The sequence below is a fragment of the Pan paniscus genome, chromosome 12 (genome assembly GCF_029289425.2).
Source record: "Pan paniscus chromosome 12, NHGRI_mPanPan1-v2.0_pri, whole genome shotgun sequence".
Taxonomy (NCBI): Eukaryota; Metazoa; Chordata; class Mammalia; order Primates; family Hominidae; genus Pan; species Pan paniscus.
In genome coordinates, this window is record NC_073261.2 from 39,244,490 (window position 1) to 39,316,578 (window position 72,089).

A 72,089-nucleotide genomic window follows, 5' to 3' on the forward strand; every position below is an offset into this window, starting at 1 on the left:
GGGTGGGGAGGTAAGGGCAGTGGAAAGATAATGAGATCAGGGAGGTGCACAGAAACCTCACAGTACTCAGTTTGACCTTTTCCAACAGACACTGGGGAGCCAGTAATGACTTTTAGAGAGAACCCTTTGGCAGCAATATGGAGAGTAGACTGGAGCAGTTGAAGTCAGAGGGAGATCTTAGCACGTTTCTAGCAAGAGATGATGAGAATCTGAAATAAGGCAACGGCAATGTGACAGGAAAGTAGAGAATACCCAAAATAAACTCTTCCACAGTATACCAGGAGACGTGTCCATCAACAGGAAAATCAGTGGAGTCGTGTCCAGCAGTGAAATGAACAAATTACACCTGTCTTCAACAGCTTAGACGAAATTCAAAATATTAAGTGAAACAAACAAGTCCCAGCGTACTGCATAAAGGTGTAAATCTTATAACGTTTAAAAACAATCTAAATGTGTTTTAGCCATGCCTATGTGTGATAATAAATAGAGAAAGGAAATGATGAATACAAACCAGGTTAGTGATTTCTTCGGGAAACAGGGGATGAGATGATGAGATATATACATACATACATATTTGTGTGTATAATGTATATTATAGATGTACATGCTGGAAGAGCAACAGGGAGAGAGAGAAAAAGGTCATTTATGGACCAATGATGACGACGTATGATGACAAAGGATTGTGCTTAATCTACTCTGTGTATTTAGGGTATAATAAAGGAAAGATTATAACTGAGGCTTTATTGTAAAGATCATAAAATGTTTTGTTTTACTTATATTCCTTTTCTTTGTCTTTTTCTTCCTCCATGCATGCTTGCTTGCACGTAGTCATTTCAGTAGAGGGTAGTCACTAGTGATTGATTAACTTCATATCCTAACCCCAGAGTGCTGGCAAGATTGATGAACTTGTTTTTCTTTTAAAGAACAATGGACCTGGCACGGTGGCTCACGCCTGTAATCCCAGCACTTTGGGAGGCCGAGGTTAGTGGATCACTTGAGCCCAGAAGTTCAAGACCAGCCTGGGCAACATAGTGAGACATCCCCACCGCCTGCCCAATCTCTATAAAAAATGAACAAAAATCACCCGGGCATGTGTGCATGCCTGCGGTCCCAGCTACTTGGGAGGCTGAGGTGAGAGGATCGCTTGAGCCTGGGAGGTCGAGGCTGCAGTGAGTGGTGATCCCACCACTGCACTCCAGCCTGGGCGACAACGCGAGACCCTATCACAAACAAAACAACCATGACCCTTAGGTCACGCAGACCTCCTTGATGGTCCAGATGGGGCATCATCTAATGGGGCAGATGAGACCTAGAGTCCCAGGGAGGAAACAGCTTTGATCATGGGGGATCCCACCCTCTGTATTCTTACCTTACTCATAAAAGCTCCCCAGTTACGTTCTAAGGCATGTCAGTATTTGAGAGACTTCTCCCGCTCTCTCGCTTTGGCCAAACGGAATAAACCTTCCCCCGCTCCTAAGCACTGAATGTGTCGGTGTTTGGCTTACTGCGCATTTGTTACACGAACCTATATTGTAGGTTCTGTTGATAAGGCAACAGATCATGTATTTTTGAGATACTTTGAGGGTGGAACTGTAAATTTCCAGGTTTTTTTTTGTTTTTTTTTTTTTACTCAGTTGGCTTTATATTCATTCTCCCAAGGCGAGCGAGCGACCCCCACGAACTTTTCCTTGCCCCAAAAAGGAGGGCAGACGGACAGGATCAAAACCAGTCGCGCCAGCAAAACATTAGAGCCGCGCCGGGAACTGCCAGGCCAAGCGGGCGAAGCAAGCAGCAAGGCGGGGCTCAAGACGCTTCCTGGGCGCTGGGCTGGCCGCGCAAGCGCAGTAGCGCGCCTCGCCGCCATGGCGTCTGTGCTGTCCAGTCATAAGCCGGTAGTGGCGGCGACTTCCCCTCAGGAAGCCGGGTCTCCGCCTCCTCCTCCCATCCCGCCTGCTCGGCGGCGGAGGCGGCGGTGGCGGCAGCGGTTGTTCCTGCCTCTCCGCCACCTCCACCGCGGCTTATCCCCTGGCCGGCGGCGTTGGCGGGGCGGGGGACAGTAGTTGTAGACGCCCGCCCCTGCCTCAGAGAAGGTGAGTTCCCGCCCCGGCGGCGGGGGCGGCCCGGTCTTCAGCCCCTCAACTCCTGCGCTCCAGGACAGGCCTCGCGCGCCCAGCCCGCCGGGCGCGCCCCGAGTGTGCGAAATGGCCGACCAGGGCGCGGCCCGAGTCCCGCGCACCCCTCACCGGCCGCCGCCCCCGGAAAGAGACGCCAGGGCTTCCGAGTGGAGTGCGGAGGGAAGGGGCGCTCGGCTTGCGGAGGAAGCGGAGGGAAGGGGCGCTCGGCTTGCGGAGGAAGCCGAGGTCGGAGTGGGAAACTAGGGGCGACCAAGAGGAAATCTAGACCCGGAGGAAATCTAGACCCGGAGCGTCAGGGAAAGGGAAGTGGGGTGAGGAAACTCGAAAATTGAGGGGACAGGGATAAATAGAGAAAAGCCCAAACGTGGAAGAGAGTAAGCTTCCGTTTGGTGAAGTTCAGCATCCTGGAAAGTAGAGACTTTGACGTAGGACGCTTAGGGAGAGGTGGATTTAGGAATCGGGGAAAGCAGGAAGTAGCGGGGCCCTTGGGGGAAGAGAAGAGGGGATGAGGTTTAGGGGGGGATCACTTTGGAGTTATCCTAGGCATTTGAGGATATGGCCCTGTAAGACAAGCTTCTAAGATTTATAGGCCCGTCTTGATAGTGATCTGGGGTTTTATGTGTGTGTGCTTTTAATCCTCTGATTTAGAGACGGAGGTCTCGCTGTGCCCAGGCTGGAGTGCAGTGGCGCGATCATAGCTCGCTGCAGCCTCCAGCTCCTGGGCTTAAGCGATCCTTCTGCCTCAGCCTCCGGAGTAGCTGGGACTACAGGCGCGAGCTACCGCGCCCAGCTGAGTTTTAATATGTACCTACCAATGTCAGAGATACACGAAGCTGGACATTAAAGCGTTGAAAAAGGATTTTATTCCGCAACTGCTGACAGAGGGGAAAGGCTGAGCTCCATTCCCATTTTCACCGAGATGACTGCGAGTTTTAAAGGGAGATGAAGGGAGTAGGGAGTGGGAAGAGAGGGCTCAAGTAGACTCAGGGAGGTGAAAAATTACAAAGTGCTGGTTACTGTAAAAACGCAAGTAGGCCAGCTGTGTCTCCTATCTGGGAATTATCTAAGATAAAATACTATCCTCCCACAGAGACTGGGAGTCAGGCCCAGTCCTTCCTGGTTACATTTCAGAGCGATGGCTTTCAGGTCCTTGAGAAAGACACTCCTGAGTTGTAAGAGGTACAAACACATCTCAAAGGAACAGAGGAGGATTCGTAGTTGTGAGCCCTTTTTAGTAAATGCCTTTTAAAAGGGAAGTCAGGGAGCTGTTATTAGGTGTTGGCTAGAACAAACAGTAAAAATATTTTTGACAGCCTGGCTTTTCCAACAGGAACTCAAAAGAGGGCTGGATTGCCCTCATGGACGTGGGCTTAGGCTTCTAGAGGCCATGTTAAATTTTGGTCGACTCTCCAAGGATGGGGAGAGCTTTTGCAGTTCTCCAACACATTGCCCCGAACACAAAATGCTATTTCTTATCCATCTTAATCTAAGAGATGTTTGAGTTCTTACTATAATAGTTCTATATGTCTGCAAACAGCCTGCTGGTTGCAAATCATGAGATAAGGCTTAAAGCAGTTTTGGGAATGATTTTAGTTGATAGTGCTTGATCCCACTGCAGAAGACCTAAGTAAAACAGTCAGCCGTGTTCAGTATCAAATTTTTTAGTATTTGCTGTGTTGCCTTATGTTGCTTTTTGTCTTCAGAGTGAAAGATGATGGGAGCCAGAATATTGTAGAATAATTTAGATTCCTTTTTCCAAGAGAGACACCTATAAATATAACCCCATAAAAATACTGATTTCTTCTTTATCCTTTTTCATGATGAGATATTGTATTTTGTGTGTTATCCCATAATATTTTACACAATTGACTTTGTGTCTATTGACTTTGGAGAACTGGCGGAGGAGTAAAATATTGCAGATTTCTTAAAACATTTTTGTAAGCACTTTTTCTGTTCACTAAAAATGGGGATTAGTCATTGCAACCAAATGATGAGACTATTAAGTTCTCTTAGTGAAGGCAGTTTTGGAAGACTAGATTTAGTGTCTTCAGTCAGCCTGGATTATTTTGCTTTTATAACACATTTCCTGCCTCTCACTAATAAATAAGCCTGAGCAGTTAAAAGACTACAATTCAGTTTGGCTCACATGGCCAGACCACAGGAAGATTTGGAAACAACTTGTCGTGGAAAAAAGCTTTTTGGCAGACTCAGCATGTGTTTTTGTTTTTGATTTTGCAATGACTTTAAATATGTGCAAAAGACTTTAAAAGATGTCAGTTCACACAGTACTAGCAGTAACTTTTCTATTCCACTTCAGGGTGGTAAAATGAGAATACTGGAATAGGAGTCTGACTAGTTATAGGTTCTAGTGCTAAGTTTCTCCTACAGCTAAATGACCCTGAGTAAGTCCCACACTTTCTGGATTTGAGTTTGGTCATCTGTCTGTGGGGGAATTGGACTAGCCCAGTGACTCTCATCTAGGAATGATCGTACCCCCGAGAAGACCTCTGATAATGCGGAGATATTTTAGGTTGTCATCATTGAGCAGAGAGGGAGAAGAGCCAATCATAATTCCAAGAGACACAATCCTGAATGTTGAAATCCTGAAAGATGAAAATCCCTAAAGTCTAAAATCCTCAAAATCACAGTCACAAAAGACCAAAATATTGAAAATAATAAATCTGGGAAAAGTACTTTTTTTACTTCTTTAAAATATGTTTGTTTACATTTTTAAAGGGGGATTTATTTAAGAAACAAAAACATGACAACACTTCGTAGGTCATTTCACGCAATGAAAGGCAATAGTAACATTTTGCAGACAGAAGTATACTAACAGTCACAACATGCATGTAACAGTTATGAGCAGATGAACTGTATTCATGAAGAAGTAGATCAAAAAGGGAAATGTATAAAAGCATGTCACAATGGTTGGTAGTCGTGTGCACCTAGCTTTATAACTGGTCATCTGAAATACTGTGACAAGTCTTTTGATGAGATAGATCAAAAACTATAATGGGTCACTCACTGTTCACTTACGCAGTTGCCTAAAGGGCTGAAACCTCAAGAAATTAAACTATAATGGGTCACTCACTATTCACTTATGCAGTTGCCCAAAGGACTGAAACCTCAAGAAATTTTTATCTTTCACAAATGCAGATATGCAAAAGACATTTCTTATCTCTTCATTTGTTGAGGAAGTTTCAGCGTTTTAAGGTACATGCACAGTGCTTACACACAAAGTCAGTGTTCTGATAATGTACTTTCATGAAGTCAAATTTGCAAAAAATGCATAAGACAAATTAGAACTCTCAAAGTCTCTGCAGTTTACACTTCCAGTATTGGACATGATGCAAAGATGAAATACATAGCATGGTGAATTATTTTTTTTTAAAAAAGTCTGACAGTTTAAGATAGTGGAAAAAAATAATTTGGCAAATGAGAAAATGTATTACAGGAATAGATTATGGGCAGTTGCACAGAGATAGTCCATGAAAGCTGCCCTAACATGCAGCTATCCTGCAATTGGGATTTTGGCCTTTTGGGATTTCAACATTTGGGATTATCTTCTAAACCCACGAGGAACATGGTGAGCAAGTGCAGGTGCTACCAGCACCTACTTGGCATAGGCCAGAGATGCCACAAATATCCTAAAATAAACAAGACAGTTCCCACACTCACACAGCAATGGATTATCCTACTCATAATGCCAGAAGTGTCGAGGTTGAAGAACCCTGCACCAACCAAACTCAGTTCTTTTACAGCTTTAAAATTGTGAACTGATTTAACACATCTGTGTTGGTATTCTTTCCATGGCTTGACATGGCTGGGTACTAAAATTGTAATTCATAAAGCATATGAAACTTTGACCTATAATGGCTGACATTCAAAAAGTAATCTCAGATGACATTCAGAGTAATCTCTGTTAAGATTGAGACTATTCACTAGAATTTCAAAAACAATATAATTGTTACCTAAAAAATTACCTATTGTCACTTTACTTCCGGTAAATATCTTTCATTAAAATTTCAGTTACCGCCACTTGACAATTGGCAAATATTTGATATGTCACACTATCTAAAACATGGCTAGGACTCAATATATTTTTATTTTAGGTATTTATAAGAGTTAATTGCCAATGGAAAAAAGGTTGCTTGCACTTAGCTAGAATTTTTTTAAGACTTTGTTAGCAGATTCCTCCAAAGGTATCAAAGAATTGTCATGTTTCCAGTTATTAAAATTCTACTCTCACTTTCAAAATTCCGATAGGACCATTAAAACTGATTTGAAGAGCATCTGCTAATCCATTTTCACCTATACCTATAGCACCCTTCTGAGGAACTCCTCTGTATTGGTCTTGATAAAGAGCAAATATCAGTAAGGATTAAAAATTGGCAAAGGTTGCGCATGGTGGTTTACGCCTGTGATCCCAACACTTTGAGAGGTCAAGGCCAGAGGATTGCTTGAGCCCAGGAGTTTGAAATCAGCTTGGGCAAAATAGTGAGACCCTGTCTACAAAAAATAAAAATAAAAATTAGCCAGGCATGGCCCCGCATGCTTGTAGTCCCAGCTACTTGGGAGGCTGAGGTAGGAGGACTGCTTGAGTCCAGGAGGTCGAAGCTACGGTGAGCTGTGATCACACCACTACACTTCAGCCTGGGTGACAGAGCAAGACCCTGTCTCAAAAAAAAAAAAAAAAAAGCAAGTAAGGAAGATATAGAAGGCATAAGGTTACAAATAGGAAATGGAAAAAATTAATCACAAAAATCCAAAGAAACACCATGTTTCCATAGTTAAAAGAAATAGACATACTTAGAATTTATTATTGTGGTGTCAAGATTTTCCAGGACACTTTGTAATTTATTTGGTGAAGTTTCTCAAACACTTTTGAGAGTTAAAAAAAGTTTCACTAAATAATGGTATTCCTGAGTAATCATAGTAAAAACAAAACTACAACAAAAATTCTTGGTTATCTACCTGTTTTTATTTTTTATTTATTTATTTTTTGAGACAGAGTCTCTGTCATCCAGGCTAGAGTGCAGTGGTACGATCTCGGCTCACTGCAACCTCTCCCTCCCTGGTTCAAGTGATTCTCTTGCCTCTGCTTCCCATGTAGCTGGGATTACAGGCATGCACCACCATGCCCAGCTAATTTTTGTGTTTATTAGTAGAGACAGGATTTCACCGTGTTGGCTGGGCTGGTTTTGGACTCCTGACTTCAAGTGATCTGCCTACCTCAGCCTCCCGAAGTGCTGGGATTACAGGTGTGAACCACCGCACCCAGCTCTACCTGTTTTTAAGAAAAAAAAAAAAAAAAATTGACTCGGTTTTGGAGTGAAGGACATTTCTGGCTACTTATTGAGTAATTAACTCATTTACATAGTAATTGCCTAAAAATATTTTCCTTTGTTTCCATGATATTAAGCGGAGACTCAAGTTAAACAACATAAAGAAAATCTAGCTAATAACTCTTCTTAAGTTTATTCAGAAAACATTTTTGAGTTCCTGTTATGTGCCAGATACTATACTTGGTACTAAGGGTATACAGATGAATTAGGCCAGCCCTTTTATAGGGCTCAATAGTAGTATTTATTAATGAAATTAGGGAGAAAAATAAAGAGCAATTGGAGAAAATGTAGTTTTAAATATGGATTAGTCAGACTCCTGAGATATCAGGAGTAGTTCATTGTTTTGCATAAATATGTGCTCTGCACATGACATGTTTGTTACAGGCACACCAGAGCACATTATGTTAATGTAAATCTGAAGTTGGCAGCCTGGAAGAATGATTAGAGAGTGTGTCTGGAGAAACATTAACGATTATTTGTTAGTTACAGACTTGCTGCCTTTATTAGGTGTCAGTAAGTGAAAATATTAACTAAGCATGTTAAAATGACTAAGAATTGCCCCTACTATATTCACCACATATGTTAGGACAGAAGTGTTGATCTCAGTTTTTGTTTGTTTTTGTTTTTCTTCTGAGACAGGGTCTCACTCCGATTGCCCAGGCTGGAGTGCAGAGGCACAATTTCAGCTCACTGCAGCCTCGACTTCCCCAGGCTCAGGTGATTCTCCCACCTCAGCCTCCTAAGTAGGTGGGACTACGGGCACATGCCACCATGCCCAGCTAGTTTTTTTGTATTTTTAGTAGAGACGGGGTTTCACCATGTTGCCTAGGCTGGTCTGGAACTCTGGACTCAAACGATCCACCTACTTCAGCTTCCCAAGGATGTGAGCATTGATACGCTTCCCCCTTCTTACAAACCCATTCACATTAACTAACCCATTAGAAGGAATGGCGCATGTTTGATGTTCTTTGATGTAGGATATCTGCCTTGGATCCAAGTAAAACTAACTTCACAAGCATGATCCCTGAGCTAGCTAGCCATAGAGTACTTATGATTATTGGCATTCAAAGACTTACTTTAAATAAAAAGATAAATTTGACACTAAACATGTACTCCCAATTAATGATTTTGTTACTTCATTTGTATTTTGTCATTGGGAATATGCCATAATAAACCCTTAGTTATTTTTGTAATTGTTGTATTAATGTAAAGTAGCTAGAACATGGCAAACTGTAGATCAGACACTAGTCTCATTTCCTGAAAAAGCAAGATTAACAATGAGCATTATATTATAGCAAAGAGTATTCATGCTGTTGACAGGTATTGGGCTGCATTGTTACCCCAATTAAGTTCTCTGAAAACACTTTAAATAGGATTTGACCTCTGGGGAAAAAAGGAATCAAACAACATGTTTTGGCAAAGATAACAGAATCAGTTGCCTAGTCTCCCAAAATTTAGTGCTGTGCTCTGCATGGTCTTTACTAAGATTAAGATAGTACTGGATTACAGAACTCCCTAAGAGCAGGCATAAAACAAGGATGTCCATTCTCACCGCTTCTATTCATTATTGTACTAGAGCGCCTAGCCAGTACATTCAGGCAAGAAAAATAAAAGGTTTACAGATTGGCAAGAAATAATACTGTCTTTATTTGCAGAGTATATGATCATCTATGTAAAAAGCCCCATAGAATCTAGGAAAAGGCAACTAGAATAGTGAGTTCAGCAGGGGAGTAAAGTACAAGTTCTATATATATAATCAATAGTATTTCTAAATGCCAGCAAAAAGCTATTAGAAACATTTTTTTAAAATACTATTTACTGTTATATCAAAAAACAAAACTGCATTCATAGGCCTTCTCATAAAACATAAGATACTTTTAGATAACTTCAATAAAATACATTGAGGCCAGGCCCAATACACCTGTAATCCCAGCACTTTGGGAGGCCAAGGCAGGTGGATCACTTGAGGTCAGGAGTTAGAGACCAGCTTGACCAACATGGTGAAACCCTGTCTCTACTAAAAATACAAAATTAGCCAGCCATGGTAGCGCACGCCTGTAATCCCAGCTACTCAGGAGGCTGAGGCAGGAGAATTGCTTGAACCCAGGAGGTGGAGGTTGCTGTGAGCCGAGATCCCACCACTGCACCCCAGCCTGCGCAACAAGAGTGAAACTCCATCTCAAAAAAAAAAAAAAATACACTGAAAATGACATAACATTGCTGACAGAAAAAAAGGTGCAAATGATGGAGAGATATAAAATGTCTCCTAATATATGTTAGTGAGTTAGATTGAAAAGTCTAGGACCATGTCAGTAATTTGGTGTATTTATTACAGAGGAAGAAGAAGTAAGCTACTGACACCTAAAATATAACCAAATTAGCATCCTAATTTTGCTCATAAAATTTTTTCCTCAAAGATTAAAGATATTTAGTAACCATTTAAAAACCTATTATGCTGGCCAGACATGGTGGCTCATGCCTGTAATCCCAGCACTTTGGGAGGCCGAGGCGGCAGATCACTTGAGCTCATGCGTTTGATACCAGCCTGGGCAACATGGTGAAACCCCGATTCTACTAAAAATACAAACAATTAGCCAGGCGTGGTGGTGTGTGCCTGTAGTCCCAGCTACTCGGGAGGCTGAGGTGTGAGGATCACTTGAGCCTGGGAGGCGGAGGCTGCAGTGAGCCGAGATCACGCCACCGCACTCTAGCCTGGGAGACAGTGAGACCCTGTCTCAAAAAAACACAAACCTATTATGCTGTTATGATTAAATGCCATGATCACAACAGGTCATGCTGTGAGGCATGAAAATTTTTATTACATTTTTTATTCAAATTCAGTTGATTTATTCATCAAACATGAGATGTCTGAAAAACATTTCATATGGTGCAAGAGTTAAATTAGGCAGGGCACAGTGGCTCATGCCTGTAATCCCAGCAGTTGGGAGGCCGAGGCAGGAGGATCGCTTGAGCCCAGGAGTTTGAGACCAGCCTAGGCAACATAGCAAGGCCCTGTTCTTTAAATAAATAAATAAAATAAATAAATAAATAAATAAATAATTCAGCGTCAAGTTGCGTTTTGTGAGAAAGATGTTCAAAAAGTCAAATTCAGGTTTTGCTGTTTCTAAAAGGTAGGTAGAATGTAACAGATTGGTAAATCTAGAATTAAGAAAAGTAGAACGATTCCTAGTATTTAAGATATGAAGCTCTTTTTAGACAGTTTTGAATTATGAGTCATGTGTTTCATATTTAATACAGTAGTTGATGTGCAGTTTTTGTTACTTTAACTTTCACAGTGGTTTTACATATTTTTACTGAAATAAAGACCTGGCTGGGCATGGCGGCTCATGCCCATAGACCCACTGCTGTGGGAGGCTGAGGCAGGTGGATTCCTTCAGCCCAGAGGTTCGAGACCAACCTGGGCAACAAAGCAAGACCTCATGTCTGCAAAAAAAATACAAAAAATAAGCTGGGTTTGGTGGCAGATGCCTGTAGTCCCAGCTACTGGGGAGGCTGAGGCAGGAGGATCAATTGAGCCTGGGAGGTTGAGGCTGCTGTGAGTCGAGATTGCACCACTGCACTCTAACCTGGGTGACAGAATGAGACCATGTCTCAAAAAAACCAAACAGAAAGTTGGTTCAAAATCAGAGCAATTAGAAAAGAGAGTAAGGATCAGGTCCATCCTTCAGCTTCCATAAAGACAGTCCCTCTAAAACATCAGTTAGCTTGAAATACAAAGAATTAGGTACTCCTTTCAGATACTTCTGCCTTGTTTATGGGTAACCTTATTTGTCTTTCTGTAGTTACTAGACTAATTGGTTGGGAGAACATCTCACTATGTCAGTTAAATAGACAAAATCCTGAACCACAATACAAATAGTTCATCCATACAGCACTTACCTTGTTCCATGCATTCTTCTAAGTGCTTTGCATGTATTAATTTCTATAAGGACCACAACAACTTTTTGAGGTATATGTTATGTCTCTATTTTAGAGGTAAGGAACTAAGGCGGAGAGGTTGAGAAGCTTGACCAGGGTTACATAACTTAATAAGTGGCAGAACTGATTCCAGGCTTCCTATATCTGTTTCACTCAAAGGAGCAATGGAGCTAAGTAACAGTATTACAGTCACTAGTTCTTAGTAGTGCCTGAAGTGACTTAACCTTTGTTGGGTGGATGATCTTTCTGGAAACAAAGCCAACATTTCAAAATCAGTTTAAGGTAGAATTATCTCTTATTCCAAAAAAAGTTTAAACTCCTTTAGTTACTTTATTGAGGTACATTTTACTTATAATAAACTCCACATATATAACATGTACAATTCAGGCCGGGCACGGTGGCTCACGCCTGTAATCCTGGCACTTTAGGAGGCTGAGGTGGGTGGGTCACCTGAAGTCAGGAGTTTGAGACCAGCCTGGCCAACATGGTGAAACCCTGTCTCTACTAAAAATACAAAAATTAGGCATGGTGTCTCATGCCTGTAATCCCAGCTACTCGGGAGGCTTAGACACAAAAATTGATTGAACCCAGGAGGCAGAGGTTGCAGTGAGCCAAGATTGCACCACTACACTCCAGCCTGAGCGACAGAGTGAGACTCTGTCTCAAAAAAAAAAAAAAAGTACAATTCAATGAATTTGTGATAGGTGTATGCTCCCATGAAACCACTATCATAAGCAAAATGTCAAACATTTCCATCAACCCCAAAAGTACTTATGCCCCTTTACAATCCATTCGCCCCTCTACCTCTATCCCTGGGCAACCATTGATCTGCTGCTATTACTAGAGATTAGTTTGCATTTCTAGAACTTTTTATAAATAGAATCATACAGTAGATACTCTTTCATGTCTGTCTTTCACTCAGCGTGATGGTTTTGAGATTCATCTGTGTTGCATGTGTTGCTGTTTTGTTCCTTTTTATGTCTGAATAATTGTATGGGTATATATCACATTTTGCTTATCTGTTCAGCTGTGGATGGACATTAGAGTTGTTTCAGGTTTTGGCTGTTACAAATAAAGCTGCTGTGAACATTCATAGACAAATCTGCATGGATATGTTTTCATGTCAAATACACAGTAGTAGAATGGCTAGGTCATATGGTAGCTATGTATTTAACTTTATAAAAAATTAAGCTGGGTGGCTGATAATTTTTTACAGTGGCTCACACCTGTAAACCCAGCACTTTGGGAGGCCAAGATGGCCAGATTGCTTGAGCCCAGGAGTTAGAGACCAGCCTGGGCAACATGGCAAAACCTCATCTCTACAAAAAAAAAAAAAAAGTACAAAAAATTAGCCAGGCATGATGGCATGAACCCATAGTCCATCTACTCAGGAGGCTGAGATGGAAGGATAATTTGAGCCCAGGAGGTCAAGGCTGCAGTAAGTTATGATCATGCCACTGCACTCTAGCATGAGCTACTCCATCTCCAAAAAAAAAAAAAAAAAAAAAAAATTATCAAACTCCTTTGTAAAATTATTGTACCATTTTACATTTTAGCCAGCAATGTATGGGAGTTCTAGTTATTTAACATCTTTACCAGCACTTGTTATTCTTAGTCCTTTAATTTTAATCATTCTAGTGAGAGTGTAGTGGTATCTCTTTTTTATTTTTATTTTTATTTTTTTACTGGACAGCATGGCTCTTTTCAGTTTATTGCATGAAGAAGTTACGTTAGTCCAAGTTAAAAGCAGACCCCTCATTGTGGTTTAATTCATATTTACTTAGTCATTAGTATATATTCTTTTCTGAAGTATCTGTTCAGACCTTTTGCCCTTTTTAAATTGAGTTTGTCCTATAATTGAGTCATAAAAAGTCTTTATATCTTCTAGATGTAAGTCCCTTGTCTGATACGTTAGTTGAGAATATTTATCCTATATTCTGTGGCTTGATTTTTTTTTTTTTCTTCTTTTGTAGAGACAAGGTCTTGGTACATTGCCCAGGCTGGTCTTGAACTCCTGGAATCAAGTGATCCCTGCTGCGTTGTCCCCCTAAAGTGCTGAGACTGCAGGCATTAGCCACTGTGCCCAGCCAGTTTCCATTTTTTTAATGGAGAGATATGTAAAACATGGAGATCAGAAAATGTTTCAGATTTTTAAGGAGGAGAAATGGATTCCAGAATGTAGACTGAGAAGTTTTACATCAGTTAGGAAGGCAGCATGCCACAAGTCAGTAACAGATTATGGAGCCAGACTGCCTTGTCATTTACTAACTGCAACCATGGACATGTTCCTTAACCTTTCTGTGCTTCAGTTTCCTCTTCTATAAAATATAGAAAGTAATTGTACTGAGCCCATAGAGTTCTTATGAGGATAAAATTAGTAACGTGAGGCCGGGCGCAGTGGCTCACGCCTGTAATCCCGGCACTTTGGGAGGCTGAGGTGGGTAGATCACCTGAGGTCAGGAGTTGGAGAGCAGCCTGACCAACGTGGAGAAGCCCCATCTCTACTTAAAAAAATACAAAAAAATTAGCCGGGCTTGCTGGCACATGCCTGTAATCCCAGCTACTCGGGAAGCTGAGGCAGGAGAACCGCTTGAACCCGGGAGGCAGAGATTGCAGTGCGCCAAGATGGTGCCATTGCACTCCAGCCTAGGCAGCAAGAGCAAAACTTCATCTCCAAAAAAAAATTACTATGTATAAGTGCTTGAAACAGTACCTAATACATTGTAAGGGCAATGCTGTAAAAGTGTTACAGGACAGATTATTAATAGGTCGCTTGTGAATGTGATACTTTGAAATAAACATTAAAAGGCAATATGGATTTATTGAAAACACAAGTCATGCCATGCCTAGTTTCTTTTATGAAAGATTACTAGTAAATCAAAAGAATGTTGCAGGACCATATTTCTTTAGTGAGCATAATGAGATTCCCTGAGGTTTCTGAGATACAAGATTGTGCCAGGAATATACTTGAAGTTTAATTGGCATAATTTATTCAGAGATTAAATAATGACTTTTTATATGAAATGGAAGTTTTAAGACTAGAGTTCAAGAAGTTCATGAGTTGTTAAGGTAAACCATGAAACTTGAAATACTTCTGTGTGTGTGATTGATCTCTTTAAGCTGTAACCCCTAGACCTCCTGACTACAAGAGTTTACTCCTATCTGCCTATAGATTGTTTTGGTCAAAATGATTGAGATTGAGAACCACTGCTGTAGAAAGGATGGTTACAATTTTAGAAGGGCATTTCCTGTATTTCAAATATCAACAAAATGGAAAAATAAGACTTCAGTGTAGTACAAACAGATCAGACCCATAAGAAGGAGAGTAGTAGGGAGTAGAGTGGAGAAGCATAGTGTTCAAAAAGATGCTGAATTTGATTTTGAAATAAACTCAGATGTTATCAAGTTATTAATATCTTTCTAATTAAACCCATAGATTGCTAATAAATAGATAAATCCTAGATGCAAGAAGAGAGTAGATTCTTTGTAGCATGCCATAGGTATTATCTTGCCCTTATCCTGCTTAAAGTTTTCACCAGTAATGTGAATGAAGTCATAGACTGAATGCATATAAAAAGTATGTGTGGGAGCCATAGCAAATACCAAGATTAAGATCATTTGAATTTTAAAAAATTCTCAGGTGGCTGCGGTGGCTCACAACTGTAATCTCAGCCTTGGGGAGACCAAGGGAGGAGGATCGCTTGAGGCCAAGAGATCAAGACCAGCTTGGGCAACATAATGAGATTCCCATTTCTACAAAATATTATTTAAAATTAGCTGGGCATGCTAGCACATGCCTATAGTCCAAGCTATTCTGGTGGCTGAGGCGAGAGGATCACTTGAGCCCGGGAGTTAAGGCTGCAGCGAGCTATGATCATGCCTCTGCACTCCAGCCTCAGGGACTCTGGTTTTTTAAAGAAAGAAAGAGAGAGGTGGGGTGGGCGTGGGCAGTCAAAGAAAAGAAACAGAGAGAAACCTCATTTAGGAATAGTGGTCTAGGCCGGGTGCAGTGGCTCACGCCTGTAATCCCAGGACTTTGGGATTCCGAGGGGGGTGGATCATGAGGTCAGGAGATCGAGACCATCTTGGCTAACACAGTGAAACACTGTCTCTACTAAAAATACAAAAAATTAGCCGGGTGTGGTGGCAGGTGCCTGTAGTCCCAGCTACTCAGAAGGCTGAGTCAGGAGAATGGCGTGAACCTGGGAGGCGGAGCTTGCAGTGAGCTGAGATTGTGCCACTGCACTCCAGCCTGGGGGACAGAGGGAGACTACATCTGGGAAAAAAAAAAAAAAAAAAAAAAAGATAATGGTCTAAACCCATAACAAGATGAAGTATTAATTCCTGCATTTAGAAAAATAATTCAGTCAACATCCATATCACATGGGAGAAGATAGCCAATATCGGGGGGGAGAGATGCTACCTCCAGGATTTTAACAATTGTAAAGGTCATTAGAAACCAATAATATGATGACTATTTAAAAAATAACTAATGCTAAAATAAAATGGTAAGGATGAAAATAATGTCCAGGTTAGAGGAAGAGATAATTTCACTTTACTCCACAACAATCACAGTCTGTGTTCTTCAAACTATATAATGCTGCAACCTTTGTAATGAGTAAATATATAGTAATCACTATGCAAGTGAAAGAGAGGTGATGTCAAAATTTTCTGAGGAAAGATTTCTACAAATGCCTAGAGTTCACTACCGAGCTTTCTTTCCTCTAGTGGTTCCTGTTACCCATCATGTGTACTGAAGTTTGATACATATACAATTAGTTCAGGGACCCAACTGTTTTAATTTGTAAGGAATTTCAAGGTACATAAAACATCTGCAGGTTGTTTAAACCCAACTTGACATAGAGGTATTAAACACATAGAAGAATGGAACAGGAAAGGAGAGATGTGCAAGATACTATACATTTGATAGAATCTGGATTTGTTCCAAAATCAAATTCACTGCTTTTTGAATGCTTAATGCTTATTCATTCCACTCCTTACTTCTCTCCTTCTGGGGGATAACAACAACAGTAACAACTCTTCTTCCTCTTCCTTACTTTCTCTGTCAAAGATAACTTTACCCAAGATCAAGGCCTTAGAATTGTCTCTGCCCCCACTCTCCCGTCTATCTGCTCTTCCCAGCTATCACAAATTCCTTTGATTCCACCTTTAGAATATCTCTCATATTCTTCCCTTCCTTTCTGTTAGCTCTGCTACTTTTTTGGTGCAGCCCAATAATCTCTTGCCTGCAACAGCTACCTAACAATATCTCCATTTTGAGTCTCTTTTTCTTCCCCTATTGACTGCAGAATTAAATCCAAATGTCCAAATAAGGCATATTATGATTTAGCATCATTCCACCTTTAGCACTGTCTTTCACTACCTTTATGCATGTCTTGTTTTATCTAAAGCAGAAATGCCTTTTCTAATGCCCTTCTGTCCTCCAGAATACCCTTTCTTTACTCATGTTTTTTTCTCTAAATTTTACCCATCTCCTTAAGTGTCCATTCAGAATCTATTCTTTTCCACAAACCCCTCACCAAGAACACATTATACCTTCTTATGTCTTACAGCACTTTACACATTTTTGTCTTGCATCATAGTTCTTTGCATATCATTTTTTACAAAATTATGAATTCCTCAATATTAACAATTGTCTTGTTCACTTATTCCCAATGTGTGGAACAGCTATGTGTAATGTAAGGGAAAGGGTTGAGATAAACTAAGGTTTAATATCTGCCTTTATCAAATAGCACATGTGGCAACATATTTTAATTTCTTTAAATCCCAATATCCTAATCTTTATGAGAAATTCTTGCAAAAGTAAAAAACTGAAACAATAATCTGTTGTTTGGCATACAGTAGGCATTCGATAAGGTTCATCTCTTTTTTCCTATCCTTTCCCACAGTACTCACCAGAGTACCTTGAAGACAAACTCAATAAGTAGTGATAAAGTTTAATAAAGTCCAAAAGCATGGAGAACTTGAACTAAATAATGTTATAGGTATTGAAAAATGAAAGAATAGCTTTGAAAATATTATAAAGCTAGAACAGACATGACTCAGGAGGAAAATGGCTGAGATTTTGAGCTTGAGAATATTTTGCTATTTAACATAAAAAATGAGAGCTTAGTTGGCAAAGGAATTAAAGGTAACCCCAAGTTTCTTACCTCAGCTTACAACATTGCCTTTTAGAAATGCCTGGTTGGTATTAAGGGTTGAACCAGGAAGGAAATTATTGTTCTATTTTAAGATATCTTGAGCTTCTAAATAACTAGTCCTCAGTAAACTTTCCATGTATTCTGATTTGTTTGTCACCAAAAGACAGTATTTACCTGTTCTTATTAAAGATTTATTTTTGTAGAGACAGATGTCTCAATGTGTTGCCCAGGCTGGTCTCAAACTCCTGGTCTCAAGCAATCCTCCCAGCTCAGCCTCCCAAAGTGTTGGTACTACAGGCACGAAGCACTACGCCAAACTAAGATTTTTAATGGAAAAGTCACCATCACATCACCATGTCAGTTTTTGTACATTAATTCTGAGTCAAGGGAAGTTCTGAAAACCTTTGTATTAACCTTTTTACCTTGCTGACCTTAGAGTCAAATGTAATTAAGTCCTTTATTTTAAAACAACTAAAAAATAATTGAGATATTATATATAATATATATATATTTTCTGAGACAGTCTCACTTTGTCGCCCAGGCTGGAACGCAGTGGCGCAATCTTGGCTCACTGCAACTTCCACCTCCTGGGTTCAAGAGATTCTCGTACTTCAGCCTCCTGAATAGCTGGGATTACAGGCATGTGCCAACATGCCCGGCTAATTTTTTGTATTTTTAGTAGAGACAGGGTTTTGCCATGTTGGCCAGGCTGGTCTCAAACTCCTGGGCTCAAGTAATCCGCCCGCCTCTGCCTCCCAAAATGCTGGGATTACAGGCATGAGCCATCACACCCAGCCTGAGATACATTTTTAATACTCTTCAAGTCCTTTCTAAAATGTTTCTGATTTATAATTATCTTGAGCACATAATATTTTTAAGCAAATCTTTTTAACCCATACACTGGCATTAATATTAAGATTAGTTTGAAGATACCCAGTATAACTTAAATATTTATGGAGTTTTTAAAAGTACAAAGTCATGTATGTTTTTTGCAAAAATTAATACAGAGATGTACAAAGAGCAATATGTTAAATGTTTGACCCTACTCATTTTCTGACCCAATTTCCCATTTCTCAAACCCCATTAAGTTTAGCATGTATCTTTTCAGATTTTTTTCTGTGGATACTGAGCTAACACACAAGATCAGACTGTCAAATCAAACGCATCAGGTTTACTAATTATTTCAAGGATACAGGCAGTCAAGAGACTCAACTGAAGCAGCGTGTCTAATACATGAAGGATGGCTCCTCAGACCATGTAATATGGTTAGGCTTTGTGTCCCCACCCAAATCTCATAATGAATTGTAATCCCCATAATCTCCACATGTCAAGGAGAGACCAGGTGGAGGTAATTGAATCAGGGGCAGTTTCCCCCATGTTGTTCTTATGATAGTGAGTTCTCCCGAGATCTGATGGTTTTATAAGGGGCTTTTCTTACTTCACTCAGCACTTCTCCTTCCTACCACCTTGAAAGGAAAGTGCCTTGCTTCCCCTTCACCTTCCACCATGACTGTAAGTTTCCTAAGGCCTCCCCAGCCGTGCAAAACTGTGAGTCAATTAAACCTTTTTCCTTTATAAATTACCCAGTCTTTGTTATGTCTTTGTAACAGTGTAAGAACAGACCAATACACCATGTTTTCCCCTTTGGACATGTGTCTCTTGCCCAGAATAAATAGTTAAGGTTTCTAAGTAAGATTCACAAGATCACCTCACACAGTGGGAATGTTTAAATTGTGACTCATCTCCATGTTATACCCTAGAGAGTTGTATAGCTTATGTGGCATTCTTCAGAAAGAGATGTCTCATAGATTCTGGGTTTATTTACTACAGCTAATCTTTAGCCAGGGACATCTTGCTAAGAGCATTTTAGTGGTAAGATCTCTTCCTCCCAGCAAATATCATTAGGCTCTTTACTTGAGGTCTGGATGTCACCATCCTTGTCTTTTTCCCTCTTCTCCAGGAAAGGAAGTGAATGGATTGGAGGCCAAATGCATTAATTCCTTCCTTACAGTAAATACATATGTATATACTTAAGTTTGGGTTGTATATGTTGGGTTGTTCATACTAAAATTGGATTTTATGATTGAGCAATTGATTGAGTTCTACATATTGTTTTTCCCGTTAATATATCATGGGCATTTCTCCATGACATTACATATGATTCTAACTCATCCATTTAAACTGCCATGTAGAAAGTACAATTTTGATGTTACATGATTGGCACCCTATGTATAAACTGGTAAACTTCTATAAAATAAATTTTAGCTGTTAGGAACTTTAGATTGAAGTATAGACCCCAAGTGTAAATGTAGTAATTTTGGCATAGATAATTCATTAAGTGAGAAACACTTTCAGCAAAAGTTGTAGAAGCTAATATGTGAATATGACTGTAGCTTTGAAGGGCTTGTCTGAGCTCTATTTAGTGAAATTTGTGTGGTTGTATTTGTACCAGCCATGGAAGAAGGTTGCCTACCACAGGTTAAGATAGTCTGTGGGCTGGGCTCAGTGGCTCATGCCTGTAATCCCAGAACTTTGGGAGGCCAAGGTGGGTGGATCACCTGAGCGCGGGAGTTCGAGACCAGCCTGGGCAACATGGCGAAACCCCATCTCTACAAAAAATACAAAAATTAGCCAGGCACAGTGACACGCGCCTGTACTCCCAGCTACTCAGGAAGCTGAGGCAGGAGAATCACGCTCTGGCCTGGGTGACAGAGCCAGACCCTGTTTTAAAAAAAAAATAAAGATGGTTTGTGGTTCCCCCATGTGATTCTCAGATGACATTGGTGATGTATCTAGAATCATTAGCTGTCTTAAAATTGACTGCATTTCTTGAGATTGTTAGCTTTAAAACATAAAATGCCAAGACTGGATTTCTTAGCCCAGGCTTTCAATATTGGTGCCCCAGTAACTTTTCCTTCAGGATGGTGTTTTGTAGACTAAAAAATATGTTAGTATATTAAATATTACAGTCTTACTATTTTCATATTAAAATTGTTATTCTAATGAGCAAAAATTTATTACTCTAGCCTTGCAAGCACTCAGAAAATTAAGATTTGAGATGGTATATGAAATATAGTAGTTGAAGTTTAAAAATATTACCTTAACTATTTAATATAATCTTCTGTCTTACCTCTCTTTTATTGATAGATACCACATTGAATGAACAAAGACTGAACTTTGTTTACAGATTCCTTTTATAAAAGATGTCTGTGGAGTAGTGTTACAGTTCAAATAACAAAGGATTTTGCATTATGAGGTAGGTTGAAAATAGAAGGAATATATCCTAATGTCACTTTTTAAATATAGTGGGTAAACTTCATATATGTCATCTTATTTAATCCATACAAGAAAAGTATTGTCCTTTTGATGACTGACTCAGAGAAGGGAAATAACTTCCTTACTTACATTTGGGGAAGTAGGATTTAAACTCAGATCTTTCTAATTCTGAAGCTCATTTTCTTTTCCTTTCTCCATTCTGTCTTCTACCTTATCCAGAAAGCCACTGTATCAGTTCTTGTGGTAAATATAAGGAAGATATTATGAAGCTTGAGCAGGAAAATATTAATATAAGTCAAGAGATATTATAGATCCCCAGAGTCTTCCTTTACTAATCAAATTAATCAAAGGTTACAACACAATATGCAGCAGTCTTACCCTTGACTTTGCCTTGTTTTCAAGGCACAGGATTATAGAATGCTAGCATTGGAAGGTAAAATGTCTAATGATCGTACTTCTTTAGTTTATAGATGAAGAAACTGAGATCCGGAGGAGTAGTGATTATTTTTAGATAGTCATGGGCATGACTAAGCCAATAAATGAGATCTGATTCCCTGTCCAGTGTTACTTCCTTTTATATGGTATAGCTCCTCACTTGTATCATCTTTGCTGTATAATAGTATCCTGGAGAAAGAATAGTCTTTTGTATACTACATTACAATGGCTTTTCCCATTCTGCTCTTCTCACGCTCTGAGACCTGGATGAGCTACTGGATCTCTTTAATCTGTGGTGTCTGGGATACCAAAAGTAGTAGATACATTTACTTAAATGAAACATAAGGCCTGCTGTGGTTTTTTAGAGAACTCATCTAGTTTTCCCCCTTGATAATCATGTCAGAAACTGCATTTTATTTCATGTGTGATGGTTGAGATTAAAGTACCATAATTACAGTCATGTCTTAGCCTTGGATTGAGAGAACTTGGATTCAAGCCTTGACTCCACCATTAATTGCTGAGCAAATCACTTTGACCTCTCTAAGTATGTTTATTCAACCTGAAAAATGGAAGTGACAATCTCTGTCTTGCCCTAATTCTTAATCTACTGTATTCTAGTCTAGTATATTTTGGGCTCAGTCTTCAGAGCCCAGAGGTCTAAGAAATAGTCAAAGGGCGGGCTCTGTGATAACTTGAGTTTCATTGAAATTTTAAAAATAACTTTCATGGGATTATAAAGTAATATTCAATGTAGAAAAATACAGAAAATATACATCATTCATAACTGTGTTCTGAAAATGTTAGTGTCCTTTTCCCTACATTTACATTTTAGTTACTCTTACATGGTTGGCTTTAAATATATTCAGAGATTATTTTCTGTTATGGCTTGAACCCATAACAGTTTATTCCTTGTCTCATTTAAAAGTGTGGAGTTAGGCAGTACAAAGCTGTTAGGACAGTTCCATGATCATCAGAGAGGACCCAGACATTTTCTTTTTATTCTAAGGCCCTGACTTACTTCCTCATGTTCTCTGATGACTGTTTCATTTCTAACCATGGCATCCTCATTTCAGCAGCAGAAGGGAGGATCCCTCCTAGAATCCTACACAACACTTCAGCTTTCTTCTTATTGACCAGAATTATTCACATGGCTACATCTTGCTTTAAGAATGGCCAGAAAATGTAGTCTAAAAGACTAAAAGCTAGACACATTTCCTAAGGTTTGTTACTAAGGAAGAAGAAAAAAATGTGTTGGAAGGCAACTGGTAGTCTCTGTCACAAACAGAAACATAAAACTTTATGTTAGAAGTAATTCTAATCATAGGATTATCTACTGAAGCTGATGCTTTGATTTGAAAGCAAGCGAAATTCTATTCGTAAACTTTTAGTTCAGACCAAATATATTAAAACTCATAAGTGCTTTTTCAATTTATAGTTCTTTTCAATTTATAGTTCTTTGGGGTATATACCTAGGGTAGAATAAATCTGGAGTAATTTCTTCTTAAATAAACAAATCTTATTTATTATTCCAGGGTAAAAAAAAATTGCTCAAAAAGTTAGGGCTTTGCAAGCACAGAGAGACAAATACCATATGATCTCACTTATACATGAAATCTAAAAACTTAAGGAAGTAGAGAGTAGAATGGTGGTTACCAGAGGCTGGGTGGTAGGGTGGGGAAGTGGGGACAGAGAAAGGAAAGACATTTGCCAAGGGGTATAAAGTTACAGGTAGATAGGAGGAATAAGTTCTGGTGTTCTATTGCACAAGAAGGTGACTATAGTTCATGTATATTCAAAATGTATTTATTATTTCAATATTTTTAAAAGTAGCTGTAAAAGATTATTTTAAGTGTTCACATTGCAAAGAAATGATCAACATTTGAAGTAATGGCTATGCTAATTCACCAAATTTGATTATTCCACACTATATACATGTACTGAACTATCACATTGTATTTCATAAATATATACAATTATTACTTGTCAGTTAAAAATAAAACTATATAAAATATATTGTTAAAAAATAAAGTATGTTTAAACATTTTTAAAAGTTAGGCTTTATTTTCAGATTTATAAGAAGCAAATTAATAAAATGAAGGTGAATTTTGTGAATTTTCAGATGATTGGTCTATGTTGATGTGATTATAAACTTTGAATTATTTAATCTTTGTAACAAGATTGTGTTTGGTTTCAGATGAGTGAGAGTGGAGAATTGGATAAAAATTGATTTTTGATCTCTGAATCGTGGTTTTTAGCTCACCAGTTATTGTGTAGTCTCACTGTTTGAAAATTCATGCTGAAAAACTGAGTGAATATGATCAGATTTCTCCACCAAATTCTCAGCCTGATAAGGGTAAGTAAGGTTCCATTCACCTCTTTATTCATCTCTGTGCCATCTGTGGTCCTTTGGAACTGGCTTCTTTCACATAGCATAATGTCTTCAAGCTTCATTTGTGTTGTAGCATATATCAGTACTTCATTCCTTTTTATGCTGAATAATATTATATGAATATACCATATTTTGTTTATCCATTTATCAGTTGATGGGCATTGGTTGGTTATTTCTACTTTTTAGTTGTAATGAATAGTGCTGCTGTGAACATTTGTTTACAACTTCTTGCATGGACATAGGTTTTCATTCTTTTGGCTATATATGGGTGGAATTGCTAAGTGGAATTGATGAAACTGCTGCTAAGTTATTTTCCAAAGTAGGTGCACCATTTTACATTCCCACAAACAATGAATGAAGTTTCCAATTTTTCCACATTCTTGCTAACACTTACTAGTATCTTTTTTTCACTATAGCCCTCCTAGTAGATGTAAAGTAAAATCTTTTTATTACCAAAAAATTTCAAACATACTCAAAAATAAAGAAAATTGTATAACGAACCTTCATGTATCCATCACCCAGTTTCAACAATTATCAACATCTTTTAAATCTTATTAGTGACTTTTTTTTTTGAGACGGAGTCTCTCTCTGTCACCCAGGCTGGAGTGCAATGGTGCAATCTCGGCTCACTGCAACCTCCACCTCCCGGGTTCAAGCAATTCTTCTGCCTCAGCCTCCCAAGTAGCTGGGACTACAGGCATGTGCCACCACACCTGGCTAATTTTTTGTATTTTTAGTAGAGACGGAGGTTTCACCATGTTGGCCAGGCTGATCTCGAACTCCTGACCTCAGGTGATCTGCCTGCCTCAGCCTCCCAAAGTGCTGGGATTACAGGCCTGAGCCACCGCGCCCAGCCATTAGTGACTTTGTAAAAACAGCATTATTGAGGTATAGTTAGCATATAATAAACTGTATGTATTTAAGGTATACAATTTGGTAAGTTTTGGCAGATGTATATAGCCATGAAAGGATCACCACAATCAAGATAATGGACATACCCATCACCGCCCAAAAAATGCCCCTTTAGAATCTTTTCCTCCCACCTCTCCCCAAGCAACCACTGTTATTATAGTTTCCATTTTCTAGAGTTTTATATAAATGGAATCATATCGTATGTACTCTTTTATCAGACTTCTATGACTTTTTATTTATTTATTTTTAGAAATGGGTTCTCGCTGTGTTGGCCAGGTTGGTCTTGAACTTCTGAGCTCAAGCAGTTCTGCCACTTCAGCCTCCCAAAGTGCTGGGATTACAGGCATGAGCCACTATGCCTAGTGTATCACTATTTTAAATAGTAAAAAAGAATTACAATTATTTTCGTTATTTTGAGATTCACTCACGTCATGTGTATCAATATGATTTATTCCTTTTTATCACTGATAGTATTTCATTGTATCGTTATACCACTGTTTGATTTAATCCATTCACCTGTTGATTGACATTTGAGTTTCTTTTCTTTCTGGGGCTATCACAAATAAAACTATATGAACATTCATGTCTTTGTATAGACACCCAGTCATGTGTCCGTTAACGACCAGGATACATTCTGAGAAATGTGTCATGATTTTCTCATTGGGCAAACATCATAGACTGATGGTATAACTTACTACACACTACACATCTAGGCTATATGATATAGCCTATTGCTCCTAGGCTACAAATCTGTACAGCATGTTACTATACTGAGTACTGTAGACAGTTGTAACACAACAGTAAGTGTTTGTGTATCTAAACCTATCTAAACAAAAAGACACAGTAAAAATATGGTATGAAAGATAAAAAAAATAGTACACTTGTGTGGGGCATTTAGCATGAATGGAGGAGCTTGCAGGACTGCAAGTTGCTCTGAGTCAGTGAGTGGTGAGTTAATGGGAAGGCCTAAGATCTTACTGTACACTGCTGTAGACTATAAATACTGTAAACTTAGGCTACATTAAATTAATTAATTAATTTATTTATTTTGAGACAGAGTATCGCTCTGTCACCCAGGCTATAGTGCAGTGGCGCGATCTCGGCTTATTGCACCCTCCGCCTCCCAGGTTCAAGCAATTCTCCTGCCTCAGCCTCCCTAGTAGCTGGGATTATAGGTGCCCACACCACACCCAGCTAATTTTTGTATTATTACTAGAGATGGGGTTTCACCATGTCGGCCAGGCTGGTCTCCAACTCCTGACCTCAGGTGATCTGCCTACTTCAGCCTCCCAAAGTGCTGGGATTACAGGCATGAGGCGCCACACCCAGCCCATTAAATTTATTTTTAAAAATTCTTCTTGTTTTAGTAATAAATTAACCCTAGCTTACTGTAATTTTTTCACTTTATAAACTTTTAAATTTTTTTAACTTTTTGACTATTTTGTAATCACACTTAGGTTAAAACACATTGTCCAGCTGCACAAAAATATTTTATTTCTTTATATCTTTATCCTAGCCTTTTCCTATTTTATTCTTAATTTTTTATTTTTTATTTTTATTTTTTTATTTTTTTGAGATGGAGTCTCACTCTGTTGCCCAGGCTGGAGTGCAGTGGCACAATCTCGGCTCACCGCAACCTCTGCCTCCTAGGTTCAGGCGATTCTCCAGCCTCAGCCTCCCAAGCAGCTGGGATTACAGACATGCGCCACCATGCCCAGCTAATTTTTGTATTTTTAGTAGAGTCGGGGTTTCACGATATTGGCCAGGCTGGTCTCGAACTCCTGACCTCAAGTGATCCACCCACCTGGCCTCCCAAAGTTCTGGGATTACAGGCATGGGCCACCACACCTGGCCCTATTTTTTTTTTCACTTGTTAAACTTTTTTATGAAAAGCTAAGACACAAACACACACATTAGCCTAAGCCTTCACAGGGTTCAGGATCATCATCACTGTTTTCTCCCTCCACATCTTGTCCCACTGGAGGGTCTTCAGGGGCAGTAACATGCATGGAGCTGTCATCACCTATGGTGCCATCTTCTGGAATACCTTCTGAAGGACCTCCCTGAGGCTGTTTTACAGTTAACTTTTTTTTTTAATAAGGAAAAAGAATATACTCTAAAATAATTTAAAATATAGTATAGTAAATAAAAATCATAAACCAGTTATCAAATCTTATGTACTGTACATAGTGTATGCTATACTTTTATATGGCAGTATAGTAGATTCGTTTATACCAGCATCACTACAAACACATGAATAATGAATTGTGCATTATTCACATTACTGTGACTTTTTCAGCTCCACTATAATTTTATGGGACCACCATCATATATTCAGTCCATTGTTGACCAAAAGATTATTATGCAGTGCATGACTGTATCTCCTTTTCCTTTAAGGAAATACCTAGAAGTAGAATAACTGCATCATATGGTAAATGTATCTTTAACTTCTTAAGAAACTGCCAAACTGTTTTTCAAGTGGTTGTACCATTTTACATTCCTATCAACAATATTTGAGAGTTCCAGATCCTTATCAGCACTGGTATTGTCAATCTTTTTCATTTTAGTCATTCTGGTAAGTGCATAGTGGTATCTCATTGTGGTTTTAATTCACATTTACTTGCTGATCAGTGCTTTTAAACATCTTTTCATGTGCTTATTGGCCATTTGCATATATTCTTTTCTGAAGTATAGGTTAAAATAGTTTGCCCATATTTAAGCAAGTATTTGTTACATTATTTTTTATTATTTTTCTAGTCAGAATTTGTATACTATTTAAGTTGAACAAGAACTATATTTTCTAACTTGCCAAATTAGGCTTCATTTAGATTTTCTTTTTAACCTCAAATTTCCAAATTTGAAAAACTGGCTGATCATTAGTCTCAAAAAATTAGGAGGGAGTATATCCCATGTAGAACTGAACATTTCTTCCCTTTAGCAGAAACAAGCCTTGTTTCTGAGAGCTGAAGAAATGTTCAGTTCTACATGGGATATATGCCCTCCTAATTTTTTGAGATAAACTGTATCACCAAAAATATATAGGGCAGGTGGGACACAGTGGCTCACACCTGTAATCCCAGCACTTTGGGAGGCCGAGGCAGGCAGATCACCTGAGGTCAGGAGTTGGAGACCAGCCTGGCCAACATGGTGAAACCGCATCTCTACTAAAAATACAAAAATTAGCCAGGCGTGGTGGTGCGCACCTGTAGTCTTAACTACTCAGGAGGCTGAGGCAGGAGAATCACTTGAACCCTGGAGGCGGAGGTTGCAGTGAGACGAGATCGTGCCATTGAACTCCAGCCTGGGTGATAGGGCAAGACTCCATCTCAAAAAATATATATATATATATATATTTTTTTTTATATATATATATATTTTTAATATATATAATATTATAATTTCATAGTAAGTACCTTTTCTGCTATATTTGTATTTATTCAGGATTTGAGGTGAGGAAAAGAATCAGGAACAGTCTTGCCCTTCCCCCCAAAAAAGAATCAAGCAAACAAAAATGGTGTATCTACTGCAAGTTTCTTCCGAAACTTTTCTCCAAATCAGTCCTATCCCTTTTCAGTTTTCACCCCTGTTTCTTCCCTTATTCCTCTCACCAGTACTTTAAGAGAGAACAAACCAGAAGACATTCTAGAATGCTTTTTTCACCAATCAGAAGTAGTGGAATGAAATCCAAGCCTACACAGAAGATACAGAACTCTGTTCTTTCATCTTCCCTCATACCTGATACCTAAAAGTAGTTTTCATCTTATAACTGAATTTCTGATTTTCAGCATTCCCAATCAATTTTATAAACATCCTCTTATTGTTAAGTCTTACAGTACTCTCGTCAGGTGAGTACGTTTATTTTATCTTGAGTGAACTGAAGATTTTAAAAATCAAATTCTGTATCTGTGGTTCTTTTACTTCTCTTAGAAACTAATATACAGGAAACCAATTCATGAGAACTTCAGAAATTAATTGAACATTAATATCAGCCACCCACCGTGGTTGTGTGGTTCCTATCCACACATCCCTGCTTATCTCACATTTTAGCCCTATGACAGCAACATGTGTATCAGTTCCTTTCTGCCCTCTTCGTCTCACTTCTGAGAAGGGTAAAGTTACTGGTACGTGACCTGGGAGGTATCTGACCATCCTGATGCTACCCTTTGGCATATAATGTCAAGATACTCAGCTTTTATGCTGAAATAGGTTGTAATTTGTTTGAGCTGCTTTGTTTTTCAAAGCTCTTTTTAAGAGCAAAGGAGGCCAGGTGCAGTGGCTCATGCCTGTAATCCTGGCACTTTGGGAGGCTGAGGTGGATGGATCACTTGTGGCCAGGAGTTTGAGACCAGCCTGGTCAACATGGTGATACCCCATCTCTACTAAAAATACAAAAATTAGCTGGGCGTGGTGGCACACACCTGTAATCCCAGCTACTCGGGAGGCTGAGGCAGGAGAATCACTTGAACCCAAGAGGCAGAGGTTGCAGTGACCCAAGAGCACCCCCACTGCACTCTAGTCTGGGCGACAGGGCGAGACGCCATCTCAAGAAAAAAAAAAAAAAAAGAGCAAAGGAAATGCTCAGGACAAGATGATCTGGTAAGAATTTTCTCCCTTTTTTGCAGAAAATCCCGTTTTGTCAACCTAATGAAGCATTCAAAGAAGACATATGACTCTTTTCAAGATGAACTTGAAGATTATATTAAAGTACAGAAAGCCAGAGGCTTAGAGCCAAAGACTTGTTTCAGAAAGATGAAAGGGGACTATTTGGAAACCTGTGGGTACAAAGGAGAGGTTAATTCCAGACCCACGTATAGAATGTTTGACCAGAGACTCCCATCTGAAACCATCCAGACCTACCCAAGATCATGCAATATCCCACAAACAGTGGAAAATCGGTTGCCTCAGTGGTTACCAGCCCATGACAGCAGATTGAGACTAGACTCTCTGAGCTACTGTCAGTTCACCAGGGACTGTTTCTCAGAAAAACCAGTACCCCTGAACTTTAATCAACAAGAATATATTTGTGGCTCACATGGTGTAGAACCTGGAGTTTACAAGCACTTCTCCTCAGATAACAGTACCAGTACTCATCAAGCCAGTCACAAACAGATACATCAGAAGAGGAAAAGGCACCCAGAGGAAGGCAGAGAAAAATCAGAGGAGGAGCGGTCTAAGCATAAGAGAAAAAAAAGCTGCGAGGAAATTGACTTAGACAAACACAAGAGCATCCAAAGAAAGAAAACAGAGGTGGAAATAGAAACCGTACATGTCAGTACAGAAAAGCTTAAGAATCGAAAGGAGAAAAAAAGCCGAGATGTAGTCTCTAAGAAAGAGGAACGTAAGCGTACAAAAAAGAAAAAGGAACAAGGCCAAGAAAGGACAGAGGAGGAAATGCTTTGGGACCAGTCTATTCTTGGATTTTGAAGCTTTCAAAGTTGGTTCTCCCAAAGTTAAATTGAAAAAATAGGTGAGAGCTTGGTTTTATGATATCCGTGTTCATACCACTTTTCTTATGTGAATAGGTTCTTTAACTTCTAACAAAGGCCTAGTAAACAAAGTGTTTAGCATGCTTGCTCTCCAACACAGAAATTGCTTTTCCTCATTTTCTAAAAGCATTATTACATTTTTTGAACATATAGTGTAATTTCCTTTAATGAAAGTGACTCTGCTTTTATTCATCAAATTGCTTTGATGGTGGAATTATTTTCCAGGTTATTTATTTTAAATTGGAGGATTAATGACCTTTGCACAATCCGTTTCTTGATTGGGTTTGTTATAGTTTTGAGTTGGGTATTTTATGTTCATTGGTTTTTCTCTGTGAAGCAATTTTTTTCTCCTTTACTAGATCTAACTTGCAGTGTATTTTCTAGGCTGGAAAGTGGAAAATGAAATATATTATAATCTTAGGTTACATAAAGTTTCTAAAGTTTCAAAGAGTCTTGATACAAAATCAGTTTATATTCTGAAAATATTTATAATAAAGTATTCTAATTTCTACATGTTGTTGTGTGTCAGTCTGTTCCTATTTAACAATGATTTTTCTCTTGGGAGGAGGAGAGAATAACTTGGCAGTTCATACTTAAGAGGCAAGATCTTTTGGGTAGGTCACACTTTGAAGCTGTAAAAATTCCTTATCTATTATACCTTGCTTACTCACATTTGAACCTGGTTTTTAAGGTAGAAATCTATGACTGACTGTTACAGGACCCCACCACTTACCCAAAGTTAGCCTTTGGGTCGGGGGTTTCCTCACTATAGTCCCTTCACTGGTCGCCAGAATGATGTTATAGGAAAGGGGTCCGAATCTAGACCCCAAGAGAGGGTTCTTGGATCTCACGCAAGAAAGAATTCAGGGCAGGTCCATAGAATAAAGTGAAAGCAAGTTTATTAGGAAAGTAAAGGAATAGAAGAATGGCTACTCCACAGACAGAGCAGCCCAGCGGGCTGCTGGTTGCCCATTTTTATGGTTATTTCTTGATGATGTGCATCCCCCTTATAGGCCATATAGGGTAACTTCCTGACTTGGCCATGGCATTTGTAAATTATCACGGCGCTGCTGGGAGTGTAGCAGTGAGGAAGACCAGTGGTCACTCTCGGTGGCCATCTTGGTTTTGATGGGTTTTGTCCGGCTTCTTTTCTGCAAGCTGTTTTATCGGCAAGGTTTTTATGATCTGTATTTTGTGCTGACCTCTTATCTCATCCTGTGGCTTACAGTGCCTTAACCATCTGGGACTACAAGCCCAATAGGTTTCAGCCTCATTTTACCCAGCTCCTATTCAAGATGGAGTTGCTCTGGTTCACATGCCTCTCACATGCCCACAGTTTTTTCAGAGAGTTAAAACTGAAGAGAGAGGAGTTTATCAGAAATAAAATGCCATTAAATTATTCTGTCCTAATCAGTGTTTTCATTCTAATAATCCCCTTTTTTGTGATACGCATCTCAAGTATTTAAGCATCACTATTTTGTTGTAGAAAGACTGATGGCCTGAGAATCTGAATCGCAGGAGTCTAGTCTCAGCTATGCCATGAAGTTGTTATGTGACTTTGGGGAAGTCAATTACTTCATCTTCCTCATTATCAAATATGACTAGAAAGACTGGCCTCTAAAAATGCCTTGGATAACAAGAAGACTCTGTGAAATGAAAATTCCCAAGCCCCACTTAAAAAAAGAAAAAAAAAATTCTCTTTGTATTCTACAATGTTGTGCTTACATGTCTATTATAATATTAACATTAAAATTGTTTTGCTAAAATTATTTTTACCATGGTAGGGAGATGGAAATTCACACACAAAAGTTATCTGCCCTTCCCATTTTGTATTCTAAACTACAACTTTTAGCCTGAAAAGATAAACACTGGATAAAATCATTATTACTTAAGCTTTTATTAGCATGCCTATACTCTTAACTCTTCCCATCTGTGATTTTTTTAACCATCTGTGATTTTTAATTGTGTGTGTCACCTTGACTGGGCTAAAGGATGTCTGAGTAGCTGGTAAACATTGTTTCTGGGTGTGTCTGTGTAGGTGTTTCCAGAAGAGATTAATAATATTTGAATTGGTGAATTAGTAAAGCAGATGGCCTTCCCAATGTGATCATCCAATCTGTTGAGGCCCCAAACAGAACAAAAGGGAAGAAGAAGGGCAAATTTGCCTACTCTTTTTTTGCTGAGACATCCATCTTCTCCTTTCCTTGGACATTGGTGCTCCTAGTTCTCAGGGCTTCACATTCAGCTAGAACTTACACCATCAGCCCTACCCCCCCAAGTTCCCAGGCCTTCACACTCTGAATTAAACCACAGGCTTTCCTAGTTATCCATCTTACAGATGGCAGATTGTGGGTCTTCTCAGCCTCCATAATCATTTCACATGAGCCAGTTCCTATAATAAATCTCAAAACACACAGGCCAGGCGCGGTGGCTCATGCCTGTAATCCCAGCACTTTGGGAGGCCACCAGAGTTCAGGAGTTTGAGACCAGCCTGGCCAACATGGCGAAACCTTGTCTCTACTAAAAATACAAAATTAGCCAGGTGTGGTGGCACACGCCTGTAATCCCAGCTACTCGGGAGGCTGAGGCAGGAGAGTTGCTTGAACCCGGGAGGCGGAGGTTGCAGTGAGCGAAGATCGTGCCATTGCACTCCAGCCTGGGCAAAAAGAGTTAAACTCCATCTCAAAAAAAAAAAAAAAAAATCATCTTAGACTGTGGCCTAGAAGGGGAAAAGGTGACCATTAGAACCCAACATGGAATTGTTATAGGAGTTATTAAGAAATTATTTTAGGCAGCTAGAGAGGAAAAGGGGGTCCTTGGGAAGTTGTTTCTTTTAAAGCAGCTCCAGAAACATTTATCTAGCAGGAAAGCCCCTGCTCTTAGAGCTGGGCTGGCAAGCTTTGCTATGCAAATCCCGGTCATTAGAAACTGGGTCCACCCAGACATGGCGATTCCCTCAGTCTTCTCCCTTGCCCCAACATATCCCCATGTGTGTAGAATGACATGGCACCCTGCATTTGCATGTTAAAAGGCTAGGATGGGAGGGCCAGTTTTTTCACGGGCTACGTGAATGACATACCTGTCTAACCAATCCCCTGGGCCCTATGGAAACCAGACACCGCCTCCTCCAGCATCCCAGTATAAGCAGCCACTTTTCTGCGGCACACAGGGTTTTCTCTTTGTTTGAATCCCTCCTCCCTTTATCTCTGTACAGGGGAGCTGTTTTCTTCTTCTTTCCTTCTTTCTAGCCTATTAAACTTTTTGCTTCTTAAAACCAATCCATGTGTGTCCATGTCAATCCTGTCAGCGCGAGACCAAGGACCCTGGTGTTCCTCCAGTCATCGGAGCTGTATCAGAATCACCAAGAACAGAAAAATTAGACTATTCCCGTTCCTTGATTACTTAATCCTATCAATAAGGAAATAAACTTAGTGATATATTTGCCTATAGGTAAGGAATATAACTTTTTTTTAAGATTTGGACAAAATGATAATATAGGCTAAAAAACTATATGATTAGGTAGATTTATAATTGACTATGTGACTAGTCTCCAAGTGACTGAGTAGATCCCCAAATCAACTGTTCTTCCATGGCACTGACAGAGTAAGATTCTTTTGTGCAGTGATTTTACTCCCTCTGTTTTTAACATGTCTGGTCTACTGGTCAAAAGAAAACCGAAGTAGAGCACAAGCAGGCTGTGAATTATCAGTCCTAAAAGATTCCTTCTTCTCTGAAAACCCCAAGATAGTATAGTCTTTATTGACAGGTATTACAAACAAGGTCAGCTGAATTATCAGCATTTTTAGAGTTGACAAAATTCTTTTCCACAGGTTATTTTGAGTCTAATGCTTGGGGGAAGTTCAAAACTACCGTTGACCCTTGAACAACATGGCCTTGAATTGCACAGGTCCACTTATACACAGATTTTCTTCTGCCTCTGCCACACTTAAGACAGCAAGACCAAGGCCGGGCGTGGTGGCTCACGCCTGTAATCTCAGCACTTTGGGAGTTCGAGGCGGACGGATCACCTGAGGTCGGGAGTTCGAGACCAGCCTGACCAACATGGAGAAACCCCGTCTCTACTAAAAATATAAAATTAGCCGGGCATGGTGGCGCATGTAATCCCAGCTACTCGGGAGGCTGAGGCAGGAGAATCACTTGAACCCAGGAGACGGAGGTTGCAGTGAGCTAAGATCACACCATTGCACTCCAGTCTAGGCAACTAGAGTGAAACTCCATCTCAAAAAAAAAAAGACAGCAAGACCAACCCCCTCCTCTTCTCCTCCTGAGCCTACCCAACTAATGTTGAGGATGAAGATTTTTATGATGATCCACTTCTACTTAATAGTAAATCTATGGTCTCTTCCTTATGATTTTTAGTAACATTTTGTTCTCTAGCTTACTGTATTGTAAGAATATAGCATGTAATAGAGGTAACATGCAAAATAGGTGTTAATCAACTGTTTATGATATGGTAAGTCTTCCAGTCAACAGCAGGCCATTAGTAAAGTTTTGGGAGAGTCAAAAGTTATACTCGGATTTTCTACTGCACAGGGTTCAGAGCCTCTAACCCCCACGTTGTTCAGGAGCCAACTACCTAAGAATATTCAGTAAGATACCAAAGTACTGTGATTTCTTCCAAATGGTTTCAAAATAGATGCCATGGTTCAGTTGTTAGCAGCACACAACTGAACTACACTGAGTGGAGCAGGCAGATTCTTTTTCCAATTTTTAAATTAAAACCATAAAAATTGAGTAAGGGCATACTACAAGTACGTGATAATGACAGTCTTGAGGAAGCACCTATGACTTGCATGATAGTTTTTAAAAATTTAGGACAGCCAGGTACGATGGTTCACACCTGTGATAAAAGAAAAACTTCAGCCAAATTAAATTTAAAGGAGTTTAATTGAGCAATAAACAGTTCAAGAATTGGGCAGCCTTCCCAGCCAGAGTAGGCTTGGACACTCCAGCGCAGTCACACGGTGGAAGGTTTGCGGACAGAAAATGGAAGTGAGGTACAGAAACAGCTGGGCTTGGCTACAGCTTGGCATTTGCCTTATCTGAACGTGGTTTGAACAGTTGGCTACATTTGATTGGCCAAAACTCAGTGATTGGCACAAGTGTAGTCTGTTTACACCTCCACTTGTCACGATATACAGACAAACCTTTAGGCCAAACTTAAATATATAAGGAGGCAGCTTTAGGCTAAACTTGATTTCAATACCTGTATTCCAACACTTTGGGAGGCCGAGGCGGGAGGATCACTTGAGCCTAGAAGTTAGAGATCAGCCCAAGCAACATAGTGAGACCTTGTCTCTGTGAAAATAAATTAGCCAGGCATGGTAGCATGTACCTGTAGTCCCAGCTACTCAGGAGACTGAGGCCAGAGGATTATCTGAGCCCAGGAGTTCAAGGTTGTAGTGAGCTACAAGAGCGCCACTGCGCTCCCTCCTGGGCCCCAGAGCAAGAACCTATCTCAAAAAGAAAAAAATCATGACATAAGCAATTATGTGGAAATAAGGTCACGCCTGTCAAAGTAATCAGCTGAAAGCAGTTGCCTCTGAGGTGCTGGAAAGGGGGAAAGTGGAGATAAGGGAACTACTTTTCTTTAAAAAAAAAAAAAAAAAGACATAAAACTAATACTTCAGGCCAGGTGAAATGGCTCATGCCTGTAATCCCAGCACTTTGGGAGGCCAAAGCGGTTGGATCACCTGAGGTCAGGGGTTTGAGACCAGCCTGACTAACATGGTGAAACCCTGTCTCTACTAAAAATACAAAAATTAGCTGGGCATGGTGCCGGGCGCCTGTAATCCCAGCTACTCGGGAGGCTGAGGCAGGAGAATTGCTTGAACCCGGGAGACAGAGGATGCAGTGAGCCGAGATTGCACCATTGCACTCCAGCCTGGGTGACAGAGCGAGACTGTCTCAAAAAAAAAAAAAAAAAAAAAAAGCAAAAACAAACAAAAAAAACTAACACTTCATTACCTCTGAATGGAGTGACATTAAAAAAGTTTTAATAAATAAATAAAAACAATTTAATACTTCAAACTATGGGCACACAAAACGTTGATAAAAATAAAAAATTTAGAAATCTATTATTAATAGGACAGCATGTTGAGAGACTTTAAAGGAGTTTTTTTTAAGTATTTTAAAAATAATCTCAAATTTATAGAAGTCTTGGAATTAAAGTACGAAGAACTTTTGTTTTGCTAAATGATTTGAAAGTTCCTGAGCTGACTTCTTATAACCCCTACATACTGTGTGTCTTCTGTAAACAAGGACTGAATCCAATAAAATTGTAATATAGCTAGCAAAAATCAGGAAATCAACATTACTATATTCCTACCATCCAACCAACAGACCTATTCAAGTTTTGCCAAGTCAGGATCCAGTTCAGAATCACCACTGCACTTATTTCTCACATCTTTTTCATCTTCAGTCTGGAACAGTTCTTCAGTCTTTCCTTAACTTTCATGACCTTTAACACTTCTATTACAGGCCAATTATTTTGTAGAATTTTCCTTAATTTGAATTTGTTGCTTTAGGATTAGATTCCAATTATATATTATTGGCAGGAGCATCATAGAAGTGATGCTGTGTTCTTCTTGCTAGACTATCAGGAGGCACACGATTGCAATTTGTCCTATTACTGATGATGTTCATTTTGGTTACTTGATTAAGGTGGCACCTGCCAGATTTTTCCACTGTGAAGTGACTTCCTTCTGTAACTAATGAATATTTTGTGAAGAGCTGCTTCGAAATTACATAAATATCTGTTGATTTGAAAATACAACAAAATTATACTATGAATTGAATAGTACATCTAAATTAATTTGCATTTTATCAATGACAACCAGATCCACATACTTTTGCAAAACAGTTGCAGGTGTGTGTGTGCAACAGGTTGTTGACTTAGGCAATGTGTGGAATGTTCTGGATTCCTAGACCCCAGGCAGTAGCTGTAAGACAGTTTTGAACTTTCAAGTAAGACAAACTTAGTTTTGATTTCCAGTTGTACACTTAGAAGCTATGGATGGTAGATTCTTTGTTGGGGAAAATAGCAGCAATTCTCACTCCCTGTGTCCACCCCTTTGGTTGTCCCCTTCCATACCGGCTGGCCATGCCCTTGTGACCTGCTTTGGCCAATGGGAGAATAGCAAATATGACATAAGTGAGACATGGAAAGTTCTTGTGTTGCTGCCCTTATGCTGCTTTTGCAACTCAACCCCTATGTTCAAGCTCTCCTGGATAATGAGACTTGCAGTCGCATCCCCATCACCCAGCTGACGATGAGCTCCTCCTGTCCCTAAAATATGAGGCCCCTTGGCCATCCAGCCCCCATCCAGTTGTTGAGAAACAAGTATTACCTGTTTGAAATCATAAACAGTTGGGTGGTTTATGATGCAGCAAAAACTAACTTACCTACAACATGACCTCATATGAGTTTCTTAATTTCTCTGAGTCTCAGCTTTCTCATCTATAGGATGGAGATAAGGCAATCACCCTTGCTATTTTGAGGATTAAATGAGAAAATATATGGGAAGTGCTTGGCATAGCATAAATACTCAACACATATGGTAATTTTTTAAAAACCCTCTATATTAGTCCCTTTTAATTAAAATTTTAATTAAAAGAAAAACAAAACAAAACAAAAACCTCTGCTGGCTGGACTAGGGGCAGCCCTCGGGCTAGATGCACTGATTTAGTACTTTTAATAGTGGCAGGAGGCAGACAAACCCCTAGGCAGATAGTGGCATGTCCCCAGTGAAACCCAACTTTCAAACCAAAGGCAGTTTAAAGCCGGAAAGCTAAGCTACAAGTCTTGGATAAATCCATGGACTGAACTGAGAACCTCTCTTCCTGTTGGTGCACTTTCCTCTGACTGATCCCCACCCTTCACTTACTTTACATGTATCTACCCTTCCCTAATTGGTTTTCTACACTGTCATGCCACCTTTGAATGGTGCCTTTGTTTTAGCCTTTTTTGCATACTCGTAAACCAATCAGCATGCAGTCCCCACTTCTGAGCCCATAAAATCCCCAGACCCAGCCACACTGAGAGAGAGACCACCCGACTTCAGGTCAGGGACCACCCTTGCATCCCCTCTCAGCTGAGAGCTGTTTCATCGCTTCATAAAACTCTTCTCCGCCCTTTTCACCCTTCCATTGTCAGCAAAGGGTATGAAAAAGGCAGTAACACCATAGCCCTCCACATCTCCCCCACCGTCTGTGCCCAGTGGCAACCCCTTGCCATGAGAAGCAGTGCAGGGCCAGGCCAGCCAGGGAGCCTCCAGCAGGAGCAGGCAACAGGACTGACAGAGTTGTTAACACACCCCCCATTTGTTGTTAACATGCCCCTGTTTGTCAGGCTGCTGACAGTGGGACTAAAAGAGCTGTTAGCATGGCTGTAACACCCCCTCTGGGGCTTCAGAGTCGAGCGCTTTCCTGTTTGGGTGCCACCATGTTCCCTTCATCTGGATGCCAGAGTTCACCCCAGGAGTCGCTTCTGACAGGCCTGATCCAGCTGCAGGCCCCAAAGGGACCCCGCTCCTGTGCCAGCACTTGGAGTGGCTGGCAAGATGAGGCACTCACTTGATCACACACCCCCTCCTACTGGGGCTGAGCATGCAGTCTCGGTGGCTGCAGGATCCCCACCAGAGTGCAAGCCCAAGTGGGCAGGGCACCTCCTGCCTGGGGCAGAGCTAGGCATGGGCAGGGGCATCGCCAGCCAGAAGTCTGCAGTTGGAAAATTGAGAAAAATCCTGCGTCACTTTGGAAGCAGTCTTCCTATCCTAGAATGCCAGAGGGCAAGCATCTGAAAGATCTGGAAGGATAAGGCAGCAAAGGCCAAGATGTGAAAGTGCACTGCCCCTGTCAGAGGCGATCGAACTAGAGCGATTCCATCTTGAATAGGGGCTGGGTAAAATAAGGCTGAGACCTGCGAGGCTGCATTCCCACTAGCTTAGGCATTCTAAGTCAGGATGAGATAGAAAGTCCGCACAAGATACAGGTCACAAAGACCTTGCTGATAAAACAGGATGCAGTAAAGGAGCTGGCCAAAACCAAGATGGTGATGAAAGTGACCTCTGGTCATCCTCACTGCTCATTCTATGCTAATTATAATGCATTTCCATGCTAAATGACACTCCTGCCACTGCCGTGACAGTCTACAAATGCCATGGCAACATCAGGAAGTTACCCTATAGTGTCTAAAAAGGGGAGGAACCCTCAGTTGCAGGAATTGGCTTTCCCGGAAAACTCATGAATAATCCACCCTTTGTTTAGCAGATGATCAAGAAATAACTGTAAGTATAGTCAGTCGAGCAGCTCATGCCGCTGCTCTGCCTATGGAGTAACCATTCTTTTATTCCTTTACTTTCTTAATAAGCTTGCTTTCACTTTATGGACTTGCCCCAAATTCCTTCTTGCAGGAGGTCCAAGAACCCTCTCTTGGGGTCTGGATAGGGACCCTTTTCCAGTAACATCCCCATCACAGCCCTAATCATTAGGGGACCCTCTAGGCTCTTCCCTGCCCTCCCCAGACTGTCTTCCTTAAACATGCTGGATGCAGGGGTGCATCAGTGACTCCGCTGGTGCCTCCAGGAACATAAAGTATGGACCTCTGTGGACAACAAACAACCCAAAGAAAAGACGACCCCTCACAGGCAGGTTGGATATCCACTTATATGTACGTCGGTGTGCTGGGGCCGGGAGGCTTCTAATAACAATGTTACCGCTGCTTCACACGGAAGAAAGCTGAGGCTCAGAGAGATTAAGGAACTTGTCCAGGGCCATACCGGAGTCCAGGCCCGTGTGCTGTCATGGTCTGAGGTTTGAACTCCAACCGTTTAAAGAGCTGGGATAGAACTGGGGAGGGAATGTGGTGGGTGGAAACAGCGGGCAGATAGATGGTGGCTGGACTCCAAGGGGCCTAGGGTCTGCCAGAGGGACAACAAGTGAGGAAAACAGGCCTGGGGTGGATGAGCGAATCCTCAGAGGAGGATGGGCGCAGACCCGGAGGGCCGTGAAAGGTGACAGGGTTATTATAATCTTGGTCGCATAAGAAAGGGGGTAACTAGCGGTTTCTCGGCTGAAAAAGAGGAGGTGGGCTGGAGGTTCCCCCCTCCAACCGCGCGGAGCACGCAGCCTCTCAGCAGGCTGCCACGCAGGGTCCCCTACCTCCGCAGCTGCGGGGCCTGAACTCGCCAAAAGGAGGTTCCTCCTGCACGTGCGGCTTCACCCTCCCTCCAGGGCTCCCGTTGCATTTCACTCCCTGCCTAAGGTCGCCCGCCGGTGAGGGCGGAGGAGGAAGAACCGCAGCTCCCGAGGACAGAATCCGCTTCAAGGCACCTTGACCGTCGCCCACCCACACCCTGGCTGCGGCCCGCCGCCCTGGTCCCCATCGCGCTGTACGGTCTTCCCTTCCAACACCGAGGGCGCTGCAAGGCCGCCCTGTCCCTGCCACTCATTCTTATTAGTGACTCCTCCCCCATGCTTTCCTCAGGTGAGTTCCGACCGCTCTGCCCGAAACAGTTTCGTCCCACACTCTTACGGCCACTTCACCCCAAATTCCCTTCCGTCTGGGCAAATCTTGTCCTTTACCCGGCATTGGGGTCGCTCCAGAGCTTTCAAACCAGCTTCCCCAGGGCGCTGTGCAGGGCCCGGCCCCTTGGTGGCCACGCCTCCCGGGCGCAGAGCGGGTGGGACATGCAAATGAACGGCCCTCGCGACCAAGGAAAAGGGGCGACAAAGCTCGAGTCACTAAGAGTCAAGAAGCGGACAAAATGTCTCAAAGGGCCTATGTTTTCAATATAATATTTACATCAGAGAGCAGGTGAGATGTTTACCGAAGGTGAGGTTTCTCACCGTGACCTTAAGGTGGATGAAAGAAGGGAGGACGTGGGAGACCCCCCCACCCGCATAATTGGTACAACTTTTCGGCGTTTTAGCTAATATCAAATGTAGTATTTGTTTTTATTAGCTTAATATCTGGTGTGTTCTGTATTTGAGAACGCTATAGTAAACGCATTTTTGGAATTGGGAGATGGAGTGAGAGCTTGCCCTATCCAATCTGTGCATCGATCCGGTATTGCAGTACTTCCAGAAACGGTGCACCTGCTAAGCATTAGTGACAAAAACAGGTGTATACTTTTGGAAACATCAGAAGGTTGTTTCCAATTTCACAGCAATGTGGCTAAAGAAGAAAACACAGGTATGCTAGCAGTTTAAAAAACAGGGGTCTACAATTTTGATTAAATTTTCCAAGGCGAGGTGGCTAACACAGGCAATCCCAGCTCTTTTTGAAAGAAAATGGCTTGAGCCCACAAGTTCAAGATCAGCCTGAGCAAATATGGCGAGACTCAGTCTTTTGAGATAGTGCGATCCTGGCTTACTCACTGCATCCTTGGACTCCTGGGTTCGAACATCCACATCAGCCTCTCAGCAGACACGTGCCATAACAACGGGCTAGTGTGTATTTTTTTGTTTTCATATGTATATATGGTTTTTGCTTTTGTTTGGTAGAGAGGGGTGTTTCCCCCGCGTTACCCAGACTAGTCTCAAACTCCTGGGATTTGGGCTTTGGGATCAAGCGATCCTCACCCCCAACCCCAAAGTGCTGGGAATACAGGTATGAGCCACTGCACCTGGCACTCTACCAAAAAAAAAAATGTTTTTAATTAGCTAGGCATGGTGGCTCATGCCTGTAGTCCCAGCTACCCAAGAAGCTGAAGTGGGAGGATCGCATGAATCCAGGAGGTCAAGGAGCCATGATTGTGCCACTGCACTCCAGCCTGGATGACAAAGCAAGACCCTGTCTCAAAAAATAACAAAGATAAAAAGGAGGCCGGGCGTGGTGGCTCACGCCTGTAATCCCAGCACTTTGGGAGGCCGAGTCGGGCAGATCGCCTGAGGTCAGGCGTTTGAGACTAGCCTGGCCAACATGGTGAAACCCTGTCTCTAATAAAAATACAGAAATTTGCTGGGCATGATGGTGGGTGCCTGTAATCTCAGCAAAGAAGAATCGCTTGAACCTGGGAGGTGGAGGTTGCAGTGATCCAAGATCCCGCGACTGCACTCCAGCCTGGGCAACAGAGCGAGACTCTGTCTCAATTAAAAAAAAATAAAAATACCAGCCTGGTCCACATGGTGAAATCCCATCTCTACTAAAAATACAAAAATTAGCCGGGCGTAGTGGCGGGTGCCTGTAATCCCAGCTACTCGGGAGGCTGAGGCAGGAGAATTGCTTGAACCTGGGAGGTGGAGGTTGCAGTGAGCTGAGATCGAGCCACTGCACTCCAGCCTGGGCAACAGAGAGACCTTGTCTCAAAAAAATAAAATAAATAAGGAAAGGCCAGGTGCGGTGGCTCACGCCTGTAATGCCAGCACTTTGGGAGGCAGAGGTGGGCAGATACCCTGAGGTCAAGAATTTGAGACCAGCCTGGCCAACATGTTGAAACTCAGTCTCTACTGAAAATACAACAATTAGCTGGGGCGTGGTGGTGCACGCCTGTAATCCCAGTTACACCCGGCCTGTAATCCCAGTTACACCGGAGGCTGAGGCAGGAGAAACACTTAAGCCCTGGAGGCAGAGGGTGCAGTGAGCAGAGATCCACCACTGCACTCCAGCCAGGGTGACAAAGGGAGACTCCACCTCAAAAAATAAAAGTAAAAAATAAATAAATAAATAAAAGGGAAAAAGGCAGGTTTCATATTAAAACGGAGGGCATGAGGGATAGAGCCATACTGGAGTCATCAGTTACCTGGAGCACTGTTCTTCTGCTCCTAAAACCCACTTATTATTTTGTTCTCAGGAAGTGGATGTGTCAGATATTACATAATAAGCACAGATACTACCCTTGATCTTGGGTAGAAGCAATAAATTGCATTTTTGATTACAAATCTTTAGTCTTTCTATAGGTAAAATAAAATTTCATTTGCAAAACTTATTTACTCCTAAGGGCTTGAGGACACAGCCATTGATTGGTAAAGGTGTGGTGTTTTTGAGTCTTTCTTCTACTGTTGGTGGAGGTGGGTTTATATCATCCTTGGGTACGTTGTGACAAGATTAAAGGAAGATGGGGAAATGAGTTGCTCATTGAGGAAAGGTCAGGGAAATCTAACTGCATAGTTCTTTTTCAAAATAAAAGTTGCATAGCAGCCTCACCTCATCTGTTATAAACCAGGACAGGACAGGCATGGTGGCTCAAGCCTGTAATCCTAGCATTTTGGGAGGCTGAGGTGGACAGAGCACTTGAGCCCAGGAGTTTGAAACCAGCCTGGACAACATGGCAAAACCCTGTCTCTAGAAAGAAATACAAAAACTTAGCCGGATATGGTGGTGTACGCCTGTAGTCCCAGCTACTTGGGAGGCTGAGGTAGGAGGATCACTTGAGCCTAGGGAGGTTGAAGCTGCAGTGAGCCATTATAGCTCCACTGAACTCCAGCCTGGGTGACAGAAGCAGACCTTTTCTCAAAAATAAATAAATAAAAAATAAAAGCAGGACAAGGGAGTTTTATACCCTGGTACCCCCAAAAAAGATGTTGAAATGGGAAGTATGCAGTACTTGTTCCCCTTTGTGGGCTAAGCAAGCATGGGCTTTACTTGGTTATTGGAACTTTGGCCCTCCAGGGTGAAACCATAGACATAGGAGCAGCTTAGGGACAAGAGAGAGCCATGGAAATAATGGATAAAGTAAGCAAGAAAGTGATCTGTTTAGCATATAAATGCTCCACACCAAGGTTTATTTCAGGGCTGGAAGAGCCTTAAGGAGTCTGGGTGGGGCAGCCCTTGTCCATCACAGCAACAAGAATATCCCTTTTTGATAAATTTCAGCATCTACAGCCCTTGGCAATGCCATCATTAAGTGATTCCTGGCCCAGCTCAGTGGCTCAGGCCTGTAATGCCAGCACTTTGGGAGGCAGAGGCGGGTGGATCACCTGAGGTCAGGAGTTCAAGACCAGCCTGGCCAACATGGTGAAATCATGTCTCTACTGAAAATACAAAAATTAGCTGGGCATGGTGGTGCATGCCTGTAGTCCCAGCTACTCGAGAGGCTGAGGCAGGAGAATCACTTGAACCCTAGAGGCAGAGGTTGCAGTGAGCCGAGATTGCACCACTGCACTCCAGCCTAGGCTACAGAGTGAGACTCCATCTCAAAAAAAGAAAAGAAAAGAAAGAAAGAAAGAAAAGAAGTGAGCCCTTTCCTGCTTTCACTTCAGCTTGTCTGAGAATAACTAGCATCTGCCTTCTGTACATTAGATATCTTCCAAGTCTCTAGAGCTTATAAAACAGCAAGAGCAGAAATCCCACACACTGTGGGGAGGTAGAATGGAAGGAGGGCAGGCATTGGCCTTGGAATCAGAAGATGGGCTTGAACATGCTATTTTCTATAGGTGGCTAAGGGCAGGTCACTTAACCTCTTTAAACTTTACTTTTCATCTTAAAATGGAATTAAAAAAAAAAAACCCATTTGCCTCAGCAAGGGTTATTTGAAGATGAAATGTGCCAGTACCATGCCCATATATGTTACTTGAATCAAATAATCAGAGCGCAACATTAGGGAGCCCACAATAAAGTGTGAAATTTCATGGTGCTGAGCCTGACATTCAGGGCTGCCCAAAGGTGAAATCTGTGCCTACTTGCTCAATGGTGACAATAATCTCACCAAGACTGGGCAGCTATACAGCCTGGACTTGCAGGGGCCTCCATTTTGTTTCTTCTCCCACTTTATCTTCCTTTCTCCCAAATTTCTTCACATTGCAATTTTTTTTTTTTTTTGACAGGGAGTCTTGCTCTGTCGCCCAGGCTGGAGTGCAGTGGCGCGATCTCGGCTCACTGCAAGCTCCGCCTCCTGGGTTCACGCTATTCTCCTGCCTCAGCCTCCCGAGTAGCTGGGACTACAGGTGCCCGCCACCACGCCAGGCTAATTTTTTTGTATTTTTAGTACAGATGGGGTTTCACCGTGTCAGTCAGGATGGTCTCGATCTCCTGACCTTGTGATCTGCCTGCCTCGGCCTCCCAAAGTGCTGGGATTACAGGCGTGAGCCACCGTGCCCGGCCTTTTTTTTCTCTCTCTCTTTTTTTTGAGACAGAGTCTCACTCTGTCGCCCAGGCTGGAGAGCAGTGGCGCGATCTCAGCTCACTGCAACCTCCACCTCCTGGATGCAAGAGAATCACTTGCCTCAGTCTCTCAAGTAGCTGGGATTACAGGCGCATGCCACCATGCCTGGCTAATTTTTGTATTTTTAGTTGAGATGGGGTTTCGCCATGTTTCCAGGCTGGTCTCGAACTCCTGACCTCAGGTGATCTGCCCACCTTGGGCTTCCCAAAGTGCTGGGATTACAGGAGTGAGCCACTACACCCATCCTGCAAATATTCTTTTAATAAAGTCCTTATCTTTGTAAGCTTCTTCAGTACTTGAAATCACACCTAGCTGGGTGCTGTGGCTCATACCTGTAATCCCAGTACTTTGGGAAGCCAAGGCAGGAGGATCACTTGAGCTCAGGAGTTCTGAGACCAGCCTGGGCAACATGGTGAAAGCCTGTCTCTACTGCACACACCTGTGCATGTGTGCATGTCTGTGGCACACGCCTGTGGTCCTAGCTACTGAGGAGGCTAAGGTGGAAGGATCAGTGGAGCCCGGGAAGTCAAGGCTTCAGAGAGCCGTGATTGCGCTACTGCACTCCAGCCTGGGTGAGAGTGAGACCCTTTCTCAAAAAAATAAATAAAAAATTTAAAAACGAAATTACATCTGACATAAATAAGCAAACCTACAAATTGCACAGGCATTATATGTGACATTGGGCCTAGGGCTTAAAACGTGTGGCCTTTCAGGATTCTAGGAGAAGTTTGGTGGACAAAGTCCATCTTCTGGGAACACAAAAGAATAAAGAATGCTTATATAAATGGAGCCGTAAGCCATATTCATATACTGAAAGTTGTAACACTGGAAAGATGTCAGTTCTCCTCAAATTAACCTACAGATTCGGTGTAGCCCCAAGCAAAACTGCAAGTGTTTACAGAAATTGATGAGCCAGATTTAAAGTTTATATATAAACAAAATGCCAAGAGAAATCAACACATACTTGAATACGGAAAGACAGGAATAGGGAGATGACTTGCTCTAGCAAATATAAAGGCTTCTCATGAAGCTACAGTAATGAAGACAGAGGAGTACTGGTGCAAAGATATGACAGAATACAGAAACTAGACGCAGAACTATGAACAAATGGACATTTGTTGAATAACAAAGGCAGATCTGTTTGCAGTTCATAAGCATGATGATTGGGTTTTCACACTCATGTGTGGGATGAGCCTTTCTCAAACCTGGTAAGGTCTGCCTGTTACCAGTCCAACATAAGAAAAAAATAAAATAAAATAACAAAGAACTTCAGAGCAGTGAGGGAGACAAACTTCAATAAATGGTGTTGGAAAAGTATGGTATGTGATATTGTGAGATACATATTTGGTCTTCCCATTTCCTGGCATACAACTCCTAAAATCCTTAGACTCTCCAAAGTGATATATTTTTGTGTGCTAATGAGTTGATTGATGGCTGGCAACCCCTAGGTAGCTTCAGAAGGGAGCTAGTCACCAGAAAGACCAAGGCAGGATTAGAGGGGTGGGATTTTTGTGCTCTGCCCCCCAACCTCCAGGGAGGGGACAGGGGCTGAAGGCTAAGTTGATCACCAATGGCCAGTGGTTTAATCAATCATGCCTATGTAGTGAAGCCTCCATAAAAACCCAAAAGGACAGGGTTCAGATGAGCTTGTGGACAGCCGAATGGAGGTTCCTAGAGGGTGGAACATGGGGAGGAGCTTGGGAAGGACCTGGAAGTTCCGCCCCCTTCCCTCATATCTCACCCTCTGCAGCTCTTCATCTAGTGTTCATTGGTATCCTTTCTAATATATTTTATAATAAACTAGCAACCATAAGTAAGTGTTTCCCTGAGTTCTGTGAGCCACTCTGGCAAATTAACTGAACCTAAGGAGGAGGTCCTGGGAACCCTAATTCATAGCTGGTTGATCAGCAGCACAAGTAAAACAGCCTGGGGCTTGCAACTGGCCTCCAAAGTCAGGGGCAGGGGCAGTTTTGGGGACTGAGTCCTCAACCTGTGGGACCTGACGCCATCTCCAGGTTGAGAGTGTGAGAAGTGAATTAGATTGTGCACCCACTGGTGTCAGCTGCAGAATTGACTGTTTGCTTGGTGTGTGGGGGAAAACTCCATACATTTGGTCACAGAAGTCTTCTGTGTTGATTGTTGAGTGAGAGAACAGAAAAAACAGAAACCCTTTGGGTTCCCCCCACCATATCTTCAAACAAATGAAGTAGGATGCCTGCCTCACGGCTTGCACAAAAATCAATTCCAGTTGAACTATATATCTATGAAGCTTTTACTTTGTATTTACTTATTTTATTTTTTTGAGACAGAGTCTTGCTCTGTCACCCAGGCTGGAGTGCAGTGGTACAATCTCAGCTCACTGCAACCTCCACCTCCTGGGTTCAAGCGATTCTCCTGCCTCAGCCTCCCATGTAACTGGAATCACAGGTGTGCACTATCATGCGCAGCTAATTTTTATATTTTTAGTGGAGATGATGGGGTTTTGCCATGTTGGCAAGGCTGGTCTGGAACTCCTGGCCTCAAGCAGTCCACCCTCCTTGGCCTCCCAAAGTGTTGAGATTACAGGTGTAAGCCACCTCACCCAGCCACCATGAAGCTTTTTTTTAAATTTTTTTTATTTTTTTGAGACAGAGTCTCGCTCTGTCATCCAGGCTCGCGTGCACTGGCATGATCTTGGCTCACTGCAACCTCCGTCTCCTGGGTTCAAGCGATTCTCCTACCTCAGCCTTCTGAGTAGCTGGGACTACAGGCGTGCACCACCATGCCCAGCTAATTTTTTTATTTTTAGTAGAGATGGGGCTTAGCCATGCTGACTAGGCTGATCTTGAATTCCTGATCTCAAGTGATCCGCCCACCTCGGCCTCCCAAAGTGCTGGGATTACAGGCGTGAGCCACCGCACTGGCCCACTATGAAGCTTTTATAAGGCGTCATATGAGAATATGTTTATGATCTATGGCAATGTTTCTGAAACATGGGGACTTCTGGCAATGTCTGAAGACATTTTTGGTTGTCACAACTAGGTTGGAAGGGAGTTGCTACTGTTATCTAGTGGGTAGAGGCCACGGATGCTGCTAAACATCCTATAATGCACAGGACAGACCCTCTCAACAAAGAATCATCTGACCCAAAATGTCATCAGTGCCAGGTGGAGAAACCCCGGTCTAGGATTAGGAAAATATATCTTAAACATGACATTAAAAAGCACTATCCCTCTCGGGAGGCAGAGGTTGCAGTGAGCCGAGATAGAGCCACTGCACTCCAGCCTGGGTGACAGAGGGAGACTCCATCTCAAAAAAAAAAAAACAAAAAAAGAAACAAAAAAAAGCACTATGCCTGTTAAGTTTGATTCCTATGTTGGACAACATTAAGTGTCCATCAAAAGATACCACCACCCAGGGAATGAAAATACAAGGCAAACAGTGGGAGATCTCCACAACACACAGAGCCAGCAGAGGGCTCATTCTTAGAAGACAGATAAGCAAAAAATGCAAACGACCCAACACAAGAATGTTCTAGAGACCTGGACCCCCATGGCACAAAAGAGAAAAACACTGGCCGATAGACATAAAGAAGGTACTCAGTACCATTGTAAACAGGAAATGTTGATTAAAATCACAATTAGATATGGAATTCAAGGTTTGACAATTACAAGTGTTGGAAAGAATGTGAAGCCCCCAAACACTGCTGGGGGAAGGATGTAAATTGATATTAACTGGGTGGGCGCGGTGGCTCACGCCTGTAATCCCAGCACTTTGGGAGGCCGAGGCGGGCGGATCACGAGGTCAGGAGTTCGAGACCAGCCTGGCCAATATGGTGAAACCACATCTCTACCAAAAATACAAAAATTAGCCAGGTATGGTGGCGTGTGCCTGTAGTCCCAGCTACTCAGGAGGCTGAGGCAGAAGAATCGTTTGAACCTGGGAGGCAGAGGTTGCAGTGAGCTGAGATCACACCACTGCACTCCAGCCTGGGTGACACAGCAAGACTTCGTCTCAAAAAAATAAATAAATAAAATAAATACAAAAAATAAGCCAGGCATGGTGGTGGGCACCTGTAATCCCAGCTACTCCGGAGGCTGAGGAGGAGAACTGCTTGAACCCGGGAGGACGAGGCTGCAGTGAGCTGAGATCATGCCACTGCACTCCAGCCTGGGCAACAAGAGTGAAATTCTGTCTCAAAAAAAAAAAATTGGTATTAACCTCTTTTGAAAAACCTTTGGTATTACTATGTCTGATAAAGCTGAATACACCATGTTGTGTAGCACAGAAATCCCACTTCTAGGTAAACACTCTGTAGTAATGCAAGTTTATGTATATCAGGAAGTATATACAAGAATATTCATGACAGTGTTGTTTAAAATGGCCTGGACTTGGGACAGTCACAATGCCCTTGAACAGATCAATAATCTGTTAATATCCCTCTATCTATATACACATACATATATACATAATGCACACACATATATGTGTGAATATATGAAATATATATACTTTTTTCAAGAATAGAATACCATACAGCTGTGAAAATGAACGTGGTAAAATTCAGAAATACACTGTACAAAAAAGTGCAGTGTACAATTCCATTTACATAAAGTACATTCCAAAAAACAGGCAAAACTATAGTATTTCGAGTCTTGCATGTAAGTAATAAACTATCCAGAAAAGCAACGATGAGATTCCCCCAAAAAACACAGGCTAGTGGGGGACAAAGGGACAGTTAAGGTTAGGAGGGAAAGGAGACACATCTGGCAAGTGGCTCGGTTCTGTTTGCTGACCTGAACGGTGGTTGGATGGACTTTGTCTTAGTGATAAACCATTGTGCTGTAGATTTTTGTTTCGTGCACATTTCTGCATGTATGCTATATTTCACAAATTAAGAATTAGTGTTTTATTAAATTTTTTTCAAGATAAACTCTTCAGACAGGATTTAATAATACTGATTAGGTTATAGGCTGATTGCGTTCCAAGGCGATAAACTTGGGCGTTCCTAAATCACTTTAGTGTCTGTAATTGAATTTGTTTCTCCTGAGAGTGCAGCTGTGGGATGAGAAGGCCTAAAACCAAAGAGGCGGGGGCGAAGGAGGGGGTGTGGCTTCCTGCTTCCTGGGACGGGTAAGCAGCGAGGAAGCTGGAATTCTCCTGGAGCTCAGAGCAAAGCTCCCCGCGCCGTGCTAGGGCTCCTAATTTGCTTCTGAGTTCTATCTAACCAGGTGGGCCTCTGCACTCTGTGGGGCCCCGACGACTGTAGTCTAAAGGGTGTGAGGGTTCCATCTGTTTTGTGGAAATTTCTCTCAGTAAACTAATGCATGGCAGTGATTCCAGGTAAGAGGTGAACCAGACGTTTGGCGGCGTTTGGATGGCTAGTTGTTAAGGAAGACGGCTGAGGGGCAAATGAGAGGAGGCTGTGTGGGACGCACAGCTGAAGTGGGTAGGACTCCTTAGATCTGGGGTTCTTAGTGGAACTAAACATGTTGGGAGAGGTCAGGGCCTTTCTTCACTCATGTATTCATTCAGCAAGTATTTATTAAGCATCTACGTCAAGCACAATTTGACATGTTGAGGAAACAGCAGTCAAGGAATCTCTACCCAAGAGGAGCTTACATCCAAGTGCGGTAAGATAGAAAACAGACCAAATGTAAAATGGCCCGGAGCGGTGGCTCACGCCTGTAATCCCAGCACTTTGGGAGGCCAAGGCGGGCGGATCGCGAGGTCAGGAGATTGAGACCATCCTGGCTAACACGGTGAAACCCCGTCTCTACTAAAGTACAAAAAATTAGCCGGTGTGGTGGCATACGCCTGTAGTCCCAGCTACTTGGCAGGTTGAGGCAGGAGAATCGCTTGAACCCGGGAGGCAGGGGTTGCAGTGAGCCAAGATCGTGCCACTGCACTCCAGCCTGGGCGACAGAGCGAGACTCCGCCTCGAAAAAAAAAAAAAAAGGCAGACCAAATGTAAACATTAAATTGTGAGGTTGTTGCTACTCAAATCGTAGTCTGGGTATGAGCAGTATCAGCATTGCTAGGGAGCTCGGTAGAAATGCAGAATGAGAACCAGGGTCTTTTTTTCTTTGAGGCGGAGTCTCCCCCTGTTGCCCAGGCTGGAGTGCAGTGTCGCCATTTTGGGTCACTGCAACCTCCGCCTCCCAGGTTCAAGCGATTCTCCTGCCTGAGCCTCCCAAGTAGCTGGGACTACAGGCGTACTACCATGCCCAGCTAATTTTTGTATTTTTAGTAGAGATGAGGTTTCACCATGTTGGCCAGGCTGGTCTTAAATGCCGACCTTCAGTGATCCTCCCACCTCGGCCTCCCAAAGTGCTGGGATTTCAGGCGTGAGCCACCACACCCAGCCAAGAGAACCAGCATCTTAACAGCTCTGCTGGGCGCAGTGGCTCATGCCTGTAATCCCAGCACTTTGGGAAGCCAAGATGGGTGGATTGCTTGAGTCCAGCAGATCCAGACCAGCCTGGGCAACATGGCAAAACCCCATCTCTACTAAAAATACAAAAAATGAACCGGGCGTGGTCACGTGCGCCTGTGGTCCCAGATACTCAGGTGGCTGAGGTGGGAGTAATTGAGTAATCGATTACTTTAGCCCAGGAGGTCAAGGCTGCAGTGAGCTGTGATTGTGCCACTGCACTCCGGCCTGAGCAACAGCGCAAGACCCTGTCTCAAAACCCTCGAGATATCTCAGTATCATAAAGCACTCTATTAGGGAATGGTGATGTCCTGGAGGAAAATCAAGCAGGGAAGGGGCAGAGGGTGTCCCATGGGGAGGGTCGTCAAAACTCTGAGAAGGTGACATTTCCAGCTAAGACCAGGGAGGCAAGGGGGCTTCCAGTGTGGGTGCAGAGGTAAAGAGCTTTGCAGAGTTAGGGACGGGGAGGACCTGAGGCCAGGGTGTGCTTCTCTGCTGCCTTCCAGCTGGGAGACAAGTGTGGCTGGACAGGAGGAGCAAGAGGATGGTAGTCAGAGAGAAACTGGAGGCCTCAGGACAGGGAGTGACCCACAGTGTCAGGCCTTGTAGGCACCGTGGGAATCTGGGCTTCCTTCTGAGGGAGGGATGGAGGAGCTCTCTAATGCTTTTTTTGTTGTTTGTTTTGGGACAGAGTCTCGCTCTGTCGCCTCCACCTCCTGGGTTCAAGCGATTCTCCTGCCTTAGCCTTCTGAGTAGCTGGGATTACAGGAGCCTGCCACCACACCCGGCTAATTTTTGTATTTTTAGTAGAGACGGAGTTTCACCATGTTGGCCAGGCTGGTCTTGAACTCCTGACCTCAGGTGATCCGCCCACCTTGGCCTCCCAAAATGCTGGGATAACAGGCATGAGCCACCGCCCCCGGCCCTCTGATGGTTTTGAGCAAAGGATTTTGAGCTCTCTACTGGTTTTGAGATAGCCAGGATGACATCACATTAAAATGGTTATCCTGGCAGCTGGTTTGGAAATAGGCTCATTGAGCAGGTGCTGGAAGACCAGTGAAGGGTGACTGCCCTGATCCAGGGGACATGTGGCACCCTGGCCCAGACAAGAGCAGTTTAAGTAGAATTGGTCAGATTCTGGACAAGTTTTTTTGTTTTTCGTTTTTTGGGTTTTTTTGTTTTTGTTTTTGTTTTTGAGACGGAGTTTCGCTCTTTTTGCCCAGGCTGGAGTGCAATGGCACGATCTCGGCTCACCACAACCTCCGCCTCCCGGGTTCAAGCGATTCTCCTGCCTCAGCCTCCCGAGTAGCTGGGATTACAGGCATGTGCCACCACACCCGGCTAATTTTGTATATTTAGTAGAGACGGGGTTTCTCCATGTTGGTCAGGCTGGTCTCGAACTCCTGACCTCAGGTGATCCGCCCGCCTCGGCCTCCCAAAGTGCTGGGATTACAGGTGTGAGCCACCGCATCCCGCTGGCGGAATTTTGAAAATAGAGCAGTTGGCAGGACCTGCTGATGGTGCTGGCTGTGAGGTGTCGAGTAGTGGGTGTCTCCCAGGAGTTCGAGGCTTCAGTGAGCCGTGATCATGCCATTGCACTCCAGCCTGAGTGACCCTGACTCAAAAAAAAAAAAAAGAAAGAAAAAAGAAATTAGTAAACTAAAATGGAGGCAAGTTCTCAGAATAAGACTGCTAGTAAAATATTTAATGCTACTTGTCCTCATTCCTGCATCTTAATGAGAACATTAATAGCTACAAGTCACTGGCCACTTGCTGCATCCCTAGTGCTTCAGTTGTAGTCACTGTCTTAGTCCCCACAACACCTATAAGATTGATACCAATCTCAGAGATGAAAAGCATTCTGAGCTACAGAGTATGACTGAGCAAGCAGGCTCTGAACCCTCTCTCCCTGGGTTTAAATCCTGCCTGTACTTTTTGGCTGTGTGTGACCTTAAGTAAGCAACCCAAATTCTCTGTGACTCAGTTTCTTCATTTGTTAAAAAAAAAAGAATAATCATAGTTTGGGAGTTTAACACAATAAATAGCATCTTCCTCTGTTTTTTCACCTCAGCTATTAGATTTAAAATAGATGGAATGTGAGTGACCTGGAAATATGTTTAATTATCTCTCTATTATTTCTTTCTTGGCATATAATAAGCACAGGACTAGCTTGTTCTGTTTTTGTAGAATTTATGAATGATTTTAGATTAATTTAGTGGCTTGTCTATTTTCTTGAAACAACTTAATTTTCTTTTTTTATCACACAAGTGATAGTATTTTTGGCAAAAATCCAGAACAATTAAGTAAGACTAAAATTATCTAAATTCCCCCTAAACCTGGGGTAACCACAGATAAATCATATGCCTATCTATATGTGTTATATTTATTTATTTTATATAGATCCTCAAATGTACACAGTGTTTTAAGGCTCATTTCTTAGTCCATTATATTTCATGATTCTCAGTCTATGTCAAAAATATTTTCAACATCAGTGACTATGTAGTACTTACAGTATATTACATAACATAATCTCCCCTAGAAACTGGAGTCTGATCTTTTTTTTAGGACACACAAAAAAAATCATAGCAAAATAATACATTTAACAGAAAGCTTCCCCCCATTTTCCCTAACAGATTCATCCGTAATCAATATAATGGAAAATTCTAAGACTTCTGACTCTTTTCAACATGAACTGGAGGATTATATTAGAAAGCAGAAAGCCAGAGGATTGCAACCAACGCTTTGCTTTACAAAGGTGACGGAGGACTCCGCGTGCCAAGAAAGGGGCCCCACTGAGCCTCGGGGGCCGAAGCAGCAGGGACTCCCCTTCTGGAGGCCCCACGTGTTCCCCGCTTCCTTGGAAAGACTGAGGACCGTGGAAAGCCGGGTACCTCCCTGGCCTAAAATTCCTTATGCGCCACGAAGACTGGAATCTGTAAACCACAGTCAAAATAATCAGGACCATTTCTTCAAACACCGGTGGCTTCCAAGCCCATCTGGGCAGGGAGAGAACACAGGCGTCCGCGGGGCGCACGGCAGGGAAGGTTCCTGTTGCCTCTTCTGGGAGCCCCGCGGCAGCGCCCCGCAGGCGGACCGTGGGGACCGAGGCCTGAGGAGGAGGCACGGGGAGGTGGGAGGACGGAGAGCGGCCGGGGAGGAGCAAGCAGAGCCCAAGAGGAAGCACCGCGCGAAGGGAGACTCACACAAAGGGAACAGGGGCAGGAGAAAGGCCGAGGGGGCGCCAGGCAGTGCAGAGAGGCCCAGACGCAGCAAGAAGAATCACCAGGGTGGGGATGCCGCAAAAGAGGCGAGAAGGTCTGGGAGAGAGAAGAAGGGGTCAGGCAGGGAAGGCCCAGAGGAGACGGACCTGTGGGATGAAGCCATCCTCGGCAGTTGTTACTGATGACTGCGGACTGGGGGCCCCAGTATTAAATCATTTGAATCCACTGGCAAGGATGGGTTAGATAACACTGAAGCAGTTAAATGGCCACCTGCTTGGAAGAAAATAAAATCTAATCGTCACCTCACACTCTTATTCAAATATTAAAACCCAGATGGTTTACAGATATATGTGTAAAAACTAAAATATAAAAATATTCAAAGAAAATATGGGAAAAGTATTTTTAATCTTGAAGTATGGATGGCCTTCCTAAATAAAACACAAGCCAGAAACCATCAAAGAAAAATTAACAGATGTAACTGCCGAGATATTTTAAATTTGTGTAAAGTGGAAGATTTTGTTGTAAAATTTGTAAAATGGAAATTTTAAAAATAAAGCATTGTATGTGTGCATCGAACAGCTCTGAAAGATACACAATGCACTGATAACTGTGGGTTCTGGGATCAGAGAACTGAGTGGGTGGGGAACAGGTCGCAGTTGACTAACTTCTTTCTTTTTTTTTTCTTTTCTTTTTTTTTCTTTTTGTTGTTGAGATGGCATTTTGCTCTGTCGCCCAGGCTGGAGTGCAATGGTGCGATCTCGGCTCACTGCAACCCCCGCCTCCTGGGTTCAAGTGATTCTCCTGCCTCAGCCTCCTGAGTAGCTGGGATTACAGGTGCCCACCACCATGACCGGCAAATTTTTGTATTTTTAGTAGAGACGGGGTTTCACCATGTTGGTCAGGCTGGTCCCAAACTCCTGACCTCGGGATCCACCCGACTTGGTCTCCCAGAGCGCTGGGATTACAGGTGTGAGCCACTGCGCCCGGCTTTCTAATAAATACTTTTAAAGACAAGCAACAAGTTGGGGAAATTTTTATTTGCCTCACTGTGAATATCCCTGTGCAAGTTACGGAATTATTTGCCTCTGAGCTCCAAGCAGTCTTTTTGCTCTGCAAAACAGGACCTTAAAAGACGCCTCTGGTTTGCCAGCTGGCTTGATGCTAGTCTCTGCCAGTAGAGGGCGCTGGAGGGTCATTGTGAAGTGGCAGGTGGAAAAACTTTGCCTAAGTTGGCCCTTTTCTTGGGGGTGGGGTGGGGGGGGCGGTGTCCATCCGTCCTCGTCCGTGTCCGTGTCCTGTGTCCTCTAACAAATTTCTTTGTCCTTGGTGGACTGTGTGACCTGGTTTTCTCTGCAGAGGTCTGAATCTCAGTTGTGGGGGACAGACCCTCTTCCAAGTTTCTCAGTTCCTTGTTCACCACCCCTCCACCCCATAGATAGGGCTTGGAGGGCCGGCACACTACCACCTGCAGATCAAATCCAGCTTTTTTACTGCCCTCGATCTGAGAAGATTTTACATTGGAACCTCAACTAGGCAAAATGTTATCCCAGCAAAATGGATCCCATTCTTTTCATTAATAGGACGTTATTCCAAAACGTGTACTCATTATTTTATTTTGAATTTCACGTTTAAAAAAATGTGGACATTTGCTTCTGTGTTGTTATATGAGGACCTGCCTAATGTCTTTGATTGTGCCTCTTGCCTACAAAGCCTAAAATATTGCCTATCTGGCCCTTTACAGAAAAAGTTTGTCAGCCCCTGCCTTATAGTCCTCTTGAACCACTTACGATAGTTAACCGTCTTTTATCAGCTAAGAATTCTTGGCCTGGCGCGGTGGCTCACACCTGTAATCCCAACATTTTGGAAGGCCGAGGCAGGCGGATCACCTGAGGTCGGGAGTTAGAGACCAGCCTGGCCAACATGGTGAAACTCCGTCTATACTGAAAAAAAAAAAAAAATTAGACGAGTATGGTGGTGGGTGCCTGTAATCCTAGCTTCTCAGGAGGCTGAGGCAGGAGAATGGCTTGAACCCGGGAGGCAGAGGTTGCAGTGAGCCAAGATCGCGCCATTGCACTCCAGGCTGGGTGACACAGTGAGACTCCACCTCAAAAAAAAAAAAAAAAAAATATTTTCCAGGCTGGGCACGGTGGCTCTTGCCTGTAATCCCAGTACTTTGGGAGGCCAAGGCGGGCAGATCACTTGAGGTCAGGAGTTCAAGACCAGCCTGGCCAACATGGTGAAATCCCATCTCTACTAAAAATACAAAAATCAGCCAGGCATGGTGGCACACGCCTGTAATCCCAGCTATTTGAGAGGCTGAGGCACGAGAATCACTTGAACCAGGGAAGCAGAGGTTGCAGTTAGCTGAGATCGCTCCACTGCACTCCAGCCTGGGTGACAGAGCAAGAATCTAACTCAAAAAAAAAAAATAATAATAATAATTCTTTTCTGTTTGTTTGAGACAGGGTCTCCCTCTGTTGCCCAGGCTGGAGTGCAGTGTTGAAATCATAGTTCACTGCTGCCTCCAGCTCCTGGCCTCAAGTCATCCTCCCACCTCAGCCTCCCAGGTAGCTAGGACTACAGGTACAGACCATCACCCCCAACTAATTTTTAAACATTTTTTGTAAAGATGGGGGTGTCACCATGTTGCCCAGGCTGGTGCTGAACTCCTGGCCTCAAGCAATCCTCCCGCCTTGGCCTCCCAAAGTGCTGGGATTACAGGCATAAGGCTCCACACCCAACAACATTAATAATTCTTTTTTTTATTTTTTTTTGAGATGGAGTCTCTCTCTGTTGCCCAGGCTAAAGTACAGTGGAAAAAGGAGGGTCTGGAGGGAAGGATGGCTCCTGCCCTTGTCCAGGGAGCTGGGCAGGCATGTGTCTGGGCTGAGTTCTGGCTTCCTTGTCCCACAGGTGGCTCAAGCTGCCTGACCCGCTGACAGAGTTCTCTTCCTCCCAGGTAGGTGTCTAGAGCAGAATTGGCCAGTGTTGCTGCTAGTTCTGATTCAGGTAGAGCGGGACCCACCTCCTGGGTCCCCTGATTCACAGGATACAGATACAAGTGTCTGTGTACCTTGGGTATAAGGTGACTAAACGGTGGCAGGATGCCTCTGCTTGGGTTGTCCTTAAGGCAGGAATGGTGAGAAGCAACCCTGGAGCTGGAATAAGGGGGTGGGGGGTAGGGAGATGCTCTGCCTGCCTTTTGGAAGTAGCCTCTGAGAACATAAAGGAAAACAAACTCTGTTTTTCCTGTACTCTCACAGCATGAAATATTTCTGTGACCTCAGATGTATGGGAGTTTTTCCCCACATGTCAATCCTCCAGGAGGTGACACCAGCTGAGTGTTCGCTAATTAAATTCAATTCTTTGGGGTTTTTCGTTTTTGTTTTTGTTTGTTTGTTTTTTTGAGACGGAGTCTTGCTCTCTCGCCCAGGCTGGAGTGTAGTGGCGCGATCTCGGCTCACTGCAAGATCCGCCTCCCGGGTTCATGCCATTCTCCTGCCTCGGCCTCCCGAGTAGCTGGGACTACAGGCGCCCGCCACCACGCCCAGCTGATTTTTTTGTATTTTTAGTAGAGACGGGGTTTCACCATGTTAGCCAGGATGGTCTCGATCTCCTGACCTTGTGATCCGCCCGCCTCGGCCTCCCAAAGTGCTGGGATTACAGGCTTGAGCCACCGCACCCGGCCTTGTTTGTTTGTTTGTTTTTGATACTGAGTCTCTCTCTATCACCCAGGCTGGAGTGCAGTGGCGCGATCTCAGCTCACTGCAACCTCCACCTCCTGGGTTCAAGTGATTGTCATGCCTCAGCCTCCCGAGTAGCTGGGATTACAGGTGCCTGCCACCATGCCTGGCTAATTTTTGTATTTTTAGTAGAGACGGGGTTTCACCATGTTGGCCAGGATGGTCTTGAACTCCTGACCTCAAGTGATCCACCCACCTCGGCCTCCCAGAGTGCTGGGATTACAGGCATAAGCTATCGCGCCCAGCCTTAAATTCAATTCTGACACTACTTACCTGAGAAAGTGTCAGATCCCACAGGCTGAGGGCTCAGTCCCACAAGACTATCTCCCATTTCTGATGCCAACCACAAGCCCCATGTCGTTTTACCTGTGCTTCTGACCAAGTGGTTAGAAATTGGAGTTCTTAAGCCCACCTCCTTGGGTTTAATTAATTTGCTATAGTGGCTCACAGAATTCAAGGAAATACTTACTTACATTTACTGCTTTATTATAAAGGATATTACAAAGGATATAGATGAAGAGATGCATGGGGTGAGGTTTGGGGGAAGAGGCTTGGAGCTTCCATACCCTCCCTGGTGTGCCACCTTCCAGGAACCTCCATGTGTTCAGCTGTCCAGAAGCTCTCCAAGCCCTGTCCTTTTGGGGTTTTTTGTTTTGTTTTGTTTTGTTTTGTTTTGTTTTGTTTGGAGTCTCGCTCTGTTGCCCAGGCTGGAGTGCAGTGGTGCCTTCTTGGCTCACCGCAACCACTGCCTCCCAGGTTCAAGCAATTCTCGTGCCTCAGACTCCCTAGTAGCTGGGACTACAGGCACACTCCACCACGCCAGGCTAATTTTTGTGTTTTTAATAGAGACGGGGTTTCACTATATTGGCCACGCTGGTCTCAAGCTCCTGACCTCGTGATCCGCCCACTTCAGCCTCCCAAAGTGCTGGGATTACAGGCGTGAGCCACCGCACCTGCTTTTGGGTTTTTATGGAGGCTTCACTACTTAGGCGTGATTGATTAGATCATTGGCCATTCGGTGATCAACTCAACCTTCTGCCCCTCCCCCTCCCTAGAGGTTGGAGGGTGGGGCTTACATTTTTAGTCCCAACCCTCTCATCCTGTCTTGGTCTTTCTGTGACCAGCACCATTCAGAAGCTATCCAGGACCCCCAGTCATCAGTCAACTTAGTAGCATACAAAAAGACTTATCACTTTGGAGATTCCAAAGATTTTCGAAGCTATATCTCAGGAAACAGGATGAAGACCAAATATATATTTCCCAAATCATACCCCCTTAACTTCCCACCACCAAGTGGATGATTCGCGCTCGAACCTGAAAAGCTCAGAACTGGTCATTTCCCCAATAGGTGACCAGGCCTGCCAGCCCCAGGGCTCTGACCCAATGAGCTTTGTAACATCCTAAGTGGAAGCTAGTCCACGCCATTCAAAGGTTTATTAATACTTGTGGATCATTCTAGAACTGAAGGTCCCTCTGAAGAATCAACACTCTAGGTTGCAGGGTCCTAAGGAAAAGAGACTAGAAGGAGTAGCCACATGCAAAATTTCACCCTGGTGCAGTTTTATTCATGGTTCAAGCAAAAACTCAGAGTGGTTTTGTTATCAGGGTAAACAAACTTGTAATTTTACTTTCCCCAGTGTTAGGAAAGCTCCTTCTGCACTGTGAATGCTGAGCCATGAGTATTAATTAGGTTGTGAACGTGTAGAACATTAAATAGACATGCAAACTTGTGTGTCATGCAAACATGCAACAATGTGTGTGCAAACACATTGACGTGCAGCTCCCATTCACAATCACAGACATGAACACTGGGAAATAAAAGTAAATTACTAAGCCCCCCAACCAACTGAACAGATCCCATCTTGGCCAAGGGGACCCCAGAGAAAACATAAAAACTAAGTTTCTAGCCATGACAGGATGGGACTTTAGACATATCTCATTGTACTACCCCACCCCACCTCGCTAACTGCCACTAGGCTTTCTTCCCTAAGGGTTAAACAAAAACCGGAAACCAGAAAAAAGATTCTCTGGCTAGGCTCAGTGGCTCATGCCTGTAATCCCAGCACTTGGAGAGGCTGAGACAGGGAAGCATTGCTTGAGTCCAGGAGTTTGAAATCAGCCTGGGCAACATAGTGAGACCCCATCTCTACAAAAAAAATTTAAAAAAATTAGCCGGGCAAGGCGAGGCACATGGCTCATGCCTGTAATCCCAGCACTTTGGGAGGCTGAGGCAGGTGGATCACCTGAGGTCAGGAGTTTGAGACCAGCCTGACCAATATTATGAAACCTCGTCTCTACTAAAAATACAAAAATTAGCCAGGCATGGTGGCATGTGCCTGTAATCCCAGCTACTCAGGAGGCTGAGACAGGAGAATCACTAGAACCCAGGAGTCAGAGGTTGCAGTGAGCCAAGATCACGCCATTGCACTCCAGCCTGGGCAACAAGAGCAAAACTCCGTCTCAAAAAAAAATTAGCCAGGCATGATGGTACATGCCTGTAGTCTCGGCTACTCGAGACGTCAAGGTGGGAGGATTGCTTGAGCTGGGGAGATAGAGGCCGAGGCTGCAGAGCTGTCATTGCACCACTGCACTCCAGCCTGGGCAACAAAAAGAGACTCTGTACCGCCCCCCACCCCCCGCCAAAAAAAAAAATGTGCTCCACTGCTAACTTCAACCAACCATGTGACTGGTTCTCCATTTTGTAATTTCAACACTGACCAACGTTCCTTCCTGATAAGAAACCACTGCCCACAGGAGTGGTTCTGGCCAGTCTACAGAGGTTGCACACAGAGGGCCTTCATGTCCTCTGCTTCACCTTTTGATGTATAGGGCCTAATTGTAATACATTAGGTTAACCATCTGTGACAGTTAATATTAGGTGTCAACTTGATTGGATTGAAGGATGCCTAGATGGCTGGTAAAGTCTTGTTTCTCACTGTGTCTATGTTGCCAGAGGAGATTGACATTTGAGACAGTGGACTGGGAGAGGAAGACCAACCCTTAATGTGGGTGGGCACCATTCAATCGGCTCCTATCTCGGCTAGAAGGAAGCAGGTGGAAGAAAGTGGGCTAAGCTGGCTTGCTGCGCCTTCTGGCTTTCACCTTCCTCCCAGGCTGGATGCTTCCTTCCACTCCTCCTGCCCTTGGACATCAGACTCCAGGTTCCTCGGCCTTTGGACTCTTGGGCTTACGTGAGTGGTTTGCTGGGGGCTCTTGGGCCTTTGGCCATAGACTGAAAACTGCACTGTTGGCTGCCCTGCTTTTGAGGCTTTTGGACTGGGACTGAGCCACTACTGGCTTCCTTCTTCCTTAGCTTGCAGATGGCCTATCATGGGACTTCACCTTGTGATCATGTGAGCCAGTTCCCCCTGATAAACTTCCTTTCATATATACATATATCCTATTAGTTCTGTCCGTCTGGAAAGCCCTGACTAATACAACATCTAAAGTTGAACATAGGATGCATGTTGCATTCATTAGCCTACTATGCCTGTGCTTCCTTTTCATGAATATTCATAGCTCCTCTTATAACCTGTTGAATATATATACCTGGCCAACCCACTCAGAGTAAATTGCTGTTTCCTTAACCCCTCCCTTGAAGGGCTGCTGGCTACAGTCCATGCTTCCTGACCTGTCAGAATGGCCACCTGCAGGCTGCAACCCTTTATGAGAAATAAAGCTCTCTTTTCTAAACTTATGAACCTTGTCATTTGTCAGGTGACAACATAGTGATACACATACACACACAGCAACCTCTAGTCCGTCAACCTGAAATAATCAAAGGGATTAGAATAGAACTTTGAAGGGCTTATTTAAGCACGAAGTTTGAGGACATCTACCTGGGAAATCAGGACAAAATATCAACATAAACAGGAATTTGGAAGAAGTTGATTCCAACCCTCATGGGTGACTTTGAGGGGCTCAAAACTTCAGTGGAGGAAGTCACTGCAGATGTGGTGGAAATAGCAAGAGAATTAGAATTAGAAGTAGAGCCTGAAGATGTGACTAAATTGCCAAGATCTTATGATTAAACCTGAACAGAATTGCCAAACTTGAACAGAATTGCCAAAATCTTATGATCAAACTTGAAGAGTTGCTTCTTCTGGATGAGCAAAGAAAGTGGGAACATACAGAAAACAAACATTAAATGGCAGATTTAAATCCCACTAGGCCACTAATTAAATACAATGGTCTAACACAAATAACAGAGACTAGCAGAAGAGATTAGAAAATATAGCCCAACTATATATGTTGGTTATAAGAAGTGTTCTTCAAATATAATGACATAGGTAAGTTAAAGGATGGAAAGAAGATATATTATGCAAACAGTAATCAAAAGATAGCTGGAGTTGCTATAAAGTGGGGAAAAAAATGACCAGGAACAAAGAGAGACTTTAAAGGGCCATATCACCAAGAAGGCACCCTTGAGTATTTTGTAAATGTCAGTTCATTCCATTTGGTTGATAATGTTGTTCATGTCCTCTCCATCCTTGGCAATTTCTTTTCTCTTCTTTTTTTTGATACAGTATCTCGCTCTGTTACTCAGGCTGGAGTGCAGTGGTGGGATCACAGCTCACTGCACCCATGACCTCCTGACTCAAGCGATCCTCCCACCTCAGCCTCCCAAAGTGCTGGGATATTACAGACATGAGCCACCACATCCAGCCTGGCAAACTTTTTATGTAGGAGTTCAGACAAGTATCTTAGCCTCTATGGGCCGCATGCAGTCTCTGTTACATATTTGTCTTCTGTTTTTTTTTTTCCTTAACGATTTAAGTACATAAAACCTATTCTTAGCTCACAGACTGTACAAAAATGGGATACAAGCCAGATTTGGTCATGGAACATGGTTTGCTGACCAAGGATCTAAATAGATGCAGAGAAATCATTTGATAAAATCAAATATCCGTGATTAAAAAAAATCCTCAGCATCTAGAAATAGAAGGGGACTTCCTCAAATAGACGAGGGACATTCAAAATTTTCACTGTGCCTCCTGATGAGGAGGAAGGGATGGCCATGACTTTTTTCATGGTGTTTGTAAAGAGTAGGGCAGATATACTGAAAAGTTTCTGTCCTGGTTGGTCATTCTTTTCCCAACACTTTGGCTGGAAAGAGTAAGATTTTCTTAGGGTGTGTTTTGTCTGTGAACGTTGGCATGTCTGTGTTATAGGCACTTTGAAAGCCTGAGGCCTGGTTATGTAAGGGGTCAAAAAAACCAGAAACCTAGGGAATTCATCATTAGGTCATTCCTGGGTCTCAGGTTACTAGCCAGTTTGTCTTCTTTTCTTCACTTTTTCAGAATCTTCTGTTAGTTGCATTATAAATTTTATTCAGTTTTTTTTCTTTTTGGTGATTAATGAGGGAATTGCATGGTATGTGCTTATTCCATCTTTTCATAAATTAGGGGTTTGAGATAGCTTTTAAAAAATTATGCATAATTAGTTCTCACTGTTATTTTTGTTTTTTAAGCCTAAGGATTTTATTGGGGCAACTTCTATTATTTTGTTAGCTGTTGAGTAGTGTGTTAACATGAATATGTACATTTGCTAAGTACCCTACAGATAGCCAAAATAAGGAGTGGTTAGCACGGATTGTCAACTCATTCTTTTTTTTTTTTTGAGACAGAGTTTCGTTCTTGTTGCCCAGGCTGGAGTGCAGTGGTGCGATCTCGGCTCACTGCAAGTTCCGCCTGCTGGGTTCACACCATTCTCCTGCCTCAGCCTCAGAGTAGCTGGGACTACAGGTGCCTGCCACCATGCCTGGCTAATTTTTTTTTTTTTAATTTTTAGTAGAGATGGGGTTTCACTGTGTTAGGCAGGATGCTCTCGAACTCCTGACCTTGTGATCCGCCTGCCTCGGCTTCCCAAAGTGTTAGGATTACAGGCGTGGGCCACCGCACCCGGCCGCTGTTCTTACTGTCTTTATGACCAATAAGGTAGAAGAGTACATAGTGTACAGATTTTTATATAATGTGTTGACTATATTAACATTCCTCTCCTTGCCTGCAAAAAAAGTCTTCAGTAATGAAGAGAAGGAATCCAACCAAGAGAAATTATACCAAGGTATGAGAGGTCTAGGTGGGCAGATGGCTTCAGCCCAGAAGTTCAAGACCAGCCTGGATAACATGGTGAAACCTTGTCTCTACCAAAAAATACAAAATTAACCAGGCATAGTGGCATGTGCCTGTAGTTCCAGCTACTCAGGAGGCTGAAGTGGGAGGATCACTTGAGCCTGGTAAGTTGAGGCTGCAGTGAGCTGAGATCATGCCACTGTACTCCAGCCACAGGGAAAGAGTGAGATCTTATCTCAAAAAAAAAAAAAAAAGAAATTATACCAACATATTTGCAGTTGGATAGTGGAATTTGATAGATTATTGACATTTGAATTGTTTCTTTGCTGTGTTTGGTGAGCATAAACTTAGAAATATCAAAAGAAATATATGTTTATATTCCTTAACATTTTATTTAAGGATGTGATGCATTAAAGGCAGTATTTTTTTTTCCACATGTTTTTATTGCTTAAAGGTGGGAAAGGTTTTTATTCCTGGACTGCCAGCTCCCTCTCTGACGATGTCCAACACAATGCCTCGGCCCAGTACTCCACTAGATGGCGTTAGTGCTCCAAAGCCTCTTAGTAAACTCCTTGGATCATTGGACGAGGTAAGAAAAGGACTAGGTGCTGCCAAAAAGTTACCATTTTTTAAAGAAGTTTGGTTAAACATTAGTTCTTTCCATGGTTCACTTAATTTTAGTTTCTACTTGCAGAATAAATGTTTTCAAACAGAAGTGATTCAGTTAACATACACTGACCTCCCTTGTGATGTATGTGATACTTTTTGAAGGTGCTGGAGAGATGGAAATGATACATTCTTTTCCATCTAGGGATCTCACAATTGTGTGGAGTTGATGTACTGTCTGCATAAGAAATTAGCATTTAAGAAAGACTCATGACTCAGTAATGTGGAAAAGAGAGTACCATCGTTGATTGACTGATGGGAAGATACCATCCAATGGGAGGCCATGGCAAAATCAAAGCCTCATCTCTGAGAGACATGTCCGTCTTCGTTTGGACCTTGGGGATGAGTAGGATATCTGTAGGTAGAAAGGAGCATTCAGGGCAAGGAGAAACCACGCAGGCACAGGCAGGAAGGCCAGATAATGCGGAACATTTTTTAATGGATATTTGTATCTTCATCTCCTAGTCATAAGGACTCAATAAATCTGTAGAATAAATACTTATAAAAGTACAAGTAGTCTGTAGGGTGAGGCAGGATAGGGTTTGGATAACAATAATAACCTTTTTTGAGCATTTTCTATGTGCTAGGCATTGTTCTCAGTGCTTTATCAGTAATAATTATTTCCTTAGAACAGCTTTATTGAGAAGATAGTACTATGATTCTTTTTTTTACAAATGAGATAGAGGTTACAAATGAAATAAACCTACTAAGTGGTAGAACTGGGATTTACACTCTTACTAATGTGCTCTTAAAGGGAGAAAGGATGAAAAGGTGGTTTTCTTCTGAATGCAATTGACAGGGCATTACAGGATTTTGAGAAAGGAGTTACGAGGTTTTGGATCTGTGTTGTAAATAGGTGTATTTTGGGATTAAAGATAAGGAGACCAGTTAGCCTCCAAGTGAGGTTGTCTGTGTCAGTTTAAGAAGTATGAATAGGGTCTGAGCTAGGGCAGTATATGTGTGGAAAGGAGGGATTAATATGAGAGGCCTTGAGAGGTGGAAATGAGTTTGTCAGCTGATTGGTTTTGTGCTGCTGGGCTGGGGAAAGGTGATGTGGAACGAGGCTCCGAATTCTCTGAACGACCTGGGAAGGTATCTGGATTTACCAAGTTAGGAAGCCTGGAGAAAAGTGGTTTGTATTTAAAGGACATGTGAGTATGGATGTTTAGGGATGGTTCAAAGGGAAGGTTAGTGCTATCTGTTGTATTTGATAATGTCTATGTCTTCATTATATTTTTAAACATGTGCCACATTGAATTTTTTTTCCTTCAAACCAGCACATTTGCAGAACATTCAAAGGGGGAACTGGAGAAGTGTCAGAGTGTTTTGTGTGATTTGGAAGAATTTCTTTTATAATGGAAAATGGTTTCCAACTTTTTTAGAATTCTATAAGCCTGGTAATAGTGCCTTTTTGATAGGTGTAAAGTCATGGAAATGATAGTCTAACACATTGGCTGATGGCTTTTCCACTTCTCTGGAAGATTTTGCTAGTAGACTTAGAGCCAGGACCAGTGGAGCTGAATTTTTCCTGGTGACTTTTAGAGTAGAATCTGGAATAGAATAAATACATCCTAGTCTTGATTGTCAGTGTTGACAAGATATTCACTTCGAGATATATAAATTGAATTAAAGGAATCAAAAAAGGATCAGTGGTCATGACTAGAGATTAAGATTGGAAGCATCTGCATGTAGATAGTAACTAAGACCATTTAAATTTTTTGTTTGCATATCTGCAATTAAGCAAATAAATGCTGTTCCTGTATTTTTGAATAAATAATTGCCTATAGGGGAAATACCACTAAATACTGGTCTCATTTGTTGGCTTTTTCATTACTGTCCTTTCTTCCTGGGCTCTTAGTTCCTCAGCTGCCTCAAATCACAGTTTAGTTTTTTTTTTTGTTTTTTTTGTTTTTTTTTTTTTTGAGATGGAGTCTTGCCCTGTCATCTAGACTGGAGTACAGTGGGGCAATCTCACCGTACTGCAACCTCCACCTCCTGGGTTCAAGCGATTCTCCTGCCTCAGCCTCCCAAATAGCTGGGACTACAGGCACCCACCACCACACCTGGCTAATTTTTGTATTTTTAGTAGAGGTGGGGTTTCACCATGTTGGCCAGGCTGGTCTTGAACTCTTGACCTCAAGTGATCAGCCCACCTCAGCCTCCCAAAGTGCTGGGATTATAGGCATGAGCCACCGCGTGCCCCGGCTCACAGTTTAGTCTTTAGCCCTGTAAGGTTGCTAACAGTGCTGCTGGCTTCCCTCCCTCTTAGCTATGACTTTCTTTGCATATTGTCAGCCTTTCCATATGTTCCTCTTACCACCAAAATTTGCAGATGGCCAGAGCAGAAAAAGCAAGGTTCTCCAGGAACGTTGGCCCCCTTCCCTGCAGTTGCCTTCTCTCCTAGATCTTGGTCGCTCAAGTCCAGGTTGCTTCCACAGCTTTTCCACAGCCACCAATCAGATGTTTTCCTTTTACCTACCTTTTCTAGCTGTTTTCTGTGAGGACCTTGGTTTGCTGGTACTTCATTGTATCTGGAACAAAATGTTTTAAAGAGCCTGGGTCTTGCCGTGTCATCCAGGCTGGAGGGCAGTGACTATTCACAGGCTCACTACAGCCTCAAATTCCTAGGCTTAAGTGATTCTCCTGTCTCAGTCTTCTGAGTAGCTGGGACTATACAGGTGTGCACCACCATGCTTGGCTTGGAGCAGAATGTTTTTGAATCATTACATATTATTGTTTGTTAGACCATATGCAAAAAAGAAATAGTTAAATTTCCTTGTCCTTAATTTCTCAGAAAAGAATTCATTTGTATTGTATTTACGACTTTTTACAGGTTCTTCTGTTGTTCCCAGTTCCAGAACTGAGGGATTCTTCAAAACTTCATGATTCTCTCTATAATGAGGATTGTACTTTCCAACAGCTTGGAACTTACATTGATTCTATCAGAGATCCTGTCCATAACAGAGTCACCCTAGTAAGTATAAACATTTGGTAGCTTTCCAAGAAGTGGGCTGGCATTTCAAATTTGACAGAATACAGAATTTTGTCTGAAAAATGACAACAAACATTTCTCATGATTTAAAAAAATCTATTGTGTCATTTTTTGGCACTATTTTACTTTTTACTATACAGTAATTCTGCTTGTTTTCTACAGTTTCTGTATTATTAAAAACTTCATGAAAACAAAAGCTTGTTGAGTCAGTTGAATTGTATATTGATGTGATTTTTTGTCTTCTCATTAAAAGTAAATGTCCTTTTGATGATGGTGACTCACTGTATAAAGATTAGACACTTTTTATTAAAACAAGCATTTTGGAAAACATTTTGCAAATAATTACATTTAAAGTTTCTGAAATTTGGAAGTGTTCATTTCTGTTTGAAAATTGTTTTTCATTTATTTTATTGCTTTGATGGGCAAAGTCTTGTACCAGCTATTTTTAAGACATTCAAACACTTAGAATGCACAGATTTTATTTACTTTCTCATTTGTTTCCATCTAGGAACTGAGTAATGGCTCCATGGTTAGGATCACTGTTCCTGAAATTGCCACCTCTGAGTTAGGTACGACTGAGAAGTTTCATTTATAAGACATGAAGTAATTGTGATTTACATTAATAATTGGGGTTTTAAACATTATTTTGCCATTTTTGAAGCCACTGGATCAAGTTCTTAGCTTTGTAGAGGAGCTTTAAAGAGCTAGGGAGTGCTTTGTGACGTCCACTCTATGTGTGCTCTAAGGCTGGAGTACAGGTGAAGGATGTGCTAGTTCTGTTCCCTGAGGTTCCTCTGTTGGGGAATATTGTGCAGTATAATAATATATGGACATGCCTGCTGGGCATGGTGGCTCACACCTGTAATCCCAACATTTTGTGAGACTGAGGCAGGTGGATCGCTTGAGGTCGGTAGTTCGAGACCAGCCTGGCCAACGTGGTGAAACCCTTTCTCTACTAAAAATACAAAAATCAGCGGGGTGTGGTGGTGCACTTCTGTAATCTCAGCTACTTGGGAGTCTGAGGCAGGAGAATTGCTTGAACTCAGAATGTGGAGGTTGCAGTGAGCCGAGATCGTGCCACTGCACTCCAGCCTAGGTGATAGAGTGAGACTCAGTCTCAAAAAAAAAATATATATATATATATATATGTATATATATGGACATGTCTCTTGCAAGAACATCTGGGAAACTGGAAGCCTAAGCGACTAAGATAATTCTTGGCATATTTAATGTTTTTTTTCTGTAATGTATTAATGATGTTTTTAATTTTAAAATAAATATCTCAATTTTCAGATAAATTGTGAAAGTAACCTAATTGCCTTAATTGAATAAAACTTAATATTATTGTCAAAATACAATCAGAATTTTCTTAATAAATATTGGATTCTGCTTGAATTATTCCTGAGTTGCAATTTCAAAAATGCTAGAGGAGAATATTTCTGAACATAGCATAGTAAACAAAATGTTAGAATTGAAGGGATTTGCCAACAAACGTAGGTTAAGAAAAGAATGCCTGTATGATATAAGGAAGTTCATGACATATCTTGGTTTCCAATCTAACTGCCAAAGCAAGACATTGGCAGATTGTAGACAAGAATGACTTTTTCATTTTAGGAATCTTCACTGCTGGTAAATGGTATTCCAAGTTGCTATAGAGATTCCTTGCCTTCTAAAAGGTATTTCGTAATCACAAGGCCAGGTACCTAGAAGTATTATCAGCCTAAGCAAAATATATAAAAACAAATAATAATGGAAGAAATTAAATAAATAAAAACAAAAAATCTTACCCCTTTATAGCCAAATAGAAGCCCCATAGTTTATGCACGTAAGTTTATGTACTTTACCTGCAAAGGGTTCTCACACACTCATGCAGCATTGGGTTTACACTTATTTTGGATTCAGCTATGACATACTTGGTTATATGGTATTTTAATATTATTTGCTTCCAACCTGTGCTGTATGAGTTTGCATATTGCAAACTGATGGGATAGAGGATATGTTGATGAGGGTGGGCCCAGTGGCATGACAGTGGAAAGGGAAAAAAGAATCCTGGAAGAGAGGATATGTGAGTACACAAACATTGCAGTTTGGGATTATTTACTACTAAAAGCAGATTTGGGTCTCTTCCCAGTGGTAGCCCTGGCCACTCTGAGGGGATCATTGTATGACAGTGTAGTGCTATAATTGATGTGGAGCCACTGAGAATGGTATAAGGCCAGGTGTGGTGGGCTCGTGCTTGTAATCCCCTCCCTTTGGAAGGCTGAGGTGAGGGGATTGCTTGAGGCCAGGAGTTTGAGACCAGCTTGGACAACATAGTGAGACTCGGTCTCTACAGAAAGAAAAATAAAATTAGCCAGGCATGCTGGCATGCATCTGTAGTCCTTGCTACTTGGGAAGCTTGAGCTGGTGGACCACTTGAGCCCAGGAGCTGGAGGTGACAGTGAGCTATAATTGCACCACTGCACTCCAGCCTGGGGACAGAGGAAGACCCTGTTTCCGCTTACCAAAAAAAGAATGGTGTAAATTATGTGGTATTAACTCTTAACCCTTTTAAGGCAGAGAGCATGTGAAACATTTTAGAAACTGAACGACATCAGAAATAAAGTTATAAAGCTTTGGTTAATAGGCATGTTAAGTCATTTAGAACATCATGTAATGCTAGCTAAGCATTGCTATTCGTGGATGCATATATTGAATATTATATATTTACTGAATTATGTAGGCAGTATTTTATATAAATGTAAGTTGTATGTTTTTCATAGTGACTGTTTTTTTTTTTTTTTGAGACAGTTTCGCTGTAGTCATCCAGGCTGGAGTGCAATGGCGTGATCTTGGCTCACTGCAACCTCTGCCTCCCGGGTTCAGGCGATTCTCCTGCCTCAGCCTCCTGAGTAGCTGGGATTACAGGTGCCTGCCACAATGCCCAACTAATTTTTGTATTTTTAGTAGAAATGGGGTTTCACCATGTTGGTCAGGCTGGTTTCGAACTCCTGACCTCAGGTGATCCACCCGCCTTGACCTCGCAAAGTGCTTAGATTACAGGCGTGAGTCACCATGCCTGGCCCATAGTGACTTTTAATTTGTCACCCAAGCTAGAACATCTTTAAGAGTGAAGGGGAGCAGTTAGTAATTGCTGGGCAATGGATGTAAATCAGGACTGTCTCTGGCAAACTGGGCTATTTGGTTACTTTATTTCTGATGCAAAATTAATGATCAAAAAGCTGTCCTTGGCCGGGCACAGTGGCTCACACCTGTAATCCCAGTGCTTTGGGAGGCCAAGGCGGGTGGATCATGAGGTCAGGAGTTTGAGACCAGCCTGGCCAACATGGTGAAACATGGTCTCTACTAAAAATACAAAAATTAGCCTGAGGCAGTGGCAGATGCCTGTAATCCCGGCTACTTGGTGGCTGAGGCAGGAGAATCGCTTGAACTCAGGAGGCAGAAGTTGCAGTGTGCCAAGACCACGCCACAGCACTCCAGCCTGGGCAACAGAGCGAGACACCCTCTCAAAAAAAAAAAAAAAAAAGCTGTCTTCAGACCCCTTTCAAGCCCTGTTGAATTCAGTAGTTGGTTTTAGTTTCAGATGATGGGTTAGGTAATGTTTGCATCTCATTGGCTCTTTAATGACAGTTTTCTTTTCATAATAATTGGCCTTTACATAGTAGAAGTTAAAAAAACTTGGTTATTGAAAGGGGAAAAGAAATGCATGCAGAGTAAGAATACTAAAATTAATCTTTGCTTTTAATAGTACAAACGTGTTTGCAAACAATTAAGTTTATCC

The 72,089-nt window shown here is 42.3% G+C and overlaps 1 protein-coding gene and 2 non-coding genes across 3 annotated transcripts; all 3 read left to right on the top strand.

The window, feature by feature from the left end:
- The first annotated feature begins 1,334 nt into the window (after positions 1-1,334).
- On the top strand, positions 1,335-30,589 carry KRCC1 (lysine rich coiled-coil 1). The gene is made up of 4 exons (XM_003805856.5): positions 1,335-2,090; positions 20,728-20,836; positions 23,486-23,644; positions 29,215-30,589. The coding sequence occupies exon 4, from the start codon at positions 29,237-29,239 to the stop codon at positions 30,014-30,016; it is 780 nt and encodes a 259-aa protein (XP_003805904.3). The 5' UTR covers positions 1,335-2,090; positions 20,728-20,836; positions 23,486-23,644; positions 29,215-29,236; the 3' UTR covers positions 30,017-30,589.
- Positions 30,590-41,010: 10,421 nt separating this feature from the next.
- On the top strand, positions 41,011-41,201 carry LOC112439022 (U2 spliceosomal RNA). The gene has a single exon (XR_003027324.3). It is a non-coding gene; the product is annotated as a U2 spliceosomal RNA (small nuclear RNA).
- A 5,137-nt stretch (positions 41,202-46,338) lies between these two features.
- LOC112439016 (small nucleolar RNA U13) lies at positions 46,339-46,439 on the top strand. Its single transcript, XR_003027321.3, has one exon. It is a non-coding gene; the product is annotated as a small nucleolar RNA U13 (small nucleolar RNA).
- The last annotated feature ends 25,650 nt before the right edge of the window (positions 46,440-72,089 follow it).

Coding starts and splice junctions, on each gene's coding strand:
- KRCC1 (XM_003805856.5), top strand. CDS start 29,237: ATGAAGCATTCAAAGAAGACATATGACTCTTTTCAAGATGAACTTGAA.